General features: G+C 32.4%; 5 protein-coding genes across 9 annotated transcripts; 3 read left to right on the top strand and 2 right to left on the bottom strand.

Annotated features, from left to right (window-relative positions):
• The first annotated feature begins 443 nt into the window (after positions 1-443).
• Positions 444-2673, top strand: LOC105791578 (UDP-galactose/UDP-glucose transporter 2). Of its 2 annotated transcripts, none has more exons than XM_012619695.2 (7): positions 444-779; positions 872-900; positions 1036-1168; positions 1263-1505; positions 1585-1686; positions 2111-2218; positions 2338-2673. In XM_012619695.2, exons 1-7 carry the CDS (start codon positions 654-656, stop codon positions 2560-2562), a joined length of 966 nt encoding a protein of 321 aa, XP_012475149.1. In that variant the 5' UTR covers positions 444-653; the 3' UTR covers positions 2563-2673. The 2 variants fall into 2 exon arrangements, with proteins under 2 accessions (XP_012475149.1, XP_012475147.1); XM_012619693.2 differs by having other exon boundaries at positions 446-779; positions 967-1168.
• A 2548-nt stretch (positions 2674-5221) lies between these two features.
• LOC105791577 (uncharacterized) lies at positions 5222-7071 on the top strand. Its single transcript, XM_012619692.2, has 3 exons — positions 5222-5671; positions 5771-5982; positions 6529-7071. The coding sequence occupies exons 1-3, from the start codon at positions 5485-5487 to the stop codon at positions 6892-6894; spliced, it is 765 nt and encodes a 254-aa protein (XP_012475146.1). The 5' UTR covers positions 5222-5484; the 3' UTR covers positions 6895-7071.
• Positions 7072-38566: 31495 nt separating this feature from the next.
• LOC105791576 (ATPase GET3A) lies at positions 38567-42317 on the top strand. Its single transcript, XM_012619691.2, has 7 exons — positions 38567-39012; positions 39345-39469; positions 40032-40182; positions 40456-40566; positions 41458-41596; positions 41704-41819; positions 41899-42317. The coding sequence occupies exons 1-7, from the start codon at positions 38752-38754 to the stop codon at positions 42058-42060; spliced, it is 1065 nt and encodes a 354-aa protein (XP_012475145.1). The 5' UTR covers positions 38567-38751; the 3' UTR covers positions 42061-42317.
• Positions 42318-46647: 4330 nt separating this feature from the next.
• Positions 46648-49697, bottom strand: LOC105791573 (subtilisin-like protease SBT4.14). Of its 2 annotated transcripts, XM_052634203.1 has the most exons (10): positions 49550-49697; positions 49360-49451; positions 49185-49282; positions 49038-49098; positions 48849-48954; positions 48240-48753; positions 47838-48160; positions 47651-47759; positions 47352-47565; positions 46648-47267 (listed from the first exon to the last, which is right to left on the bottom strand). In XM_052634203.1, the coding sequence occupies exons 4-10, from the start codon at positions 49090-49092 to the stop codon at positions 46723-46725; spliced, it is 1866 nt and encodes a 621-aa protein (XP_052490163.1). In that variant the 5' UTR covers positions 49093-49098; positions 49185-49282; positions 49360-49451; positions 49550-49697; the 3' UTR covers positions 46648-46722. The 2 variants fall into 2 exon arrangements, with proteins under 2 accessions (XP_052490163.1, XP_012475140.1); XM_012619686.2 differs by having other exon boundaries at positions 48849-49098.
• A 1457-nt stretch (positions 49698-51154) lies between these two features.
• Positions 51155-59350, bottom strand: LOC105791574 (agamous-like MADS-box protein MADS3). 3 transcript variants are annotated; one of them, XM_012619688.2, is made up of 8 exons: positions 58996-59350; positions 57923-58004; positions 57696-57757; positions 52917-53016; positions 52673-52714; positions 52147-52188; positions 51878-52032; positions 51155-51707 (listed from the first exon to the last, which is right to left on the bottom strand). In XM_012619688.2, exons 1-8 carry the CDS (start codon positions 59175-59177, stop codon positions 51617-51619), a joined length of 756 nt encoding a protein of 251 aa, XP_012475142.1. In that variant the 5' UTR covers positions 59178-59350; the 3' UTR covers positions 51155-51616. The 3 variants fall into 3 exon arrangements, with proteins under 3 accessions (XP_012475142.1, XP_012475144.1, XP_052490164.1); XM_012619690.2 differs by having other exon boundaries at positions 51893-52032; positions 58996-59348; XM_052634204.1 differs by lacking the exon at positions 52147-52188.
• Positions 59351-72089: the final 12739 nt, after the last annotated feature.

Here is a 72089-nt window from a genome sequence, read left to right as displayed (position 1 = left end):
AATAAGTACCTAATTATGCCGTATTAAATCATTATGACATACCAAAACCTAATCCTACTCTAATAATAATAAAAACCTAATCTAATTTTTTAAGATAAACTTAAACTATTTTTACATTCACATAAATATTAAACTTTAATTTATATAAAATAATCCATTAAATACAATGTGTTATGTCGATTATCATTATGATGAAATTCTGCAATAATTAATTATGATGATAATTATTTATATGTATTGTTTATATTTAACTAAAAACAATAAGAAAAATCTGTTATAATCCAAAATATGTCCATAAATAGTAACTCCTCATTTTCCCAATTATTTAATCATGGAGAAGCCCATATGCAGAATTAGAAATTTCACTTCTGTTTTTTTTTTTTTTTTTTTTAAGTTTCTTTTATATTTCCTTATTTTCTCTCTGCTTTTTTTTTTTTGGGGGGGTGGGGAGACAGAGCAAACGTGAAACATGCGGTTACTACTTGTACTTAAACATAATCAAACCGCCACCCAAGTCAACATGCAAGGGAAAGGAAAATTGCAAAGTGAGCTGATTTATGATAACTTTATTATACATGGTTGATCCATCTAGGATTTTCGTATCTCTCATTGGAGTGGATTGAACCAAAAAGAAAAAAAAAACAGAGGCAGCAATGAAAAACGAAGAACAAACTCGTTTTTTGTTTGGGATTTCGCTTTCTGATATACCTAAATGGAAGCAGTTTCTCATTTGCTCTTCTGGGTTCTTCTTTGGTTACCTTGTCAATGGCATTTGCGAGGTTTTTCTTTTTCTTTTCTTTTTCCATTTTCTCGGCAACCAAACAAAGTTTAAATGCATCATTTTAAGAATTTTATATTTGCTGCTTTTCAGGAATATGTATACAATAGACTCCAGTTCAGGTAACTGCTGTAGTTTTTATTTTGGTAATTATTTTCAATTTTTTTATATTAATTTTTTGTGTTCAGCTATGGCTGGTACTTCACATTTGTACAAGGGTTCGTCTACCTTTTTCTGATTTACCTTCAAGGTTTCAGTCCAAAGAAAATGGTGAACCCATGGAAGACTTATGTGAAACTCTCTGCTGTTCTCATGGGCTCTCACGGCCTCACAAAAGGGTCTTTAGCTTTCCTCAATTACCCAGCACAGCTCATGTTCAAATCCACCAAAGTAAACCCCCAAAGTTGAAAATTTTCACTCTTCACAACAGTGTTCTTGTTTTTGCTTTTATTTTTTTGAAAGCTTCATTAATGGATATCTTTAGGTTCTTCCAGTGATGGTAATGGGTGCTTTCATACCTGGTTTGAGACGAAAATACCCACCACACGAATATGTTTCTGCAATACTTTTAGTACTGGGTTTGGTCCTTTTCTCCTTAGCTGATGCACAAACTTCACCAAGCTTCAGTGTAATTGGTGTAATAATGGTGATTGGTGCTCTTGTAATGGATTCTTTTCTGGGTAATTTGCAAGAAGCTATCTTCAACATGAACCCTGAAACAACACAGGTGATTTTTTGCTGATGATGGTTTAAACATGTGAAAAAAGTAGTGCGTTTAATGCTATACTTTTTTATGGTGACGTTAGATGGAAATGCTGTTTTGCTCCACCGTCGTTGGTTTGCCATTATTGATCCCACCCATGGTTTTAACAGGAGAAGTATTCGAAGCATGGAATTCGTGTTCTGAGGCAAGTTTTAACTCTTCACTTTTAATAAGCTTAACAATTCGGTTCCAGACTTTTGACATTGCTTTAGTTGATTCAATCGTTGTGAACCCAACCAAAACCAAAATAACCAAAATTGAATTGGTTATGGGTTTTTAACTGATTATGGATGAATGTCACATTGGTTTCATCAACTTAATAATTAGTCTGATTTTTATAATATTAAATTCAAGGTTAGTTTAGCAACTGAGGCTTAAAAAAACCTACTTTCGGAAACTATTGTGAAAAAGAAGTTTTTGAAAAATTTGATGTTGCTTGCATTCAAGAGAAATAGTAACTTCATTGAAAAACACCTTTTCCAAAAGTGGAAAAAATTCAAAAAAGTAAAAGAAATTAGAAATGTTTACAATGAAGTCTGAGTTGCATCATATTATTGTTCCTTGAGCAGCATTTGTATGTGTACGGCGTCTTAGTGTTTGAAGCCATGGCTACGTTCATCGGACAAGTTTCAGTCCTCTCCCTCATTGCCATTTTTGGAGCAGCCACTACAGCAATGGTGTGAATTTCTCTTTTTCATCCATTAATGGGAACTCAGTCACTTTTAATTTTTGAACTATATAATAAAACACAGAAGCAGCAGATGCAAATGAAGTGATATTGAATGCATTGGCACAGGTAACAACTGCGAGGAAGGCAGTGACATTACTGCTGTCTTACATGATATTCACAAAGCCATTGACCCAACAGCATGGGACTGGGCTTATACTTATAGCTATGGGGATCACCTTGAAACTCTTGCCGGTTGATGTCAAGCCGGTTTACAAAAGAGTCTCGTCTGCAAGTGGAAGCTCTTCAAATGGTGGGCATGAAATTGAAGAAGAGGAAAACCCCATGGTCTAAAACTTGATTATTAATATTTACTACCATTGCTCTTTATGTTTCTTTTGAAATGTTACGTTAAACCATGACTTTCATTTTAACCAAAAATTAAACTATCAAATAATGTTTCAATGAGATTTTTTCAGTTTATTATTTATTTATTTAAAAAATTAAAAATACTTCTAAAATAATTTTTATTTAATTTTCAGTTTAAAAATTACTTATAACTTGAGTGGTTTACATTTACATTTATTTTATCTTCCACTCTCATTTGATATTTACATAATTTTTACCAAATATATTTATTAAATACTTATTTTTCCCTATCAAATTTTAGTTATTATAACATCTTTTACTCAACACTAACTTTATTCAAATTAAATAACTTAAATTATTCTTTGAAAACTTTACTTTAAAATAAAACTACCTCCTCTTTTAAAATTATAAACAAATATTATTACAATAATATTTTTAAAATTTAAAATAATAATTTAAACTCAAAATAATACCCCAAATTTTATTTTTACTATTTTAATCAAAACATCATTATTTTTTAAGTATTTTTACATATATTTTTTCCAAGTCATTAGTGGCACATAATTTAGTAACAATTTAAAATTTTAAATAAAACGAATTTTAAATTTAATTTGTAATTTGAAACTATCTTATGCAATTAAACTTTTTTTTCACTTTATTTGGAATGGATGAAAGAAAGGTTTCCGCAAATTATTTTACCAAATAGCAGGGAAGGGTAAAAATATTAAGGAAGTCCTATATGTAAAGGGTGGATTGCATTTCGGCTCCTCTTTTGATAAAATAGATAAATTAATTTCATATACATTTCGAAACATACAATCTAACCCATTCGCTAAATTTTTCTGTTAAATAACCACGTGTTAAATGTTGAAAATTATTATTTTTTAGGTAAACTGTAAAAATGGCCACCCAATTATGTCTTACGTTATAGTTGGTCACCCAACTACTAATATTTCGATTTAGTCATTAAACTTTTTGAAATTAAATATTTTAGTTACTCTGAGCTGATGTGGGCTTTTTTATTGGTCTAATAACAAAATTAGCCCTCTAATGCTTACATATTCTATCAATTTGATCCCAAATATAAAAAATTTAACAAATTTAGCCCTCACTATTTACAGAATTTGTCATTTTAGTTCTAATTCTAAAAGAATTAATAAATTTGGCCATCAACATTTACAAAATCTATCAATTTAGTCCTAACTCTAACAATTTTTGAAATATTGTTTTTAAAAAAATCATTTTTAGCCCATCATAACCCATCGATTAACCTAAGTGAGATTTTAAAATAAGAAAAAAACAACCCTCTTTCAAGTCATTTGCAACAAATTTCTTTTTACTATAATTTAGGTTTCACACTAAACCAAACCAATTGATTTGGAACCTATCTAAAATAATTGATTGCATTACTACCCGAAAAAATAATATTTTTAATGACTTTATTTTCTTTTGGATCTTAATTTTTGTGTGTGTTTTATCCCAACTTTTTAGAGTTCTTTTGCAAGTGACTTGAAAGAGGGTATTTTTTTTTCTTATTTTATTATCTCACATGGGTTAGTTATAGGGATGACAAAAAAAATCTGAATCCAACAGGTTCCAAGTCGATCCGACCCAATAGGGTCGGTTTTTTATTAAAGTTGGGGGTTGAGGAGGGTTAATTTTTAAAAATAGTTGGGTCAGGTTTAGAATGAAACCGCCCACCCTGCCTCGAGATATTTACAAAATTACACTCTATACATATTTTATATTAATTAATTTAAAAATCTCTAAAATTTATCAAAACTAATCTCATTCTACCGCCTCTATGCTAGTCCGCTTTCACCCCTGTAAGGTTATTTCCCTCATTTTCTATCGTCTTCATTTAATAATTTATTAAAGGAATATTCCTTGCTTCTTGTTTCTTTTTTGCTGTAACCACATGTGTGTAAATGTACATTAACACATAACTCCAAAGATAAATCATTAAGTAAATCTAATTACAAATGATTTCAAAATCTTTTCATTTAAAAAAAATTAATTAATCACAATTTTACAAGAAGTTTAAAAATAATAAAATTAAACTCAGGTTGGGTCGAATCGGAGTTGGGTATATTATTAAATTTTAGGTTTGGGTTCAGAGTGGGTTAAATTTTTTGAAGTTGGGGTCAAGTTGGTGTCGGAGCATGAAAGTAGAGCATCGGGTTGGATTGGAGTGGGCAAAAAACCGCCTCGCCCTACCCCATTGCCATCACTAGTTAGCCGATGGGTTATAAAGGGCTAAAAATGATTTTTTTAAAATATTTTTAAAATTTTTAGAGTTAGGACTAAATTGACAGAATTTGTAAATATTGAGGAATAAATTTATTGATTTTTTTAGAATTAGAACTAAAATGATAAATTTTGTAAACATTGAGGACTAAATTTGTTGAATTATTTTATATTTAGTATCAAATTGATAGAATATGTAAACATTAGAGGCTAATTTTGTTACAAGACCAATAAAAAAGCACACATCAGCTGAAAGTGAATAAGGTACTTAATTCCAAAAAGTTAGTGACTAAATTGAAAAATTAATAGTTGGGTGATCAAAATAGAAAAAAGAATAATTTAGTCATAGAAAGTTAATTTTCACCATGTCTGATGTTAGAAAATATTAACCGAGAGTAGAAGAAAGAATTTAATCATTTTCTAATTGAGAAGCCAAATGCAATTCCTCCGGGTACTTTTATCGAAGGAAAGATAAATAGTTGTATAATGAAGTCATCATTTTAACCACATGTCCGTCGTCTTTACATGCATGAATACACGTATACCAGCACTTGCTCATCAATTGTTTACCCTTCCCATAATAAAAGTCAAACCATCTTGTTTTTACATTAATGGGGCGGGTGAAAGGAGGTAAAATTAGTTCCAACAGTAAAAAAGAAAATGAGGGAAGACACCAACAGCAGTACTCCACTGCTTGAAGAATCAGAGGTTAAAGATAGAAAAGAAGTAAGTGGAATGGAGCAGTGGAGAGGAGAGATTGTTAAGAGCATCGTATATGCAGGCCTTGAAGCCATTTTCACTTGCTTCTCTCTCATTGCCTCCATATCTGCTACCAATCTCTCATCAGGTTAGCACCATAAAGATATATATTATCATGCATGGCCTCTTTAACGAGAGCTATCTTTGCTTTTGTCCTTTTTCTAAAACTGTAAAAAATTATTTGCAGTGGAGGTGTTGGCGCTGGGCATTGCGAACCTGGTTGCAGATGGGATATCGTCGAGCCTCGGGGATTTTTTGTCTTCCAGCGCCAAGGAAGACTTAGCTATCGAGGAAATGGCGGTGACTCAATGGGAGTTAAATAACCATAGAAAGGACCAACAAGAGCAGCTCCTTCAACAGTACCAAAGCCTTGGCATGGACCTTAACGACGCTAACACGGTATACCACTATAAACCCATTCATTTAATTTAACCACTTCTTTGTCTTTTAGTTCTCCCCCTTACTTTTTGCGCATTTTAAGTTCAGTTTTTCTATTTTTAATTCAAAATTCCTTTTTTTTATATATATATATCTTGGGGATGGGAAGTTATTATGCTCCACAACATTATAATCTTGCAACTAGGCTGGTTAACCAGTCATTTTTATTATTTTGATCTAATAATATAATTATAATCTTACACATGCAAATGCTTAAATAAGCATATAAAATTGTTGAATCGGGTTGTAAAATTCTCAATTATGTATTTAGTTGTTAATGTTCTTACATGGTTTTCATTTTAAATATTGACTAAATTTTTATATTTTGAAAATTTAACATAAATCTTTTGAGGTTTTATTTGTTTGTTAAATGAAAAATATAGCGAGATTAAAATTTTGAAATTAGAAGCCGAAGGATTAAATTTTAGATATGCAAAGGTTCCCTGAATACGGCGCTTCATGCAAAAATACAAGAACAATGTTAACCTAGTGTTAAATTTATGCAAGGTGGTGAATATATTCGCCAAGTACAATGACATTCTGAGAGACCAAAAAATGACAGCCCAGAAAGGGGTGATGCCGCCTGACCAAGGAGGAGAGAAGCCGTGGAAGAACGGCGTCGTATCTTTTCTGGCTTTCGCGGGTTTTGGCGCTGCACCGCTCTTATCTTTCGTCGTCCTCAAGCCATTCACGGACAATGAGTTGGTCATGTTTATTGGAGCATGCTTCATGTCTGCCATTGCACTTACCTTTCTGGGTATAGCAAAGGCCAAGATTTGTGGGAAAAGGAACTACGTAGGGTCGGTGGGTTTTGTGCTTTTAAACGGCGCCGTCGCTGCTTCAGCTGCTTATTTCCTTGGATGGATGCTTTGATGAATTTAGAAGAGAAGTCAGAAACAATATGGAACAGAGCTAAGAGACATGGAGAAGATGGAAGCTAATATAAGTTAAAGAGTTATATATATATGAATTTTGTATAACCCACATCTTGAATGTGGAAATTTGTAGAAACATATATATACGGATATATCAGACATTTTGAAATGGATATATGGCATTGTGTAACACCCTAACCTCGAAACCGTCGCCGGAACAGGTTTACGAGGCATTACCGGACATATTACACAATTTACACATAATTTAAAAATAAACAACCAACATATTAAAGTAAATCATAATTCATATAAATTTTACTAATTGTTTTCATTCATTCATTTTTATTTTATAAAAATTTCGGTAGCATTTCAGCTTATTTTTACATTAAACCCCCTGCAAAGTTTTAAATATAACCAACCTAATTCCAGTATTTCAACCAAGGCATTTATATATTCAAATATACCAAAATACCATTAATCAAAGTGCACCCAAAATGAACATAACACATAATGTTTCCATTCTAAACTAAACATTTCCAACTCAAGCCATATCACATAGCTTGACCAAACCTCAAAATTCATAACAAAAAAATTAACTATACATGCCATAATTACATTATTTACATAAGGTCCAAAAGTACCGAAAATTGCTTGGATAGTGTGATAGCAAATCTCCGACCCAGTCTAAAATCGAGCTAGCTTCCGAAGTCTATAGAACATAAGAAAATAAATGAAGTAAGCATTAAGCTTAGTAAGCCGTATAATATAGAATTAAACTTGCCAATTTAACATTTAAGCATTTTAAACAATTAAATTCAACTCATTTGTCCACAAAGTCTATTAACATCACCATCCACGAGTTAGTCATATAGCTAAATATATCATGTCGTCCATATAATTCATATATTCATAAAACAAATAATTCATGTAAATCATATAGCATTTATATCAATTCCATCCTAATCGTAACCTGTAATTCATCCAAATAATTATATAACTTATTCATATGATCAGTAACAGTAATTATGTCCATTGAACCTATTAGAACATCGAGGGATACACGGGTGATACACTATAAGTGTATTTATCGAAATTAAATCAATTCGTTGTCATTTTCGCTCTTTCGAGCCATGATCGGTAAGCTCATTCCGAGTGATAAGCAGTAAGCTCTATCGAGTGAAGCAGTAAGCTCAAGTAGAGCTGAAACAGTAGCTCATACAAGCTGTGGTGAGTCCGCAACAAATGCAGAAGCTCGACCAAACGGTAACCCTAGTGGCAAGTCACTCGTATCCGATGATTTTCTAAAGTTTAAACGGGCTCAGTATTATCCAATTTCATCAATTAAAAAATGAAAAATCAATAGCTCAATTTCTCAATTCATATGCATATTTATATATTTAATATAATTAAATACATACATTTAAATACTCAAAATTTAATATTCAATGCCTATTATTATACCAAATCTATATAACGATATAGTATTTGTAACATTTCATTGCATTCATGTAAAAGTAATATAATAGCATATCGGTAATTTAAAATTCAAGTGGATCATTCATTCAACTTACATACATTCATTTTGGACAATTACAAATATTTAATAATTCAATTCTAGCTACACGAACTTACCTCGTATTTGCTCGAATGCTTTCGTCTACCGTCTAACTTTTGTTTCCCCAATCAAGTTCGGTATTTGTTTATCTTGATCTTAATCAACAACCAAAAGTGCGAACCCTACTTTGCTCATAAGCTTTCTTTTCCTTTGTTATTTCAAAGATAGAAGAATGGATCATTGATTTTTCATGTTTTGTTTTATTATAAAAAAACTTATTAACATAATGACCATATTAACCTTAATAGTTAAAAATTACAAAACACCTAATGGTCATCTATTTTGACCATGCAATATTCTAATGATTAAATTACCACATAAGGACTCTATATAATAAAAGTCATAACAAATAGGTACCTTTACATATAACATTCTAATTTTGCATTTGACGCGATTAAATCCTTTTAATTAAATTAAGTATTTAAACGATAAAATTTCTTAATGAAATTTTTATACTATAATTTCATCATGCTGTAAAACTTATTAAAATAGTAAAATAAATATTTTGATTCGGTTAAGTGGTCCCGAAACCACTGTTCCGAACAGACTCAGAAACTGGTTGTTACAACTCTCCCCTCCTTTAGGGATTTTCGTCCCCGAAAATCTTACCGGTAAACAAATTAGGGTACTGTTTTCGCATAGCTTCCTCAGGTTCCCACGTAGCTTCCTTTATCCCGTGTTTATGCCAAAGAACCTTCACAAGTGCTATACGTTTATTTCTTAATTCTTTAATATCTCGGGCCAGAATTCTGATCGGTTCTTCGTTATACGATAAATCTGATTGCATTTCCACCTCAACGGGAGAGATCACATGTGATGGGTCAGATCGGTATCGACGTAACATCAAAACATTAAATACATTATGTATCTTTTCAAGCTCAGACTGTAATGATAGTCGATATGCTACAGGCCCTATTCTTTCAACAATTTCATACGGCCCAATGAATCGCGGACTTAACTTTCCTTTACGGCCAAAACGAAAAATTTTCTTCCACGGTGACACTTTCAAGAATACTCGATCTCCAACCTGAAACTCTATTTCTTTACGTTTCAAATCCGCATATGATTTCATCATCTCGAGGTCGCTTTTAAACCATCTTGAATCACTTTCACTTTTCTTGATTTCTCTAATCAATTCAACCCGTGAATTTTTTCTCACTCAATTACATCAAATATAATGGTGTCGACATTTACGACCATATAAAGCTTCATACAGAGCCATTTTCAAACTTGTCTGGAAGCTATGGTTATATGCAAATTCAATCAGAGGCAAGTGTTTTTCCCAGCTACCTTCAAATTCAAGTATGCAACAATGCAACATATCCTCGAGTATCTGTATAACTCTTTCGGACTGACCGTCAGTCTGAGGATGAAAGGCTGTACTGAAGTTCAATTTTGTTCCTAAAGCTTCTTGTAATTTCTTCCAGAATCTCGATGTGAATCTTGGATCTCTATCAGAGATAATAGACAATGGTACACCGTGTAATCATACAATCTCAGATAAGTACAATTCAGCTAACCTATCCGGGGAGTAATTTGTACACACCGGTATAAAATGAGTCAATTTTGTCAATCGATCAACGATAACCCATATTGCATCTTTCTTTTTCGAAGTCAGAGGCAATGCCGATACAAAATCCATAGTAACTTTGTCCCATTTCCATTCCGGAATCATCACCGGCTGTAATAAACCTGACGGTACTTGATGTTCGGCTTTTACTTGTTGACAGATCAAACATTTCGATACAAACTCTGATATATCTCGTTTCATTCCCAACCACCAGTACAACTGTTTCAGGTCATTATACATTTTAGTGCTACCCGGATGAACAGAAAAGCGACTACTATGTGCTTCGCTCAAAACTTTCTGAATTAATTCAGTATCTTTAGGTATGCAAATTCGATTCTGGAACATTAAAAAATCATTAGTTCCAATACTAAATTCAGAATCAGAATTAGACTCACATTGGATTCGTCTGGCTTGTAACTCTCTATCATTTTTCTGAGCCTCGCAGATTTGTTGTAGAAATATCGTTCTAGCTTCTAATTCAGCTAGAATGGCTCCGTCATCACATAACATCATCCGAGTGTTCATTACTCGCAAAGCAAATAGAGACTTATGGCTCAAAGCGTCAGCTACAACATTAGCTTTTCCCGGATGATAATCAATTACAAACTCATAATCCTTCAGTAATTCGAGCCACCTCCGTTGTCGCAGATTCAAATCTCTTTGTGACATTAAATACTTCAGGCTTTTATGATCTGTAAATATTCGGCATTTCTCACCGTACAGATAGTGTCGCCAAATCTTTAATGCGAATACTATTGCAGCTAATTCAAGATCATGTGTTGGGTAATTCTTCTCGTGTGGTTTCAACTGTCGGGAAGCATAAGCTATAACTTTTCCATCTTGCATCAATACACAACCCAGTCCGTTTAGCCATGCATCACTATAAATCACAAACTCCTTACCTGATTCAGGTTGAACTAAAACCGGTGCCTCAGTTAACAGTGCTTTTAACTGTTCAAAACTCTGTTGACACTTATCAGTCCACTCGAATTTTACATCTTTTTGAAGTAATCGAGTTAACGATACTGCAATCATCGAGAATCCTTTTACAAATCTCCGGTAGTATCCCGCTAATCCCAAGAAACTTCTGATTTCAAATACATTTTTCGGTGGTTTCCAGTCTATAATTGTAGATATTTTGCTTGGATCAACTCTGATACCTTCCGCTGAAACAATATGACCCAGAAATCTGACTTCCCGAAGCCAAAATTCACATTTGCTGAATTTAGCATATAACTTTTTATCTCTCAAGGTTTGTAACACAATTCTCAAATGTTCAGTATGCTCCATCTCATCACGAGAATAGATCAGAATCTCGTCAAAGAACACAACAACAAACCTGTCTAAATACGGTCTGAATATTCGATTCATTAAATCCATAAATATTGCAGGAGCGTTAGTCAAACCAAAAGGCATAACCAAAAATTCATAGTGACCGTATCGTGTTCTGAAGGCAGTCTTCGGTATATCTGAATCTTTAATTCGCAACTGATAGTAGCCTGACCTCAAATCAATCTTTGAAAATATAGCAGCCCCTTTCAACTGATCAAATAAGTCGTCGATTCGCGGTAAAGGATACTTATTCTTTATAGTTACTTTATTTGGTTGCCTGTAATCAATACACATTCTCATTGATCCATCTTTCTTTTTAACAAATAACACCGGAGCACCCCAAGGTGAGAAGCTCGGTCTTGCAAATCCTCTGTCTGTTAACTCTTGTAACTGTTCTTTTAACTCTCTCAATTCTGTAAGTTCCATCCTGTACGGAGCTATCGATATCGGTGTTGTACCTGGTAACAATTTGATGCCAAATTTAACTTCTCTGATCGGCGGTAAACCCGGTAGTTCTTCTGGAAATACCTCTAGAAAATCACTGACAACCGGTACAGATTCAATATTCAATTCTGACATTTTAGTATCCAGTACATATGCTAAATACGCATCACAGCCCTTTTTTTACACATTTCTGAGCTCGCATAGAGGATATCACAACCGGTAATTCCTTCAAATCATTAGATTCAATCTGAAGAATTTCACCATTCTGACATTTCAGTTCTATACTCTTTCGTCTGCAATTTACAACTGCATCATGCAAATTCAGCCAATCCATGCCCAGTATCACATCAAACTCGTCAAATGGTAGGAGCATCAAGTCAGCCAGAAAATAGTATCCCCGAGTCATCAATGGACATTTCTTACAAATTTTATCAACTAACATTGACTTACCCAACGGATTCGATACTCTAACTACAAATTCTGTAGACTCAACATGTAAACTCTTTCTAAACACTAGTTCCATACAAATATAAGAATGAGTTGATCCTGGATCTATCAACGCAATTATATTAGTGTTAAAAAGAGAAAAAGTACCTGTAATAACATTAGGCAACGAGGCTTCCTCGCGTGCGCATATAGCATAAGCTCGAGTAGGTGTTCGGGTCTCCGATCTCACATTTGAATCTCGTGTAGTACTGCGGTTTCCACTTTGATTCCCTGCATTTCGGAGTGGTCTACCCCTGGTAGTAGTATTACCCACTTTAAATGTTTGTTCTCTATCAGCAGTAGATCTTTCCGGACAATCTCGTAAGAAATGATCTAACGATCCGCATCTGAAACATGCCCTATTTTTCAATCGGCATTCACCATAGTGCTTTCGGTTACAATGTTTACAATCAGGTCCTGAATTTCTCACACTACCCACACTAGCAATGGATGTAGTTTGGGGCTTCGGATTGAATGATCTTACATCTCTTTCTCTGATTGATATACCCGCTGAAGCAGTGGAACGGGAATTGAAGTCTTTAGATTTCTTTGATTCAAAATGATGCGGTTTACTCACGAATCTCTTTCTAGAATCTCTTGCTTCAAAATCAGCTTTTCGTTTCTCTTTGGAAAGTTCTTCGGCTTTACAAGCCCTATCAACCAGCACAATGAACTCTTTCAATTCAAGAATTCCGACTAACAATCGAATATTTTCATTCAGCCCATCCTCGAACCTTCTACATATGATAGCTTCAGTAGAAATACATTCACGAGCATATTTGCTGAGTTGTACGAATTCTCTTTCATATTCGTTTACCGTCATACGGCCCTATTTCAAATCAAGGAATTCTTTTCTTTTCTGGTCGACGAACCGCTGGCTAATATATTTCTTTCGAAATTCAGTTTGGAAGAAATCCCATGTAACTCTTTCTCGTGGAACAACAGATATTAGAGTATTCCACCACTGATATGCTGTGTCTCTCAACAATGAAATAGCACATTTTAAGCATTCTTCTGGTGTACAGGCTAATTCATCGAAAACTCTGATTGTATTCTCAAGCCAGAATTCGGCCCTCTCAGTATCATCACTAGCTGAGGCTCTGAATTCTTCGGCCCCATACTTTCGTATCTTATCAATAGGAGGTCTATTCAATCGTAAAGAATCCATACCTTGTATATTTTCAGGGTTTCACTACACCAAAACAGGCTTTTAGTGGCACTTTTAGTGGCGTTTATACAAAAAACACCGGAGCAAATCGTACATTAGCTGCGCTTTACTGAAAACGCCGCAACCGATTGAGTATTAGCGGCGTTTCTATAAAAACGCCGTAAAAACTAAACCCAGACGACGTCGTTTGGAGAAACTTAGGTGACATTAGTGGCGTTTTTCGAATAGCACCGCTAATAATATGAGTATTAGCGGCGTTTCTGTAAAAATACAGCAAAAACTAAAACCCATACGACGTTGTTTGGAGACACTTCGGTGACATTAGTGGCGTTTTTTGAATAGCGCCGCTAATAATACGAGTATTAGCGGCGTTTCTATAAAAATGCTGCAAAAACTAAACCCCAGACGACGTCGTTTGGAGACACTTCGGTGACTTTAGTGGCCTTTTTCTAACAGCGCCGCTAATAATATGAGTATTAGCGGCGTTTCTACAAAAACGCCGGAAAAACTAAAACCCAAACGACTTCGTTTGGAGACATTTCGGTGACATTAGTGGCGTTTTCCGAGTAGCGCCGCTAATAATATGAGTATTAGCGGCGTTTTGTATAAAAACGCCGCAAAAACTAAAACCCAGACGACGTCGTCTGGAGACACTTCGGTGACACTAGTGGTGTTTTTTGAATAGCGCCGCTAATAATATGAGTATTAGCGGCGTTTCTATAAAAATGCCTCAAAAACTAAACCCCAGGCGACATCGTTTGGAGACACTTCGGTGACTTTAGTGGCGTTTTTAGATTAGCGTCGCGAATAATAAAGGTTTTAGCGGCATTTTTGTTAAAGCGCCGCAAATGTTCTGGGTTTTCACGGCGTTTCTGCTTAAGCGCCGCTAAAAACATTTTACCTTAATTGGTTTATTTATTAATTTTTTAAAATTGAACCTATTCCTAATTGAATATTTAAAATCTTCAGAAAAAAATAACACATAGAACTAATTTGAAATAAAAGACATGGAAAAATTAAAGACTATTATTTAAAATAATTTTAAAGTTATATGTAAACTTGATTACTATTGTTTTTAATTTATATATTAAAAATTTCTTATATAATCGTAAAAGAGATATTAATAATTTTAAAATATTGAATTAATTATCACTATATATAGTTTAGGGTTTTCAATTTAGGGTATATGATAAATTTAAGATTTAAGGTCGGTTTAATAGTTCATATTTTAAGGTTTTAATTTAGGTAGGGAATATATATTTGGATTTAGGGATTATGGATTAGGTATATTATGGTTTAATTAAGGGTTGGGATTTAAGGTTTAAGGGTTAGGGGTTAGGGGTGTAAGGGGTAGATGTTAGGGTTAAGAGTTAGGGATTTAGGGTTTAAGGTTCCAGGGGTCGGGTTAGGGTTTTAGGTTTAGATTATTATTTATTTATATTTTAAATACGTTATTATGTAGTTGTAAAAGATAATATATAATAAAATTGTTTAGAGTTTTTAATTAGTTTAGGGTATATGATAAATTTAAAATTTAAGGCCGGTTTAGGAGTTCATATTTAAATTAAGGTTTAGGGAGTACTATATATATATGGATTTAGGGATTATGGATTAGAGATTAAGGGTTGGTCGGGATTTATGGTTTAGGTGTTAGGGGTTTAATAAGGGGTTACACGTTAGTGGTTAAGAGTTAGGGATTTAAGAGGTTTAGGGTTTTAAGAGGGTCGGGTTAGAGTTTTGGGTTTAGATTATTATTATTTATTTATATTTTAAATATATGTTCTTATGCATTAATTGTAAAAGATGTACAATTTAGGGTTTAAATTATGCCTTGAGAGAGATATATAGACTTAAATATTTATATCATTTCAATGGTTAAGGTTAAGGTTCACTTGAGATTTGAAATTTTATACAACTAATTAATTAATGCTTTTATATTTGAAAAAATTGAATCTAAACCATTTGATATATTTAAATATAACCTTAAATAGAAATAATAAATAAGTTAAAAAAGTAATAGCTTGTTATGGATAATTTAGATATTACTTAAGAAATAAAATTAAAATTAAAATTAAAATTAAAATACAAAAATCAAAATGAAATATAAAACTCTAAAATTTTTAATTTTATCTATTTTTATAGATATTACTTAAAAACAAAATTTTTAATTTTATAAATATAACTTAAAAAACTATGTATTCAAATATCCCATAACGTGCTGTTTGAATAAAGAATTTTATTTAACATTAGCGGCGTTTAGGACAAAACGCCATAAAAATTGCTAATAATATAGACGAAACAGTGAAGTATTTGGTGTGAATTTAATGGATTTAGCTAGCTAGGAAAACGCCACTAAATGTGCATTAGCGGCGATATTATGGAAACGCCGCAAAATTTTATCATTTTTGTAAATAAAACGGTGTCGTTTTGCCTGGCATATTAACGGCATTAGTGGCATTACGCCGAAAACGCCGCAAATTGTCGGGGTTTTTTTAATGAAACGGTGTCGTTTACATTAAACCAAACGGTGTCATTTTCCCTGGCACATTAACGACATTAGTGGCGCTATGGTGAAAACGCCGCAAAGATTCGGGGTTTTTAAACAAAACGGTGTCGTTTTGCCTTTACGGTATTAGTGGCGCTGTGTTAAAAATGCCGCAACGTTTCATTCTGGTTCAAAAAAGACGCTGTCATTCTATTCCCCTCCCATTTTATTCCCCAGTTCATTTTTCCCATACCCGAAATCTTCATTCCCTCTAAATTTTCCCCAAAATTTCCCCAAGGCAAGAACCCTAAACCTTCCCCAAATCAGCTGCGCTCCAGGACCCGAACCTTCCCCAAATCTGCTGCTTTGAAAATAACCGTCCCTTCTACCATCGATCGTCTACCGTCGTATTCGTCGACCGTCGCAGTCCTCTACCATTGCACTCCTCTGCCGTCGAAGAAATCAGTAAGGTTTTCCTCTTTTTCTCAAAAATCATTCGGGGTTTCCGGCTTCAGCAATGTACAGGTTATACTTCTAAAGGCTTTTATTGTTAAATTATTTTCTGTAGTTATCACCATAATAAGTGTTGGTATAAATTATGAAAATTATGGCATCCCTGCAACTTAGTCTATGGTTGTTTAGGTATTGGGTCGTATCTGGAGTTTATGGTTTTATCGAGTTTTACTGCAATAGAACCATGTTGGTATAAATGCTTTTCCTTGACAAATTGAGTTTTAGTTGAACCATTTTTGCACGTTGGAATACGATGGTTTTGTTTCCAATTTAATCTTGCATGTGGTGTTAGAAGATTTTGAGAGGAGAAAGCAAAATTTCGGGACTTGTTAAATTCTTCTGTTAGTATGATGTTTGTGGATTCATATGTGGTTGAAGGTTAATTTATAATTTGAGACTTGTTAAATGATACAAGTTAACAAGAAATTTGGTTTAGTTTAGGAGAGTCCAGAAATTTTAAAATTCTCATAAGCATTTTAATTAAAATAAGATATTTCATTTAACTAATAGCATTATAAACATTGAGATACCAAATTATGTCAAAATTAAAATATAAATATAAAATCTCAAATTTAAGAATAGTATAAGGACCAAAATTAAAATTTGACTAATTTTATATATCAAGACATTATAAAACTAAAAGAACTATAGTAAGAATAAGAGAGAAGAGGAGACACAAAAGTGAAAGGATAATTCTACATAAATTACATTTAATTTATCCATAAGCTTGTACATATCATTTAATTAATTAATATATAAGTTACATTAATATTATACATAAATTACATAACTTAATTAATTAATATTATACATAAATTACATAACTTAATTAATTAATATTATACATAACTTACATTAGTATTATACATAAATTACATAACTTAATTAATTAATATTATACATAAATTACATAACTTAATTAATTAATATTATACATAACTTACATTAGTATTATACATAAATTACATAACTTACATTTTATAATTATTCATAAATTACATAACTTACATTAATATTATACATAAATTACATAACTTAATTAATTAATATACATAAATTACATAACTAATTACATTAATATTATACATAAATTACATAACTTTGTTAATTAATATTATACATAACTTACATTAATATTATACTTAAATTACATAAGTTAGTTAATTAATATTATACATAACTTACAACTTACATAACTTACATTTTTTAATTATTAAGTAAATTACATAACTTACTTAATTTTCATAATAAATAACTTACATAACTTACAACTTACATAACTTACATTAATATTATACTTAAATTACATAAGTTAGTTAATTAATATTATACATAACTTACATAACTTACAACTTACATAACTTACATTTTTTAATTATTCGTAAATTACATAACTTACTTAATTTTCATAATAAATAACTTACATAACTTACAACTTACATAACTTATATGACTTACAAAACTTACATAGCATAATTTTCATAATACACAACTTACATAATTTGGGTAATAAATAACTTACATAGCTTAACTATACTTATTCCTAAATCCTAAACCCGTGCAATTTATTGTCAAGATTAGGCTTCAAGAAATAAGAAATGAACCGGTCTTGGATGAATTTGTCAAGGGTAAGCGACGGTTATCGAAATGGAGTACAAACTTTTCTAAATTTTGCATTTCAATATGCAAGCCAAGAGAACATAATTCTTTGCCCGTGTAAGAAGTGTGTCAACATAAACTGGCATTATCGTGAAGTTGTATACGAGCATCTAATTGTTGATGGGTTTGTTCGTGGTTATAAACAATGGTTTTTTCATGGAGAATGCCCGCCTAGTACTTCCTCTTCAAGGATGGATGTATCTTATGATAGTCTTGCTTACCATCATCATTAGAGGGATGACATGGAAGGGATGTTGCGGGAAGCATTTAATATTCACATCATGGTTTGATCGTTCCCACCCGACTTTGTGCCATCGATGATTGTAATCTCGGTGGAAATGCTTTTACCGAACCGGAAGAAGTGTACATCATGAAGAGCCGAATGGAGAAGCGGTAAAGTTCTACGCGCTACTTAATGAGATGAACGAAGAACTATATGAGGATCGAAATTTTTAAAATGTCTTTCGCATTCGTCTTTTCCAGTTAAAATGTTTGGGAGGGTGGACCAGAACTCATTGACAATCTTTGTTAGAGTTTTTGAGAGAAATGTTTCCGTTTGCAAAAATCCCTCAGTCATGCAAAGATATGAAGAAAATGATAAAAGACTTAGGTCTTGGGTACAACAAAATCCATAGTTGCCCGAATGATTGCATGTTGTACTGGGGCGATCGGAGAAACCAACAGTGCTGTCATGTATGCGGCGAATCCCGTTGGATGAATAGAAACACAGAAGATGTGAACGACGATGAAAATGATGCACAGCCAAGAAAGAAGCCGGTCAAGACTTTACGGTATTTTCCGCTGATACCAAGGCTTCAAAGGCTTTTCATGTCATCGAAGACAGCGGAGTCAATGACGTGGCACCATGAAGGACGAACCGATGATGGACTATTAAGGCATCCGGCAGATTCTTTAGCTTGGAAATCATTTGACAATAAATTTCCAAGCTTTGCAAGCGATCCTGGAGTGTGAGGCTTGGCCTAGCATCGATGGATTTAATCCTTACAAGATCATGAGTCGCATACGATGACTTGGCGATGAGTGCTTGTTCCTTACAATCGCCTCCGTGGATTTGCATGAAGCAATCTTCCTTATCTTATCTATGATTATCCACGAGAGAAAGGGCCGGGAATGATATCGACATTTATTTACTGACCACTTATTGAAGAGTTAAAACAATTATGGGCTGGTGTCGAGACATACGATGTCTTGAGAAAGGAAAACTTTAATTTACGTGCGACTTTGATGTGGACCATTAATGACTTCCCGCTTATGCCAATTTATCCGGTTGGAGTACCAAGGGTCGTTATCGTGCCCTTGTTGTCTGCACTAAACATGTTCGCAATGGTTATACAATGGGAAGAAGTTTTCTTACATGGGGCATCGTCGGTGGTTACCGGAAAATCATAAATTTAGATCTCAGAGTTCGGCATTTGACGGTACTGAAGAGTTTAGAGAAGCTCCTTCGCAGACAAGTGGATCTGAAATCTTGTTAATGTTGGAAGATATGAATTTCAGTTATGGGAAGATGAATCAACCAGAAAACACGCAAAGAAATAGAAGATCAAATGATGAAGCTGATGATAACTCCGATGAAGAGGATGATCCTAATGAGGCGGACTTGTGGAAAAAAAGAAGTATTTTTTGAGTTGCCTTATTGGGAGCACCACCTTTACGACACAATCTTGATGTTATGCATATTGAGAAAAATGTCTGCGAGAACATTGTGCATACAATTTTGAATGTAGACGAAAAATCAAAAGACAATCTTGAGTCGACTTGATTTAGTTCGGATGGAATTGACCGATCTTCATCCGAATCCACTTCCGAATGGTAAATATCGGTTGCTGCCTTCTATTTTCTCAATGTCGAAGACAGAGAAAGAAGTGTTCTGCATGGTGTTGAAGGATATAAAGGTTTCAGATGCGTATGCATCTAATATATCTTGATGTGTTAGTGTTAAAGATCGAAGACTATATTCGCTAAAATCACATGACTATCACATCTTGGTGCAAGATTTACTGCCAGTTGCTCTACGATGTTGTATTTCGAAGAAGGTGACGTCTTGTATAATTAAACTATCCAATATAATGAAAGCCATTTGTGGCAATGTTTTGGATGTTCAAGAACTTCAGAAGGTACAGGATCGAGCCGCTTTAACTTTATGCAACATGGAGAAAATCTTCCCAACTTCCTTCTTCACTATTATGGTTCAGTTGATAATCCATCTCCCGCATGAAGTAATTCTTGGCGGACCCGTTTTCTATCGATGGATGTATCCCATAGAAAGGTGTTAATTACAATTTTTAAAATTTTCCTTCATTCACCTATATGCCTTTAGTTACAACTTTTGATAATGTTGTGTACCGTGTTTAGGTTCCTATCCAAATTAAAGTCTTATTGCCGCAACAAGCGTTATCCAGAAGGATCGATTGCTGAAGGCTACTTGGCAGAGGAATGTATGACCTTCTGTTCAAGATATTTGGAAGATGTTGAAACAAGGTTGAACAGACCAAATAGAAATGCTGGACTCACGGATCATAACTTTGCCGATAATTATTTGTTCCAAAGTTTTGGAGAACCAATCGGTAAAGTTGAAATTGCAGAATTAGATGAATTATCGTGGGTACAAGCACATCGATATGTTCTGTTTCACCACGAATCAATGGAACCTTTACGCAAGTAAGTTCTACAAATTTGATAAATATTTATCATTTAAAAATTGTTTATCGTCTAACAACCTGAACATATTTTTAACATAGTGAGTACAAACAAATATTGAGATCTCGTTCGCGCTCCCGAAGAACACAACATCGAGATATCAATAAGTTGTTTACAGAATCTTTTCATGAATGGTTAAGCCAAACGGTATGTAATTGGAGCTTTCACCGACAAATAATAATATTTACTCAAAACATTTTTAATTACTCAGTTTACTTTCCATTCAATAGGTTTGGAATGGGAAGAACATCACCGACGAAGTTAAATGGCTTTCCCAAGGTCCAAATCGGTGGTTAAAAGATGTAGTCGTTCATCATAAACGGATTGATTTCATACAAAATATCGCGAGAGATTGAGGAGAAGCATAAAATTATGGAATAGTTATTAATTCCTAAATTACAAGTTATGCTAGTGCTAGGGACAATAATCTGTGGAGGAAATGTGGAATATTTTGGACTTCTTATCGACATAATTGAGTTGGATTACTACGACAAATGGAAAGTTGTCTTATTTCGAGGTGATTGGGCGATGTTAATCGCACATGGAATCAAGCAAGATCAATTTGGTTTCACAATGGTAAACTTCGCTCGATTGATTCACACAGGACAACAATTGATTGACGAGCCGTATGTATTTTCTTCTCAAGTCAAACAAGTTTTTTACTCAAAAGATCCAACTGATGAGGGTTGGTACGTTGTACTCCGTAACATCCCTAGAGACTTGTTTGACATGGGCAGTGGAAGTAGAGATGACATTGACGACGAACACAAACTTTGCCATTTCGAGCGAACTTAAACGAAAACATCCCTAGTACTAGTACACAATTTCAATGGGTCCGCCAGATATGGATGAAGATATTTACAATTATAATGTAGTAAGCTTTTACGATTATCTAATTATATTTACGAATGATGATATTTCAACTATTTTATATGTGATATTATTGTTGTAATTGTATACTATGTTTTCAACTAATTTATTTGTATTGCGATAAAATGCCTAGAAAAAAGTGCGATCGCACCGCATTGTTCAAGGTACTCCAAACTCATGAAACAAAGACCTTGAACAACAGATCATTGTTGGATCTTCGAATGTTCCGGTTACACCTGAGGAACCTATAGAAGTTCAAAGTAATTTAACATTTAATTTACATGTGTGTTGACTTCTTGTTTATTTTTTTTTAAATTTCGTATATTACAATACTTTTATTTTTCAGATGAAACTGGTGGAACGCGGAGAGTTCGCGGACGTACGGTACTGAGCAATTTATACGAGCTAGATACAGTCGAGCGTGTCCAAGTATCCAGTAATAGCTTTGGTCAACCTGTTGGATCAGAAGCTCGCCTTTTAGCAGGATACATGGGCATTCTAGCACGGAATGCAAATATGTTGCCACTTAACCTCGAGTCATGGCATAAAGTGCCCGAGAGTAACAAGAACCAAGCTCTCGATAACATTAAGGTAACAAAACGTGTATGTCATTTATAATACTTGGGTTTAAGTTTCGTTTACATTTACTTTCTTAAGTTGTGTTTTTGTAGGTAGATTTGCTCTAGAGGTCTCCGATGCTTATGTAAAGAAGGCATTGGGAAAAAGATGGAGAGACCATAAGAGAACTTTAAAGAAAGACTATTTTAAGACAAAAAGAACACTCGATGAGAGATTACAAAATGTCCCACCGGGAATGCTGAGGTACCAGTGGGAAGAGGTCGTTAGATTTTGGACTTCGAAGAAAGGAGAGGTATATGTAACTTATAAAATTTTGTAATTATTTTACTGTATAGTATTTCCTAATTAACGTACTAATAATTTCATAATGTAGGATCGTGAACGAGTTGGAAAAAATAGTAGGTAGTAACAAAAATTCACTCACACAGCTGGGTCGAAAAGTTTTGCGTTTGTAGCTCATGCAGAGGTATTTTGAATTTTTTAATATTGGCAGATATTTATTACTTTCTATCAATTAATATTTTTACTATTGTATTGTAGGAACTGTCGTCCGGTCAAAAAGTTGGACGCCTTCAACTTTTTGACATTACACATAGGAAGAAAGATGGAAACCATATGACTCTTGAAGCTGCAGAAATTATAGTACCTTTGCTTAATACAATTTCACTTGTTTTAATTATTTATAGTGTTTATTTTCTAATGATTTATTTCATTTATTGTAATGCAAATATTTTTAAGTTATGTTGCATTGGGTTTTTTAATATATATTGCGTTCCTAACTATGAGATTTATTTTTTAGGAAAAATTAAATGATAAAAAGGCGGAGTACGAAGCTATTGCTTCCAGTGATAGTTCTGTTCATATTGACGACATTGATAACCGGATTATTACTGAAGTTTTGGGTCCTGAAAGGTATGGTCAGGTTCGATTTCAAGGATCTTTTGTTAACCCATCCCAATATTTTGGATCTAGCTCGCAACAATATTTGCCTTCGGGGGGTCGAGTTGAAGCTGAAGTTCAGAGGTTAAGAGACTAGATGGCTCAGATGCAAGCGACAACAATTGAGCAAATTATACAACTTAAAGTGGAGGTAACATCGAGAGAAGCTGAGGTTCAAAAAAGATATGAAGAACTCCACTACAATCGAAAGCGATGCAAGAATGAGAGAAGGCGAGGTTCAACGAAGTATGAAGAACTCCAGCAGACTTAAAACAGATCTGGCGAGAAGAGAAGCAAGAGGCAGCGAGAGAAATGCAAGTGCGGCGAGGAAGCAGAGGATAAAGCGAGGGAAGCAAAAGCTACAGCGAGGGAAGCAGAGCAGCGTCAAAAGTTCGATAAACTCCAGCAGCAGCTTCAGAGTATGATGAAGATGTTTCAGCAGTCGCAACAGTCGCCGTCTTAGACTATCGTGTAATTATACTTCAATTTTGACTTTTAATTTATCATTTTAACTTTTAACATTTTTGTAAGAATAATACGAATTTTATTTTATTTATTGATATTTATTATATTATTTGATTAATATATAGATTTATTACTTTTGGCTGGTTTAGATATGATTTCTTCTGATTTGTTTTTACAGGAGGGCTGAAAATATAAAAAAATTTATTTTACAAATCTGCCAAATTTAGTGGCGTTTTTAAAAAAAACGCCACTAAAAGTGTTGGCCTTTAGTGGCGTTTTTGGTAAAAGCGCCGCTAAAGATAAGGTTCTTTAGCGGCGTTTGTGGAAAAAGCGCCCCTAAAGATCATGGTCTTTCGCGGCGTTTGTGGGGAAAGCGCCGCTAAAGATTAGGTTCTTTAGTGGCGTTTGTGGTCTAAGCGCCGCTATAGATCAGGGTCTTTTGCGGCGTTTTAGGGAGAAATGCCGCTTAAGACCCTAATCTTTAGCGGCGCTTGCCGCAAAAACGCCGCTAAAGACCCTGATCTATAGCGCCGACCAAAAAACGCCACTAAAGAACCTAATCTTTAGCGGCGCTTTCCCCACAAACGCCGCAAAAGACCCTGATCTATAGCGGCGCTTCGACCACAAACGCCACTAAAGGTCTTAGTCTTCAGCGGCGTTTGTGCTAGAAGCGCCGGTATAGACCAACACCTTTAGCGGCGCAGTCATTAGCGGCTTCTGTTGCGGCGCTTTTCAAAGCGCCGCTAAAAGTATTTGCGGCGCTAAAAAGCGCCGCTAAAGGCCTAAAAAAGAGCCGCTAAAAGCCTGTTTTGGTGTAGTGTTTGGTTGGGGAACTGGAGGGGGTGGAGATTGTTGAGCAGCCGGGTTTGCTCGAACAAATTCAGAAAACCATTCAGACATCATTTGGAAGAAAGCTTGTTTAGCTTCTCCCTGACCGCCCGTAACAGGGCTCGATTCAGAAGGCGCAGTTCCTTGAGTGGAAGCTGGCGCGTTACTTTCTACATCGTCGGCCATTGCTCGATTTGGATTTATTTACTATATAAAAAATAATTCAGAAGCTGTCAGGAAATATCACACTATCGCAGTTTAAATATGACATGTATAGCTAGACTCGTAAACACTACGGTAGTCCTAGAATCGACTAAACCGTAGCTCTAATACCACTAAATGTAACACCCCCTAACCCCCAAACCGTCACCGGAACAGGTTTACGAGGCATTACCGGACATATCACACAATTTACACATAATTTAAAAATAAACAACCAACATATTAAAGTAAATCATAATTCATATAAATTTTACTAATTGATTTCATTCATTCATTTTTATTTTATAAAAATTTAAAGACATTTAAGCTTATTTTTACATTAAACCCCCTGCAAAGTTTCAAATATAACCAACCCAATTCCAGTATTTCAACCAAGGCATTTATATATTCAAATATACCAAAATACCATTAATCAAAGTGCACCCAAAATGAACATAACACATAATGTTTCCATTCTAAACTAAACATTTCCAACTCAAGCCATATCACATAGCTTGATCAAACCCCAAAATTCATAACAAAAAAATTAACTATACATGCCATATTTACATTATTTACATAAGGTCCAAAAGTACCAAAAATTGCTTGGATAGTGTGATAGCAAATCTCCGACCCAGTCCAAAATCGAGCTAGCTTCCGAAGTCTATAGAACATAAGAAAATAAATGAAGTAAGCATTAAGCTTAGTAAGCCGTATAATATAGAATTAAACTTGCCAATTTAACATTTAGGCATTTTAAACAATTAAATTCAACTCATTTGTCCACAAAGTCTATTAACATCACCATCCACGAGTTAGTCATATAGCTAAATATATCATGTCGTCCATATAATTCATATATTCATAAAACAAATAATTCATGTAAATCATATAGCATTTATATCAATTCCATCCTAATCGTGTAACCTGTAATTCATCCAAATAATTATATAACTTATTCATATGATCAGTAACAGTAATTATGCCCGTTGAACCTATTAGAACATCGAGGGATACACGGGTGATACACTATAAGTGTATTTATCAGAAATTCGTCAATTCATTGTCATTTTCGCTCTTTCGAGCCATGATCGGTAAGCTTATTCCGAGCTGATAAACGGTAAGCTCTATCGAGCTGAAACGGTAAGCTCTGTAGAGCTGACACGGTAAGCTCATACAAGTTGTGGAGAGTCCGCAACAAATGCAGGAGCTCGACCAAACGGTAACCCTAGTGACAAGTCACTCGTATCCGACGATTTTCTAAAGTTCAAACGGGCTCAGTATTATGCAATTTCCTCAATTAAAAAATGAAAAATCAATAGCTCAATTTCTCAATTCATAATCGTATTTATATATTTAATATAATTAAATACATACATTTAAATACTCAAGATTTAATATTCAATGCCTATTATTATACCAAATCTATATAACGTATATAGTATTTGTAACATTTCATTTGCATTCATGTAAACAATAATATAATAGCATATCGGTAATTTAAAATTCAAGTGGATCATTTATTCAACTTACATACATTCATTTTTGGACAATTACAAATATTTAATAATTCAATTCTAGCTACACGAACTTACCTCGTATTTGCTCGAATACTTTCGTCTACCCGTCTAACTTTTGTTTCCCCCGATCAAGTTCCGGTATTTGTTTATCTTGATCTTAATCAACAACCAAAAGTGTCGAACCCTACTTTGCTCATAAGCTTTCTTTTCCTTTGTTATTTCGGCAGTATAGAAGAATGGATCATTGATTTTTCATGTTTTGTTTTATTATAAAAAAACTTATTAACATAATGACCATATTAACCTTAATAGTTAAAATTACAAAACACCTAATGGTCATCTATTTTGACCATGCAATATTCTAATGATTAAATTACCACATCGGACTCTAAATAATAAAAGTCATAACAAATAGGTACCTTTACATATAACATTCTAATTTTGCGTTTGACGCGATTAAATCCCTTTAATTAAATTAAGTATTTAAACGGTAAAATTTCTTAATGAAATTTTTATACTATAATTTCATCATGCTGTAAAAATTATTAAAATAGTAAAATAAATATTTTGATTCGGTTAAGTGGTCCCGAAACCACTGTTCCGAACAGACTCAGAAACTGGCTGTTACACATTGAGAGTGCGTGAGTATGAACAGCCACCTGATTAGTCAATGAAAGGAAGAATGGAAAAAGGTTATAGGAAAGCTAAGGAGAAATGAATCTGAAATTAGATGAAATTGATTTCTTTAGAACTTTACGAATGAATTGCATAATCTTCATTTTCTGCTGAATTACATACTTATATTAATACATTGTATCTTAACTATTGGTAACAAAAATGCTAACAACCAAAACAAACTAACTGCTTAACTTGCAGCTTAGTTATACTCTAACATTCACCGATCTTCCTTAACTTGAGGATACCGATCTTCCCTAACTCGAGGACACGAAGAAGATTTCAAAAATGAGCAAGCAAACAAGGATGTAGACAACAGCTTGCTGAGAACATCAGCAACCTGATTACAAGTCGGAACCTCCCCGACAAGAAGGGAATTAGCAGCCACTTTCTCACGGACAAAGAATAGATTAAATTCAAATTCAACATGCCACTTTCTCAAGGACAAAGAATACATCAAATTCAACATGCTTGAACTTAGAGTGTAAAACCGAATTAGTAGCCACAACGACAGCACTAGAGTTATCACACCAAATAGTAGGTAGCGACAGCACTAGAGTTATCACACCAAATAGTAGGTATCAACGGAACAAAAATTCAATTCTTGTAACAACGAGATTATCCACGTGACATTGGATGTTGCGGCAGGCAACCCTCGGTACTCAGCTTCAGTAGTGGAATGAGACACAACTTATTGTTTCCTCGAGCACCATGAAATAGGATTGTCACCAAAATACAATAACGGGTGGTGGATCGTCGATCATTAAAATCCAATCCCCTGTTAGCATTAGCATAGCCGACCAACGATAGTCGAGTAGAAGGGAAAAACATCAACCCATGATCAACAGTACCACATAGATAACGTAAAAATTATTTTAAAGCAATCATATGAGTGTATATCGAGGCATATATGAATCGAAAAATGCAGTTAACAGCATAATCAATATTAGGTCGTGTTAGAACAACATATTATAAAGCACCAGCAAGACTCCTATATTCAGTAGGATCAACAAGTAGACGTCCATCATGTTTAGATAAAGTGGAAGAACTAGCCATAGGGGTATGTACTGATTTGGCATTAGTCAAAGAGCACCGGTCAAGAAGGCTAAGGACATACTTACGCTGACATAGAATGAATTTTAAGAGAAAATGGACCAAAATCTGAAAATTGGGAAAACAAAATTGAAAGAGGAAAAATGTGAACAAAGATAATGGGAAAGAACGTGGAAACCAATTTTTGAGATTATTTTTCCTTTTTTTTTTAAAAATTCCACATTAAAGCAATTAAAATCTAATTAAAATAAATAAAGTTAAATTAATACAAGAAGAAACAAAATTAAAACAAAATTTTCTCTTTACTCATTCAGGATTCAAACACAGGACCAAGGCAAACTAACAACACACTCTACTACCAAACCAGTAGGCTCGTTCTGATACTAGAACGCTAAAATAAACTTAATTGTCCAACCTAACTATTGGTCCTAACTACCAACCTTAAAATTTTTAACCCCAAATTTTAGGGTGTTACACCCCGTGTTTAGTGTTCCGATAGACTATCTTGTGTTTAGTGTCCCAGAAGATTATCACGTGTTTAGTGCCCTAGCAGGCTATCTCGTATTTAGTGTCTCGTCGGACCAACTATGATGACATAACATCTTTCAGCTATGGTCTTACACAGTTTAACCCGTGTTTACCGTCCTAGCGACTACTAGGATGCCATAGCGTATTTCAACTATGGTCTTAGTTCTGTTTTCCATGATGCCATAGCGTCTCTCAACCATGGTCTTACTCATTTATATCATGATGCCATAACATCTTTCAGCTATGGTTTTACTCATATTTAATATGATACCATAGCATCTTTCAACATATAGCCCCGATCGGTCCCATAGCCTAGCCATGATATTTCTTGTTTACTCTTCCTATTGCACTCCTTTCATTCCTCCATTTCATTGTTCTTAACATTGATGCTTGAATAACGCAGTGTCCCCTCCGCAAGGCCTAGAGCTTCTTCATCACGGGTGCACACAACAGCATCGTATGACGATATCTAACAAAATCATCCCATTTCCCTTCCTAACTTTGCCTAAACCCGGTAATGATTCCTTTACATACATTAAATGCATTTCATGGATGCAATACCATAGAATCATAGCTAATTCATGCATATTGAACTAGAATGTTTGAAACCCATAAACTCATAAAACCTTACAACATACTTAGCCTTTTAGGGTTGAGTGCGGAAACTCACCTCGCTTCCTTATTCTCAACAGCTTTGTTTTGCCTAAATGCTAGGGTCTCCTTTATCTTGACAACTTAACATAACAACCATTTATTAGTTATTCTAAGGGTATTCAAACTTCGAAAACCCAAAATTCATTATTGTAGGAAGCATTTATGTAACACCCCTTACCCGTGTCCGACACCGGGACGGGATACGAGGCATTACTGGTCTTAAACACAGGCAACCATACAAAACTAGGCCATAAAATTTCATTCAATTTAAAACTATTTATACACATGCATACCGTCCCTTATAAGGGCTTGCGAGGCCCTAAACATACGTTAGAAGTGGTTCGAAACTAAACTGAAAACTTTGGAACACCAAAAAAATTTTCATGTTTTGGAGGGTCACACGCCGATGTGGCTCGGGACACGCTCGTGTCCTCAGCCCGTGTAACTCTCTGCTTATGACGTCATCAACAATTGAGGGTCCCACAACTCATCATGTATCATACAAACACAACTCAAATCACAAGACTTTGACATATAATTAATATATATATATATATATATATATATATGCTTACAACCAATTAGCCAATATAAGCCAAGTTACGTGGCTACAGATAAATCAAACCTTTAACCATTACAAGTCAAAACATTTGGCCAAAACATAATAACTCATACACAAAATGATTGAGTCCCTATACATGCCATAAACTTAAAATGCTTGAATATGTTGATACCGATCAATAGCTTGATAGTGTGATAGAATCTCTGACAATCTCCAACCCGAGCTAGTATCTGTGACAATATAGGAAAAAGAAAGAAAGGGGGTAAGCTATATAGCTTAGTAAGTTGGTATGTAAATAATAAGTAATCTGTTAACATGCTTTTACCAATCCTCACAATATGCTCTCAAGATAATACAATCATAATTGTACATAGTTCCACTATTTACTCATGTTCACATCAAGCTGTCTACTGGAGTCATAGTCACTAAATTATTTATATCTTGCGCTACGGAACTCCAAATTAACATCCGCTTAATTTTCCAAAAACTAGGATCACATATATTTTTGCCATAAAATTTTCAGAATTTTTAGTTTAGCCAATAAGTACAGTTAATTCTTCAAAATCGTCCCTATTCTGCTGTCTGACAGTTCTGACCTTTCTTCTCTAAAAATTAATTATCTCTTAGTACAGAATTCGGATGATGTTCTCATTTGTTTCTCTTAAAAATATACTCATTAATAATTTTAATCATATAAATTCTAACCCATAATTCTTTTTATACATTTTTTAATGATTTTCCAAAGTTAGAACAGGGGATTCCAAAATCATTCTGACATTAGAACAGGGATTCCAAAATCATTCTGACATTATCTCACAAAAATTCAAATATCTCATAATATGAGATTCTTTTGCTTATACCGTTTCTTCTATGTGAAACTAGACTCAATAAGCTTTAATTTCATGTCTTATTCAACCTCTAATGTGATTTCCACAATTTTTGGTGAGTTTTTTAAAGTTATACAACTGCTGCTGTCCAAAACTGTTTTATTACAAAATTTTACTCTTTCATGATTTCTTTATATTAACATTGATTTCGACAGACATAACACCAAAGCATATCCATAACTAGCCATTCCAATAGCTAATCATTATCATATATTCACATGCCATTCATTGGCCAATTTCACCTATACATCAACAACAAAGACTTAAACATATCATGTCTCAATTTAATTTGGCCTAAAAGCCTCACACATTCATCAATCGAATTTACCACATATTTATACCTCATAAGTATAGACCTATAATTATAAGGTCATTACAATATCATTCTCATAAGTATGACTTACTCATTTACATTCTTACCAATAAGTCCAATATACATCGAGTTCATTACTCATGAATTTTTTGTACATACCTGTATCCTTTCAACATGATCATACATTGTCTTTTCTTTGACATAATCTTTGGATTACCCGTTGAACCACTTGGAACACTAAGGGTACTTGGGAAAACTCGTACATAATGTATCGTACGAATGCCATGTCCTATACATGGTCTTACATGGAAATCTCGTATTGATGCCAATAGCCCAGCTATGGTCTTACACGAAATCTCAAATCGATGCCAATAGCCCAGACATGGTCTTACACGAAATCACACATCGGAAGTCCTAATATCATGGCATCAATATCCAATACATTTACTAAGGTTCATTCGGAGCTTTCGACTTCGTAATTAAATCAATTCATGCACGAAACCAGTCATCCAATGCTCAAATTAATTAGGCAATATACATCCATATACGAATCAAATTTGGCAATGTATATCTACATACAAATCAATTCGGCAATATATATCCATATACAAATCAAATTCAGCAATTTATAACCATATACAAATCAAATTCGACAATGTATATCTATAAACAATTCAAATTCGGCAATGTATATCTATATACAAATCAAATTCGGCAATGTATAAAACATATACATTTAAATTCAAAAACATTTATTTACTTATGAACTTACCTCGTATGGAAACGAACAGATCGGATCAACTACTCAACTTTCGATTTCCCTTGATCTAAATCCGATTTCTTTCTTTCTTGATCTATATGAATTCAAATTTAACTCACTTAATCACCTATTCATTCAATTTCATCCAAAAATACCCATTTGGATATTTTTTCACTTTAGCCCCTAAAGTTTCACATTTATTCAATTTAGTCTCTATTTCACAAATATACAAAATTCACACAATTCAATATAACCCAAGCTTAGCCAAATTACTATAGTGCCCTAACAGCCGAAAAATTTCATTATTTCACATTTCAACTACTCAATTTGCATATTTCACAATTTAATCCCTATTGGACATTTTTGTCAAAAATCACTTTACAAAACATATTAATCTATCAACAATTATTCATTTTCCATCATAAACATTCAAAAACATCAAGCTATCATCAATGGCAACTCACAAATTCATCAACCAATTCAAAAATTGGGGCATGGGCTAGCTAGAACATGAAGCAACGATCTCAAAAACATAGAAATAATTAAAAACGAGACAAAATATCTTACCGATCAAGCAAAATAAGCATGGTTGAACCCTAGCTATGGTTTCTCCAGGTTAGAATCAGTTGAAGTGTTTTTGTGAAGAAGATGGACATATAATTCTTATGTTATTTTATCATTATTAATTATTTTACCTTTATAACCTTATAAAATATTACTAATTTCAAAAATTCCAAGCCAACACATTCCACTATCACCATTTATGGTCTAATTACCATATAAGGACTTAAAATTTAATGTTGTATAGCTATTAGACACTTTTACCTTATAGAACACAACTTTTACGCTTTACGCGATTTAGTCCTTTTTACCGAATTAAGCATTCAAACAGTAAAATTTCTTTACGTAAATTTCACACATATATAATGACATGTTTTAAATACCAAAAATAATATTAAAATAATTTTCCTCGTCGGATTTTTTTGTCCCAAAACCACTGTTCCGACTAGTCTCAAAATCAGGTTGTTACAATTTAAGAGTTCTTACTGTAACTCTTCAATCCATAAGTACAAAGAGGTAATAAAACTTGCCAATTACTAAATTTCTCCACTTTTAGACTTCAAATTACACAACAATCGTCGCATGCAGAGCTTTCTTCAATTGAATTCTCTTTCTATCAGGGTAACTGGAGAAGATGATGCCACCGGAAGAAGAATGTATAAAATGTATTTTAAGAATCCTATCTTCATATGTGCCTACTTATTTATATACTCCTTTGGCGTGATTTCCACCGATTTCCACCACCGTACATTTTTAATCATTTTGTCTCCCACTATGGGACCAACTAGTTCCATCCTAACCGAACCAAAATTGGGATCTAACTGTTCATATTTTAGCCATTAAATTTTCTAATCTCCCACCAGAGCTCGACAATTTCCTAGCTCGTTCAATTAAATCTTAGTTTTCAAAATCCCGAGTCAATTTGGGTAATAAGATGTTACAATTTTCAAGTACCTGAACCTTTTTTGGGGTTATTATTATCAGTTATATCTTTGGCCTCTTCTTGGGCACTTACCTCCACAATATGAGCATCTTGAATATTTACTCCTTTCCTTTTACGAGAATTTTTATCTTTGGAACCGACTGGTCTTCCATGCTTTAGGCATGTATTATTTTCTTTTACACTAACAGTTTGCCTTATTGGGACATCAATTTGTATTTGAGCATTTTTAGTTGGTATGTGAGATTTTGTAATTCTCTTTAGGTAAGTAAATGAATCTGACAGTTTGTTTGTAAAATAAATTATCTACTGAACTTTTGGTTCACATTGAGTTTTACGAGGATCTTAGATAATGATAATTTATTCCAAGTATTTTATTCATACAACTTTTTATTCTCTCTCCCTAATGTTGGGAAAACTATCTCATAATAATTGACAACTTATGTCATAACTAAATCTCCAATTAATATCTCAAAGATATTTATTAACAGAAGGAGATTTATATTAATGTACATTCCCAACCTCCCATGAAGACTCACTTATCTTTGTGCGTTGTGGTGGAGCAATTGCAACATATACCGTACATTCGAAAATTCTAAGATGGGAAATATTTAGCTATTGACCAAAAGTCAATTGTAATGAGGAGTATTTATTATAACTTGTTGGCCTAATGCGCAAAGTGTTTCTACATGCAAAATAGCATATCCCCAAGCTGTAACATGGAGTTTTGTTCTCATAAGTAATGACCTAGCTATTAGTTGGAGGTGTTCGATAAATTGTTTTGTGTGTGAACATAAGACACAAGATTTTCAATTTTTTTATCCCAATTGACATACAATAATAATTGAAAACTTGGGATGTACACTCACCAACATTAGCAAAATGAATTGCCTTAATTGCATGATTTGAAATTAATTATTTAAACAAACTATCTCGCAAACAATATGTTGCAAGTTGATATCACATATGTGATTATTTTGTAGATGTATCTACCAAAATTATATAATACTAAAACCATCCACATGGTGGATGGATGGACCCATATTCATTTTAGAAACGCAAAACATTAAATCTCAACTTTAGCTAGTGAGTTTCTAATAATCAAATTTCATTGAGAACAAACAACACATGAGAATTTTTTTAAATTAATGAATCTTCTAGTTCTTTAATGAAAATCCATATGAATTTTTGATTAATTTTTGCATCATATATGATCTGGGATGGCTTAATCGGTCATGTCAAATAGTAAAAGTATGTGGTACTTCTACAAACTTCGGTTTGTAGTAACATGTGTCTCAATTTTACTAATATATGTATAATATAAACTTTATGAAAAAACAGTAGTCTTTCCAAAACATATTTCTTTTCACATTCAATATATATATATAGAGATATTCAATATTTTTTTCTCATTTATAGTCTCGATATGATATCCATTTTAGCGAATATCTATAAAGCTAAATTTATTTGAGACTTAGATAAAAACAATGCATCATCTATAATATATTTTACCTTTGAAATAATATTATCATAGCTCATCTGGAGCCTTTTATTGCATTGGTATTTACCTAATATGATATTAAATGAGAATAATCTTTTACCTTTAAAGATAGAATATGTTGTAGTAAAATCTACGTGACATATGTCTTTATTTTTGGGTTTAAGAAAAGAACACAAAAAAATTCATATTTTCTTTAAAAGACAATATTTTTAAGAAATATTGCAAATGGTCATAGGAAAATATATAAAATTATTTCTTATGAGGGAAATTAAAACATACAAATGAGTTATATCATTAAGGCCTTTAGAATCAACATCCTTGCATGCATGGTTAGCTTTAGCATCATAATAAAACTTTCATTTTTTTTCAAAAATTATCCTCCATTTCATCATTTTGGGATAAATAAATTTGACTTAATATTGTTTCCTTTCTTATTTTTTAATGGATTCTTTGATAAAATTTTACTAGGTGCTTAAATGTACGACAAGTACGTGATTAATGCATTTTCATACCACATCGGTTGCATGAATTTTCAATAACCTTCAAATATTTTGAGCACAATTTTCTTATTTTTCATTATTATTCTTTTCTAGTGGTTAGAAGTACCACTATTATAACCACCATGATAATAGTTATTAATACATCTCCAACCACATCCTCAATTACAACGACAAATAGAATGAGTAAACAATTTTAAAGATATTATTCCCATTACTGCAAATAAAACAAAGATGGAGGTATAGAAACCCATAAAGAAATTGTCAGGTGCAAATGCTTGAAAGAAAAATGCTTTGTGAGGTTTGATAATCTGTATACAAGTGAGCATGTACTAACCTTGCTAGCCCGTAAAATTTAGTGATTATAACTAGATTAAATGCATTAAAAATATATTATATTTTATCAATGCATAATGATAAATAATTAACCAGATTTACTGGATCAAGTTGAAATGATTGTGGTAACTTCCAATATAAATGAACAAATTAAAGAAAAAAAACTATGAACAGTAATAACAGTAAAAGAGGTAATAGTCAACCATCAAGAATTTCAAGAGCTGCTTATAGAAAATGTCAAATCAAGCACATTTTAAATAAAATTGGGAACTTAATGCACATGTCAACTCAAAATGCTTGATAGATTACATATATAATGTAATTGCAAATCTGTACCCATTATGCATCAACATGAAATCTCAAACTACCACATGGCCCATATATAATAAACCAAGCAACAATGTAACATAAATAAATAAAATAATATCAAATTTTATGCAAATTATCTAGGTCAAGAAGACAAGATATAAATTAAAACAAATTGAAATAATTGAAATTTCTTTCAGTAACCTTTAAAAAATTAGTATAGAAGTATGATGAACAAATTAAAACAATGATGAAAATACGCATTCCGTATATAGTTCAATGGGAGCTTTATGGGCAAATTATATGTGGTCGAAATAACGTGAACTTCAGTATGAACTTATAAATGTTCATGTTGATAACATATTATAAAACTAAAAGAAATATAAAATGAACAAGTGAGAAGAATAGAAGATGAAAGGATGATTCAACTTTCACATTGGCCTACAATAAGCTTGTACATGCCTTTTATTTATAGGGCTTCAAAAACCATAAGTTACAAAGCATTATGGATCAACATTAAAGTACCTTATAAATGGTTTAAGGGTTACAAGATAATGAATTTAGAGATTATGGATATTTATTTTTAGGGGTTATAATAGGATGAAATTAAGGGTTACGGACATCCATTATATCAAATGACTTATAACAATTTTTATATACTTCCTAAAGTAATTTATGAATTGCTTAAACTTCAACTAGTTAAGTTTTACTAATATTACTGTAATAAAAATTGTGAATATTATGCGCTTGTGTATATTCAAACCCTCACAATAATAATAATGATGTCAATGAGTTTGTAGTTAGTCAGAAATTTAAAAACTAATATTTTTAACATAATTTAAAATTTAATTCATAGACCATGTATAAGAGCTAAACATTGTGGGTCTTTTTTGGTAAATAAAACCGCACTAGGCAATTACAATAACAAGCATAGAATCAACAATCCATAATATGTTTTTGAACTAAACCCCTCACAGTTTGAGGAGGTTCGAAAAACACCTAAATACTTGTGAATCTTATAGTAGTATGCTTAGCCATAAAGCTTGCAACTTCATTGTGAAGTCTAGAAATATGATGGATCCAATTCCTTTATATCAACTTGTGAATGGTCTGTAGTTCCATAATATGACTATTAATAGATTTATCAGCTAAAATTAATTCCATTAACAGAGCATTATCAGACTCAAGTTCAACCTGTCGATAACCTTTGTCCCAAGCTAGTCGAAGTCCTTCTAACATAGACCTTGCTTCAATCCTGAATACTTCATCTTTGCCTAATGTCATCGAATAACCACAAAACTAATTACCATTAGCATCTCTTATGACTATTCCAATCGCAGCCGAATAAGAGCTAAGCGAGACTACACCATTTGTATTAAGTTTAACCCATCCACTTTCCGGAGCTGCCCATTTAAAGTTTTTTAGGATTAAAGAAAAACAATTGTAAATTATTTTGTTCAGATAGTGACATATTGTAATTAAATTACGGTGCAGAAAGATTGTATTAAATATTAATTTAAATCAACTTAAAAATATTAATTTTAAATTAATAGAAGAAATAAAATAAAATTGATTTTTTCACTAAAGGGAATTAACAAAGTTTTATCTTCGCTTAATATCTTTTTTGATTCATGTACTATAGTTAAATTATTACTTTGGTAGTTGTACTGATTTTTATTAGTTTGGCCCTTATACTTTATTTTTTGTATTAATTTAGCTTTTATATTTTCATTTTGTTATCTCATTACTAATCTCAATTTTTCGTTAAAAAATTCAAACTAACTAATGATACGTTGCCACACGTAAAAAAAATAAAATTTCACTTAAAGTTTTTAAAATATAACAAATCTAAAAAGATCATAAATAAATAAATCTCAAAATTCAAAAATTTATAATAAAAAAACTAGAAAAAATCATAATCTACTTTTTGAAAATTATAAGTATGCACAACTCCAGGGCAAAATACCAAAAAAAGCCCTATTTTTAAAAAATTTACCGAAATAAGCCCGGTATTTTATTATTTACCGGAATGGGCCATTTTCCTCGAAATCGCGTCCACGTCAGAGCGAAATGATAAAAATTTGAGTTAATTCTTTTAAAATTATAAATATATAAGCTATTAAAATAATGAAATTGTATTTTTAACTATTATAAAAATTACAATTTAATTTCGGCCTCCTCTAAAAAAAAATTCTAACTTCGCCCTTGATTTATTTGCGATTGATATTATTATAGCTATAAAGAAGATTTGTATTTAAACATGTTTAAGTAGATTTGGTTAGGCATTTTATAGAAAAAGAATTTTTGTATAATGCATTTTAAAAATAATATATATCATTAATAGAGATTTATAATGAATTTCAATAAATAAAATGTCTAATTATACTTCCATTTCCTGTACTCTTTGGATTTTTAAATTTATTATCTCTACTTTTGAATTTACTCCTTTTACTTATTTGATTTGATTGTTAATTATTTTTAAAATTTAATTATATATTATCAATTGAAATTTAATTTTCAATTGAAACTTTGAATATTAAAATATTACACATTTGTGTAAGTTATTAATAATGTTACCGGTTGAATTTCAATTATTAAAGTAAAGACACTAAAATTTAAAGGTCCTAAGAGTATAGGGACTATAGGTTAAATTAACCTAAATAAAATAAATCTCTATTCAATTAGATTTTTCATACGCCGCTTGGACACAAATCGAGTCCTACGACGAACTTTAGACGAGTTGGATTTGTGCTTTGTTTTGAAAACACGAAACCAAGAAAAGAAAAGCCTCCGACAAATATAAACTTCGATTTCCTTCCTAGATTTTCTGGGTGCTTCAAATTCTTTTCCGAGAAAAGAAGGAGAAGCGAAGTGTGTTAGAAAAAAAATGGCAGAGAATCATGAATTACCAGAGGCAACTATCCAGAACATACTGGACCAAGATAGCTTGAAATGGGTTTTCGTTGGTGGCAAAGGAGGTGTTGGTAAAACCACTTGTAGCTCGATTCTTTCCATCCTTCTGGCTCGGGTCCGATCCTCTGTCTTGATTATATCCACCGATCCTGCTCATAATCTCAGCGATGCTTTCCAACAACGATTCACTAAGACTCCCACTTTGGTCAATGGCTTCAACAATTTATATGCCATGGTACCCTTCTTATTTAGTTTTTCTTTCTGGCTATTCGTGGATTTGCTTTCCCTTTTTCCTTTTCTGAGATTTACTCTTTTTCTTTTCTTTTTTTTTTGTAAATTCGGGGTTTTGAGATTTGTCCTGTTTTGAGTTTGATTGCAAATACCTAGTCCGTAAATTCTCCAATTTTAACTTCTTTCACTTGAAACGAAGTATGATTTTTCATTGTAACCTGGTAATCGATTCACCCTGCTTAATGCTTGGCTTCTGTGTTGGTAAAACTTCATAATTTGATTTTTCCGATTTTTGTCACTATTTTGTCCCTTGTTTACTATTAATGATCATAATAGGAAGTGGATCCTACTGTGGAAAACGAAGATGTGAATGGACTTGAAGGAATGGATAGTTTATTTTCTGACTTGGCAAATGCAATTCCAGGAATTGATGAGGCAATGAGCTTTGCTGAGATGCTTAAGTAAGACATCTTCTCCTTCTGTTTGATGCTTTGATTGTGAGATAAATCATTGAGATGCATTAGCTGTTTATTGCTTCTTTTGGGGTTTTTTTTATATTGATATTTTTTTCAAACAAGGTAATGGTTGCCATGGATGTTTTATTAAAAGGCTTTCAACTTTCTCTCTCAGTGTGTTCTTAATTAGCCAGTCTCAAAAAGGGCATTCAGTACGACATTTCTTGTTTAGGAAATATTACTGATCAGCAGTGCTTATTGAACGCATTCTCTAGGTTTTAGCTTTGAAAGTTATAATTCTTTTATTCAAGTGTGACCTAAATAAAATAGAGTGGTCAAATCGAGGACTTTGCTTGTTTTGTACTGTTTATATCCTCATTTCCACCGGTTGATGGTAGTAGGATTTATTTGAAAATTACCCCTTCTTTCCCCAAATATTTTAGATTAATTATGATGGTTTCTTTCTTTTTAAACTTTTTTTTTTGCATGCACTTTGTTGCCTTCTGCCGGTGTTTTTTTCATCTGCCTTTTGATCTTTTGTTGTCTGAATTTAATCCTTTTCCTGCAGATTGGTACAAACAATGGATTATTCTTGCATCGTATTCGACACTGCACCAACTGGACATACTCTTCGGCTTTTACAGTTTCCTTCTACATTAGAGAAGGGGCTTGCAAAAATGATGTCATTAAAAAGCAAATTTGGTGGCTTATTGAGTCAGGTATAATAAAATTTTATATTATCCTTTAGCAGCATTTCTAGAAAAAAAAAACTACTAATCTTTCCTGAATATCTTATTTCTAGTGATCAGTTCATTCAATACTTTCTCCCGAGTTCGTCTTCTATATCATTGTAAAGTTTGTATGGCATTGGGATATCACATTCACTCTTTTCGTAGCTCACTTGTCAATGCACAACTGTTACCGATCGCTACTATTTCCTGTTTGGCTTTCTTTAGGTTGTAGCTCATAAAGTCTGAAACTCATTATGGCAGATGACCCGTCTTTTCGGGATGGATGATGAATTCGGGGAGGATGCAATTTTGGGGAGGCTTGAAGGCATGAAAGATGTGATCGAACAAGTTAATAAGCAGTTCAAAGACCCGGTAAATTCCCATTATCTAATACTTTCCTATTAAATTTTCTGTTCTATTTTTTGATCGGCCGGTATATGATGAAACTGGAAAATTGACAACAATCTGCCTGCAAGCCACCAGAGGCAGTGCTTGCACTAAGCTCTCGGACTTTCTATCTTAGCATATTAAGAACTTTCTAAAGGGATGAATCAATATCACACACAAACTTTAGTTTAATGTTCAATTTTATACTTGAAATTCTGATTCGATTCAATTTTCACAAATTACTAACATAGTTTTGACAGAACTCGATTTTACGTATATATCATGCATACACAAACAATTATATTTATCCAACATTAAAATAAATGGATGTATTTAATTTCAAAACGTGTACAATTGAATAGAATTGAAATTTCATATGTACAATTGAAACCAAAATCAAAGTTTCATGTAGATAATTGCACTATATGAAAGTTCATGTATAGCATTACATATTGGATCGAAGTTCATGTATAAATTTGAGATTTATCCCCTTTATAAACAACATAGTTGGTTGCCGTGCTTTCTGACTAATGAAGTAGAGTAATCTAGCATATACTAAATTTGGCCATCATGATATACTTGGAGAGGAGGAAAGCCGTGGCTATACGTGGAGATATATGCTCGATACAGTTCTCTTACTTGGTTCTCACTTTTCATCGTGAAGTTACCGAAATACCTCTTAAACATACAAATATTAGAACTTGTGAAGTGTGTTGGGAAGCAAATTCTTTTTTCTCTTAACTTTCATTTTCCATTTCTGGTTTCTTGAAGTTTTGCAACTTCGAAGGACCTCTACTTTCTGGGTTTTATTCTATCTCAATCGAAGTTTCTCGAGGTGCTCATGCTTTTGGTATAATACACTTTCCTTTTTGGCAGGACATGACAACCTTTGTCTGCGTTTGCATTCCAGAGTTCCTCTCTCTATACGAAACAGAGAGACTGGTGCAGGAACTTGCCAAGTTTGAGATAGATACACACAATATCATCATCAACCAAGTAATTTTCGATGATGAAGGTACGCTTTTACTTGCATACTATATCTCTCATTTTCCCTTTCTCCGCCATTACAGTTATTGCTTAAATAAAAAGCTTACCATCAATTGGCCTGTGTTTTAATTGAAGATGTCGAGTCCAAGTTATTAAAAGCGAGAATGAAGATGCAACAAAAGTACATTGACCAGTTTTACATGTTATACGATGACTTTAACATCACGAAGCTGCCGCTGCTCCCACAAGAGGTGAGTTCCAGTATACTGTGTGACCATTTTAGTTTGTAAATATACAATCAAATTGTCAATTTGTATGGGTTTATAACAGGTTACTGGGGTTGAAGCTCTGAAATCATTTTCACGTCATTTTCTTTCACCATATCAACCCTTGTGTAAAAGAGGAACGGTTGAAGATCTTGAGCGAAGAATATCGATGTTAAAGGTACAGATATCAGAAGCTGAAGCAGAACTTGAGAAACTCCGAAAATGAGATGGAAAGGTCTGAATGGTGTTCTGTATGACTTCGTATGGTCTTTTCAGTTTGCCGATTCGCTCGGCATCGCATGATATCATGTGACATTGTCGATTGAAACAGAATTTAGCATTCTATTTGTGTTGCTGAATAATGTTGACATAAGCATAATTTAATTTTAGAGAAAAGAAATTCTTTAAACATTGCATTTTCACCATTGACATGTACTAGATGTTGCCATTATATTAGTGTTATGAAAGGATTTTCTTAAACTATATTTTTTCTTTCGACTGGCTAGCTTTACTATGGTTTTCAGCATGGACTATTTGGGTTTTCCTAATAATAAAAAAACCCTCATAATTTTGATATTTAGAGGATAATCTTTTAAATTAAGTTTTCATCCATTCCAATTATATAAAATATTATTTAATTACCTAAACTATTACCATTTAGTAATGTATTATATAATTATACAATTAATTCAATTACATAAAACATTATTCTATTATACAAATTCTTACATTTTTAATTTTTAATTACGTAAATTATTATAATATTTTTAATTATACAAAATATTATATAAGTATAGAAAGCACTTAATTTTACGAATTATTATAAATCTTCTAATCTTTTACATAATATTAATTATACAGCATTAAAAATGAGAAGGGTTTAATCAATATTTTAAAGGGTTAATTACATTAGATGCCATTAAACTCTGATTAATTTAAATTTTATCACCGAATATTTTAAACTTATAAAGATGCCACTAATATTATCACATTGTTATAAAATGCCACTTAATCGTTTACTGTCATTATTTGATAACATGGCAAATGTGCCACATGTTTAATTTTTTTTAATATTAAAATGTTTATTTTCTTTTTATTTCTTTATTTATTTTCTTTTTTTCTTTTTCTTTTCCTCTCTTCCCCCTTTCTTCTTCTTCATTTCATCTTATTTCCCTTCCCAACAAACCCTAGCAGCCACTGATTGATTCCCCGGGTATTGAACTCGTTGGTGGATCTCCCAGGGTTACTCCTTAATTCAAATAAGCCCAATCCCAGCCCTAACCCTTAATCCCATGATTACAACTGCTTTACTCTGGAATTTAGCCTTTACAAACACATTCAAAGCTAAGTCATGACAAAAAATAGTAAATGAAATAGAAATTAAAGAGTCAAACTTAAAATATGTGTATATATTACTTGGGAAATGCATTCACGAAATCCTATATAGAAGTGCTCATGGGCTAGGTTGATCAGGTTCAAGTTGGGTTTAAGTATAATATTAAAATACTTTATGCTTGCCCTAAACTTAGCTCGGTTTGAAATATGAGCTTAAAATTTTGTTCAAGTCCACCCATATTTATAAAAGACAAACTCAAATTCATTTTAGTACACCCATATTATTTTTAAATTTTTAGATTCTTTTAATTTAATATTTAACAACTTTATATTTTTATTTATTAAAAGTTTATTATTTTAATGAGTTTATTTCAATTTATTTGTTTTGGGAAAAACATTTTCATCATTTTCGGACGTTTGGTTGAGGAAAATAAGTTAAATCAAGCAAAACATTAAGAAAGAAAATTATATGGGGTAATAATTAAGAAAGAAAAGTGTTAAATTATGATTGGTTGAATATTTTATTATTTTATAAGATATTTTATTATTTAATTAATAAATTAAATAAGATATTTGTATGGAAAAATAAAAAAATTCATACTTCCAATGCCACTTATATATACATGAAAGGGAATTTTATTTCTTTACAATTTGGTCCCTTACCATGAAATTCTACTTTTCTTTCAAATTTCTTTCAAATTTCTTTTTCCACCCAAAAGGAAAGTGAAGTAGAGATACTAGAGAGTTAGAATATTATCTTGAAAGAAAGAAATTGAAAGTGGAAGTGGAAAAGTTGTGGAAAAAGTGAAGAGATTAAAGAGACAAGGTAAGTACTTCAAGAATTTTACTTTATTTAATTTTAATCAAGTATTACTTATGCTAAATAGTTAAATTGATTTGATATATTGAAATAATAGTAAAAGGACTAAATTGTAAAGTGTAAAAAAGTTTATGATTTAAATAAAGTATTAAGATAAAGAACTTAAATGATGTGTTAAGTGTTAGTGAATTAATTACAAAGTGATATTAAAGTGAAATTATAGTAAATAATGAATTTTCATGATGTTAAGGACTAAATTGTAACCCTTGAGAAACTTAAAATTAAAAATAATTGAAGTGAAATGCATAAAATCAGATATCTGAAGTAAGAAATTATTATGAATTATTTGATTAAAGTGTTATGTAATTGTGAAATTGAATGAAAAGTGAAGTTAGAAAGACAATTATAATAATTACTAGGTTTTTGTAATGTTAAGGACTAGATTGCAAAATAATTAGAAATAACTACAAGTATTAAAAATATAAGAAAGTTATTTCTAGTATAGGTATTCATTATGTTTTAATGTGTTCATTGAGTGAGAATAAAGAAGAAGTAATGGAAATGTTGTGAACTATGAAAAGAAAGTGATATGAATTATAGTATGTAAAGTGAAAATGTAATTAAGTAAAAAGTATAATGTTATGTACAACCAAATGATCTTAAGTTTGATAAATGAAAAAGTGTTAAATGTTGATATGATCATACGATTGATAATAAGTAGAATTTTGATTAAAACAGTTTTACACAACACCAATAGTTCAACTTTGAAAATTCACCAAAATTGTAAAGATCTAGTTGAAGGTTTAATTAAATACGAATTAAATATTATTGAGTATAGTTTAATATAAAAGAAATGGTGTAAGTAAAGGGATAGTAGATTACGAGATATATGAATTTTGTGAGACAATGTCAGAATGATTTTGGGTTCCCTATTTTGACTTTGAAAAATTAGTTCAAATTGTACAAAAATGTTTAGGAGATGAAATTTATATGCTTAAAATATTGACGATCCTACTTTTAAAGGAAACAAATAGAAACAATATATGAGTATCGTATCGAAAGATAATACATTTTAGTGAAGAAGGGTCAAAGTGCTTAACAATAGAACTAGGGAAAACTAAAACAATTTCTTGTATTAATTGGCACAATAAGAAATTCTGAAATTTTTATGATAAAAGGCCATTAAATCTAGATTCAAAACAACAAGCATACCTTAATTTGGAACATTGTAGACCAAATTATAAATAATTTAGTGATTGCTACTCAAGTGGACAATTTTACTAAAATTATGTAAATAGTAAAATTGAAATTAATGTTGCATATAGCATACAATATTAAAACCATAAATTCTCGTATAAATACATGTGCATAAAGGATGAGGAATGGAGAGAAGAAGGAGAAAAATAATAGAAGAGTTATAATGTTAAGAAATTGTTGCAAATGATGGATTTGCTAATATATAAGAGAAGTTTAAATGTATTGTTGAGGTACTAAGTGAGTGATTGTTATAAAATGAATTAAGAAAGTCTTATGATAAATTGATTGTTATATGTTAGCAACATGTTATGATATGTAGAAAGAGTAAATTATTTTTATAAGAGTAAGTCCTCTAAAGTAAAACTTCGATAATTATGTTAATTTTATAAACCTTGTTATCTTTGATTGAATAACATGTTATATTATGTGGACTTGATGTAAAATGAATTGGATTGGTTAAATTTTAATTTCTAAATAGGACTTTAGTGAAAAATCTTAAAAATTAAAAAAAATTTTGGAGACAGGGAGCATGTCGCGATGACGGAAAACCACGTCGAGACGATCATTCAATTCAGTGAAGTCAGTGAGTGACACCGCGACGTGGAACCCCCGACATTGCGACGTCACCTCAAAAATTGACAAAATTTTGCATTTCAGTCCTTGTTCGACCTTAGATTGTGTAGAAAGCTATTATAAACCATATAAGTCTCGGAAATGAACATGAAACATATAGGAAACATATATTGACCCAAATTTGATTATGTAGACACTTAAAATAAATTGAATTAGACTGTAGTTGCTCCGGTAACAAATGTAGCGTCCTGGTATTTGGATCAAACAATTGGATCAGGTATAAGGGTATTACATGAACGATTATTTTGTAACTTTTCATAATTAGACGACCAAAAAAAAAAAAAAACCTTGGTACTCTTAAAAAATTCATAAAATTATTAAAAAAATATATTAAAATTTTTATAAATCGGTTGAACTGATTCAATTGTTAATTTTTTTGTCTTGGTTTTGGTTTTCACTGAACCACAAATAATTTGGTCTATATCCGAGTTTATGCCACCGGTAGAACCACCAATCTGTCAGTCGGGTCCGGGTCAATAGCATAACATGTTCGCACTCCCTCCTTGCTTATATCTATTTTAGTTCGAATCTGTTTTAATGTTGATACAAGAACCTTTCAAGTTTGAGTTTTATCTTGTGTAAATATGGGTAGATTGGATTTTATTTTAGTTTAAATCTCATGTGAATTTTATCCAGATTTATTCTAATTTAGATCTGAGATTGTTTTGGTCATAGTTATGTTGCAATTCGTATACAAGAAGGTGAAAAAGATGAAGATGGAAGGTTAGCATTAAGACTCAAGTATACAAGCAAAACTGTGCAAACAAATTATATATAAACTGCCTTTCCTTTTATTAATTCTGCACTTGCTCCATCATTTCTTTCATATATGATTTACTATTTTTAGTCTGGGAGACTGTAAACAACAATAGGACTTCTCACAGTGTGATGAGTGGTTTTCCATACAAGTGAAGCCGATAGCACCCTGAATTTAGTGCTCAGCTCGGGTTTCGCTACCACCACCACCTTAAAACTCCGCTTCTGCAACAAACGAGTGAACAGGAGACTTGTTGGCCTAACCGTGATTTGCAGTTCTTTAGGAGCCTTAATGGTAGCATTGTACACAGATGGAGGACCTACATTGGTGACTCGTCTCTTGAAAACACCTACGGTCGGCTGTTGGCTGTTTTTCATGTTAAGCTGCATCGACGGGTAGTTAAGAGCATCATAGCCGAATCCAGGAAGCAATGAGGAGCAGTTTACGGATTTTGTGCCGATTAAATGTGCTATAGATGATCCACTGTAGCCTTCATGGCATAGGAATTGTACATAAGACATCTCATCAATGTCATAGACTAGGCCTGGGTTTATGGCTCTTGCAGGGTTCAATTGACCGGCACCGTAGGAAAACTCGGCATCCTTGTTCACCCTCTTGCTCATCGGTTTTGCTACAAAGAGTATTCATATATTGCAAATAAGAGTATAAGGGATGATAGATATATTGCAAATAAGAATGATATTAATGTCATTACCGGTGGTCATGATTGCAGATTTGATGGCGGCTGGTGTCCAAGTTGGATGAAACGATTTTACATAGGCTGCAACACCTGCAACATGAGGGCAGGCCATCGAAGTGCCGGACATGAGAGTGAATTTTGAACGTTGGGTGTCGCCTTTGAGCCCTGTTAGCGACTTTACAAGAGTGTAAGCTGCCAATATGTCGACGCCAGGGGCTGCAATATCAGGCTACACCAGGGTACACACAGAGGCCATTAGTTTTGATATTAAGCACTCGATGATCAATGGAAACGGTAGAATTCAAAGCTTATACCTTGAGAATACGGTGCGAGCCGGGATTTGGACCCCGAGACGAAAACGAAGCAACAGATGGAGCAGGAATCTTGACTTCCTCAGACTTGTATACCACTGCTGTAGGTGATCTGCCAATTTTCATTTGATAGCTTCAGCATTTATCATTATCAAAAAATCATGGAACAAAATTAATATAATCATATAACCTTGTGGAATGTATATAATTTTGTATAGTTTCACCAACAGTTGAGTTCACCATGGTCGCTGGTGCCATAAAAATTTGTGCAGTGTCAAGGTATTTTTCACTTTCAACAATGGTGCCTATGCCTCCAATTCCTTTAACAACAGAATCAACACCCCATTGACTTAGTGTGCAATAAACAAGCCTTCCTTTCACCTTGCTGGGATCCAATGTGTTATCGAAACAGAACCTTGCGTTTTCCTTGCTTTCGGAGTTCATCGCAACATCGGCCCCACTGACAACGGGGTAAAGACCTTCCTTTGACTCGAATGTGTTGATTCCAATTCCCTGCTTATGTATATGCACTTCAAGGAAGTGTTCAGAAAACAATTTAAGAACATATCTTTAAATGATATATCGAACTTACCTGAAAACTTTTTCCATTACCCAACTTGACTGTGCTCATGAACTGTCGGTCGATGCCACTCGCTGCTACAGTAAGAAGCCATGGGGAATAGTTAGAAACCGAACTCAAACTTGGACCGTCATTCCCAGCAGAAGTCACGGTAACGATTCCCTTCTTCAGGGCATGAAATGCACCAACTGATATAGAATCGGTCACGAAATCTTGAGTTCCCCCGCCGATCGATATCGATATAATGTCCATTCCATCGCTGGTAGCATCGTCCAATGCAGCAAGAATATCCATATCAGCACACCCTGAACTGGCCCAGCACACTTTGTACATTGCTATCCTAGCTGATGGCACCGCACCACGAGCTGTCCCCTTGGCTAGCCCGTAAAGATTTGCATCTCGAACCAGGTTGCCTGCTAGTGTCGATGAAGTGTGCGTGCCATGGCCATCCATGTCTATTGGTGATAAAATGTCGGCAGGGTCGGGGTTGCCATCAAGCTTGTAGTATTTAGCTCCTATAATCTTGCTTTAGAATGAACAGCCAACATTAAACCCATAAGTTTAAACATTACCAATAAATTATCAAACCAGTTAAGTTCAAGAGGACTCATTGCTTTTTACTTGTTGCAGCCTGAGAAATTCATGAAACGACCGCACGTTCCCTTCCATTTTGAGGGCGGTGGACCAAATCCTTCATCCTTAAAGCTCTCGGACTGCGGAGTAATTCCTGTATCAAGTAGACCCACAATTATGTTCCTCTCAAACTTCAAATTTCTTTTAGCTGTTAGAGGAAGTCCAATGAAGTCCCACGATTTCGTCGTGTGTAGCTTCCGATATCGGTTTGGAAACACCGATGCCACTTCATCCAGACCTAAACATTTCAATAAATCAGGTTAATCCAATCATATGTTAAAGAAATGGAAATTAAATGAACAAAATAAGAAAGAATTAGAGTACCCTTCAACATTTCAGCCTCATTTTCAGATAGCTTGGCAGCAAAGGCATTGAAGCTCTTGGTGTAGCTATAAACAATGGACTCTTTGGCACCATGTTCACTGTTCAAAAGCTCCATTAAAAAACCAGGAAACTCAAACTATGTGAGTCAAATGCATCAAAATACAATGCAACTTACCTTCCTTTGACAGAGGAAAGAAGGCCTATGTGTTTTTGAACTGCAGATTGCTTGCTCAATGGACTATCTCCCAAGTAAACAATGTAAAAATTCTGTTCACATTTAATAATAACTAATAATTACTCCCATAAAACTATATAACATAAAATTAATAATTATTTAGATAAACGAAAAAAAGGGGGAAATGCACCTTTGTTTCTTCTCCGTGTGCAACAATATTCAAAACAATCAGAATGAAAAGAAAACCCAGTTTCCTCATGCTAAATGCTAACATGTTCATGTTTTTTTTAGCTTTCATTAAAGCTGTAGCAACATGCTTTTATATTGAGAACAAAGTTTTAAGGCCATTAATAATAAAATTGCTAATGGATCAGCAAAACTTATACTTCACTTCTTGAGCTCAGCAATTGGTTTTTTTTTTAAATGGCTATGGAATGGGAGGAGACTTAAAAGAAAGATAAACAAAAATTTGTGTTGAAATATGTGGGGCTTGTCAACGTCACATTTAGTTTGAGATTTGCTTGTTTTGTTGCAAGAGGGGCTCCAATGTTTTCCTACATGTTCCATGTTTTGCAATGCTTCAAGTGGGAATTATAGCTCTATAATTATAAGGAAAGCTTAATTTATTATCTCTAAGATTTAAACATGAATTCTTTCACTAAAAGTGTAATGTATTTTATCGAGAAAAATGAATTGTTTTTTAATTTAAATCGTGTTTAAGTTGAGAAGTTGCTTGAAAACAAAGGACAAAATCACAATCAAAGAACCCTTTTGCCTTGGTGTCCAATTCAAGCAATTAAAGCTTCTAAAATTAATAGGACAGAAACTTTAAGCTTGCTAAATGGATTGTTTAACTCGAAATCACTTTGCTTAGCTTATGTTACAATGTTTCTTAACCTCTCCATTTAAATATTTGTACATATCAATCAATGATATTATTATTTTGTTGCTATTCAGCTGACCAACACAAATGTTAATCTTGATCAGTTAAATAAGACTTAAGTTTACTCTCTATTTATCAAGTTATCAGAATAAAATAACGCACTAACAGTACTTCAATAATAGAGGAATTCATTATTCATCAAATCTTCTTATTGAGTTTGTGAGATTAATATTAATGTTTGTACTAACCATGCATAATTTCATACATTATGTAATATTTTAATTAATTATTATATTTGTTTTTAAAAGGTTTTCAATGAAGCCAATCTTGCATACCCATTGTTTTTTTATTTAATTCCTTTAAAATGTTGGTTTGAATTGTTCGAAATGTTTGGTTGCGAACATCGCATGAATTAGGACTACGCTCAATAGGCATCATTGTTGTTGCAACAAGCAATGATGTTTAAGTTAAATCGGATTGATTGGACCGAGAACGATTGGGGTATTAGTCTAGCAATAAATATTAGATCAGTTGACTCAAGAACTAGTATGGACCGATTGAATTGAGCTAAAAAAACAAATGAACATAAAATTTTAATATTTTTTTTATAATTTTATAATAATTTATTTAATCAAATTAATCGAAAAAATGAACCAATAATCTGATCAATTCAACTTAAAGAAGATGTAGATTTAAGCTCGTTCTTCTTTCTATTTAAAGATTAAGTAAAGATTATGGATGTTAGAAATTTAAATTAAATTATTAATTTTTAAAAGGGATGAAAACCAAACCTGATTATTTCATTGGAGAGGGCTCAAGGCCTACCCTTTCAATTCGTCCCTTCTATTGAGAGAGGTCTAAAAATGGTGAAGCCTAGCCCTTGAACTTTTCTTTGATTGTAACAATATACAATTTATCTTCAACAAGAATATATTTTAAGCCATCTTTAAATCCAATTCCAAAGGAGGATTTATGGCTAGAAATATATACAGTTGTTACTATTACTATTATTATAAAGCCAAAGGAAGATTAAACTTTCTGTACAACAAGCCCTAGATATAAAGCCACCCAACTTACTGATGTGGTAGCAAAAAGATGATTTAAAAAAAAATAACTTAGAAATAGAGATCTACAAGACCAAATTGAAAAACATATAGGGGCTACAATTAGGCTACAGAATAATATTGAAGGCTAAAATATAACAGTAACAAGGTAAATATATCTAATGTCCCAGTTAGAGAAGGAATGCTCCCTTAAGATCCAAGCATTTCTTTATTTTGTACACTTTGAGCAGCGTCTATATGTATATGTTGGCAACATTACACAATATATATATATATATATATATATGTGTGATTTTGAGCTGTAGAGGGCTCAAATGACCCATCCATGGATGAAATTGGTCTCACCAGCCATGCTTCTGGGGACTGAGGATCCTTCAGCTTCAACATAATGGTGGTGGTACCTAATACAAACACCACCAACATTCACGTTTTAATAATCAATTAAAGGGACCTATGAAAGCAATTTAAGACTCAAACAAACACTAAATTTATACCTTAAACTTTGCTAAGGAGATTGTAGCTTGATACTATACCAAAAAAGAACAAAAAAAAGTGCACGAGAAATATATACGTGTAATGATTGTACCCTATCTGTAAAACAGGTTCATGGTCACATTCCATAGGGTTGGGGTGAGAAGGAAGCAGCGGAAAGTGGCTATTTTCAGCTGTTGTGCAACAACTCCATAAGCCTTGGCTTGTTTTCTGGTTTTGTCCTTCCCCATCAAGCTGAAATTAAGGCCAAATATACACAAATATTTTTATATTTATGGTTTATTGTAGTTATTTTCAACAGAATATTAAAAGCATATTGTTCATGGTGTAGTAATCATGGTTATTAACCTTGATTTTCAACTGTTTGTTAAGCTCTCCAAGCTGACGCTTCTGCCAGAAATTCCACATACATATAAATGGTGTAATAACCAAAAGAAATAGTTGTTTAACTTGTGTTTAACAATAATACATTTACTGTGACATACATGAACACAAATATCAAAGATTGGTATTAAAAGAAATAAAGAATTCAAACATCATATCTTCTTTAATTGGCAAAAGTTTAGAATGTTAAATTAATGATACTTAGATAATAAATTCTCAAGAAATTCATCTTAAATTAAAAAATTGGTGTATTATTCGAGAAAGGCATCAAAACTATTAATTTCTTTTTATTTTACTCGTAAAGTGTATATCATCCTATAAAAATGTTTCACAGGTTCACAATCTTATTCACTAATACTATATTTTTGGTAAAATAAGAAAAGTAATAGTTTTTATCACTCTTTAAAAATTTAATTACAGAATTAGTATATAGTTTAAAGACCAGTTTTGCATTTAACCCTTCAAAATGATCAATCATACTTAAAAGTACCTTTTTCCGGAGATCTTCCATTTGTTCCATCATAATCTGAGTCTGCAGTTACGGAAAACAAACAGAAGCATACATCAGATGCATTCGTGTATATATATATATATCATTTAAGAGCTGGTTAACGAAAACCAAAGAACAAGATTTTAAAAGACTGTAAAAACTGATATTTGTCAGACATGGATTCAAAGAAATAAAAGACAAAGAAGTTGTTTAACTAAAGAGACATGGAGGTAACATCATATACCTTCCTTTGTCTAGCCAGTACAAGAGTTCCTTCAAGCTGCTTCTCAAGGTTTTGCAGCTCTTTCAGATTCAATGGTCCAAGATCATCTCCAAGCAAATGCCTGATATTAATTGCACCTAATTATGAAGTCAAATCCACATTTAAAATCGGCTAAGGCCAGTTTAGCAATTCTCAAAAATACTTTTGGGACAAAAAGTACTTTTGAAATAAAAACATTGTTAAATAAAATACTTTTTAACTTTTTAAAACAGTTTTTGTAACATTAAAATCAAAAAATTTTAATTTTTACTCAAAAATACTTTTTAACTTAAAAATATTTTTAAGAAATAATACTAAACTGACACCAAGTATTCTTAAGTATATAGATAAGGTGGCAAAGAAATTAGCTTGCAAGGTGGAGAACAAGCTGTCAAGAAGCAAGGTGACAACTTTATATTTGTTTCAAGTTGACTAAGCATTAAAGTGGCATGAGTTTAAGCATTATCCATAATAAATGGGTAAGTTTGACAGCAAATTAAGTGAGCTAAGTCGGTTTAAATAAGCCTATAAATATGTAAATATAGTGTGTATGAAAAATATAAGTGGAATGAGTAAAGAGTGAAAGAAACTAGCAGCAGAAATATAATTTGTATATTTTTCTTTTATATATTTGTAAGTAATAAAAATAGTTTGATTTTGAGTATCCATTAGGTTTCCAACAAGTGATATCAAAGTTAGGTTTGTATTGAAATTATAATGGCAAACATGATTCAACCACAAATCTCGAAATTAACAAAAAAAAATTATGATAATTGGAGCATCCAAGTGCAGACTCGATTCTAAAGATTATTGGGATGTAATCGAAGAAGGATATGTCAAGCTCGAAAATGCAGCTGCCGAAGCGACTTTAACAAACAAAGAGAAGAGAGCATTGAAAGAAGTTTGTAAAAAATATAAGAGAGCATTGTTCTTTATTTTCCAAGGTGTTATGAATCAGCATTTGAAAAAAATTTAGATGCAAAGACATCAAAGGAAGCATGGGGAATGCAAAAATTCCTTCAAGGAGCCAAAAAGGCCAAAAAGTATGCTCAAAGTCGAATCTGAGATGTTATAAATGAAAGTTTCAGAAAGTATTGATGATTATATCACCTAAGTGAAACCGGTGGTAAATGAAATGAAAAGGAATGGAGAAACTCTTAAGTGAAACCGGTGGTAAATGAAATGAAAAGGAATGGAGAAACTCTTGATGATGTAAGAGTAATGGAAAAAAATTTGTGGTCATTAACATGCAAATTTGATTATGTGATTGTTGCCATCGAAGAATCAAAAGATTTGTCACAAATATCTATTGACGAACTTGTGGCTTCCCTCCAAACCCATGAGCATAAAATGAAGCAAAATGATGATACTGAAAATTTGAAGCAAGTCTTGCAAATCAAGCTGTCCTTTAATGAAGTGGAGCTAGCAATAGTATTAGACAAGATACAAGCAACCGTAGAGGATATAAAGGCGAAAATAGAGGTGAATGAGACAATCAATCATATGGTGGAGACCAAACAAGTGAAGAGTATCAAACGCCAAGTCTTGGACGAGGAGTTTGAGGCAGAGGTAAAGGTAAAGACAAATTTCAACAAGGAAATAAATCTCAAATACAATGTTATAATTGCAAAAAATATGATTATTTTAGTTATGAATGTAGATCAACTCCCAAGGTGGAGGAGAGAAATCATGTAGCAGCAACTAAAGAAGAAGAAAATGTGAAATCTAATGTATTCCTCACTTAAAAGAAAATGAAAAATCAAATAAAAATATTTGATATTTTGATAATTGTGCCAGCAATCACATGTGTGGCCAAAAAGATTTATTTTCATAGTTGGATAAGTAACATTTGATCATTAATCACACACCAAGGTAAAAGGTAAAGGCAAAGGCAAAGTTACAATTATACAAAAGAACGAAGAGAAGAAGTATATATCAGATGTTTATTACATACCAACTTTGAAAAGTAACATTATCAGCCTTGGACAACTTCAAGAAAAAGGATATGAAGTACATATGAAGGATCACACACTTGCCCTAAAACATAAGAGTGGTGAATTAATTCTTCAAGTTTATATGACACGTAATTGTCTATTCACTATTGATATTGAATTTGGAGAAGTGAAATGTATGAAGAATGCAATCAAAGATGGTTGTGGCATTTAAGGTTCGGACATTTTGGATTTTTTGGCTTGAAGCTATTGTCAAAAGAAAAGATGGTAAATGGATTGCCAAAAATTAATCCTTCTGATCAATTGTGTGAAGCTTGCATTCAAGGAAAACAACACAGACAAAATTTTAAAGTTGGAAATTCTTGACGAGCTAGGAGACTATTGGAGATTGTGCATTCCGACATAACAAGTCCTTTTGATATACCATAACTAGGCGGAAACAAGTACTATCTTACTTTTATTAATGATTTTAGTAGAAAAAGTTGGATATATCTTCTTGAAACAAAATCAGAAGCACTTGATAAGTTTATCGAGCTCAAAGCTCTGATAGAAAAACAAAGTAGACATTATATTAAGATACTCATATCTGATAGAGGAGGTAAGTATACTTCAAAGCTATTTGAAAGCTTCTACAAGGAGCACAGAATCATTCACCAGTTGACAATTGCGTACATGCCACAACAAAATGGAGTTGCTGAAAGAAAAAATCGCACTATTTGATATGATAAGAAGTATGGTTAAAGGTAAGCATTTACCAAGAATCTTCTGGGCTGAAGCTGTTCAATGTGCTATTTATTTGTTGAACTGATGTCCAACAAAAGGTGTGAAATATAATACACCAAATGAAGCCTACAACAATGAAAAGCCAGGAGTTGGACATCTCAAGATTTTTGGATGTATCACATATGCTAATGTTCCTGACCAGACAAGAAGAAGCTTGATAACAAATGAGAGAAATGTATTTTCATTGGTTATGAAAAAAGAAGCAAAGCATATAAGTTATACAACCTTCTCACCAAGAAAGTTATTATTTTAAAAGATGTTGAATTCGATGAAGCTGATTATTTGAGGTGGAGAGAAGAAGAAAAGAAAATTGAAGGATTATTTTTTAGTGATGACAAAGACGATGACTTCATCAATCAAGATGAACAAGGTGATGATCAAAACCCTCCACCAAGTCCTCCTACAACATTGTCATCATCAATCAACAATAGTACCAACAACTCAGAGGAAACACCTGCAAGAATATGTAGTTGAATACTTTATGTGAACTAAAGCAAACCTCGAGAGCATGGAGCACAATAAGACATTTATTTTGTTCAAACAACCACCTAGATATAGCAAGCAAGGATCAGAAGATAGTTTATCATTTGAAGAAAACTTTATGTGAACTAAAGCAACCCTTAAGAGCATGTAACACAGGAATAGCTGAATACTTTCAAAAGAACGAGTTCATGAAAAGTCTACGCGAGCACGCCTTATATATGAAAAAATGGAGTTGGTGACATCATGATCGTGTGCTTATACGTGGATGATATGATTTTCACGGGAAACAATTCAAGTATGTTCAATAACTTGAAAGCTATGACTAAAGAATTTGAAATGACAGATATTGGTGAAATGTCATCCTTTCTTGGAATCGAAGTGAAACAAATGAAAGAATATTTATGAAGTATGCAGAACAAATTTTAAGTAAATTCAGAATGAAAGATTGTAAGCCGGTAGCCACACCAGTAGAACCAAGCATGAAATTAAGTGTTGATTCATCTAGAGAGCTGATAAATCCAACGTTGTTTGAAAGTATCGTTGTACTTGACTATCACACAACCAAATATCATGAACGTAGTGAGATTAGTTAGTAGATACATGGAGAAGCCAAAACAAGACCACTTGATTAAATATTCAGATAGTGATTATGGTGGTGACTTGGATGATTGCAAAAGCACATCCGAATATTTATTCCATATTGGCTCCGCAATATTTTTATGGTCATCGAAAAAGCAACAAATAGTAGTCCTCTCAACATGTGAAGTAGAATACATGGCTATTACATGTGCACATGTCAAGCAATTTGGTTGAAGAATATTTTAGGCGCATGATCTATTATATAAGAAGATTCAATTACAATTTCAGTTGACAACAAGTCCACAATCTCTCTTACAAAGAATTCGATGTTTCATAGTCAAAACAAGTATATCAATATAAAATATCATTTTATTTGAGAACAAAAGAAGAATAAAATTGTGGAATTAATTTACTACATAACGAAAGTTTAATTGACAAACATTTTTACGAAACTATTAAAAGCGGACGTATTCCATGAACTCAAAGAAAAATTTGAAATGAAAGCTCGGTTTGAGGAGTGTTGAAGTCAAATCGACTTTTAAGTCAGACTAAGTATGTAGGTAAGGAAATTAGCTTGCCAGATGGATAGCAAGCTGTCAAGAAATTAACCTGCAACTTGACAAAACAAGCCAAGTGGCAACTTTATATTTGTTTCGAGTTGACATGAGTTTAAGCATTATCCATAATAAATGGATAAGTTTGACAGTAAATTAAGTGGGCTCAGTGGGTTTAACTAAGGCTATAAATATGTAAGTATAGTGTGTATGAAACATTTAAGTGGCGTGAGTAAAGAGTGAAAGAAATTAGCCGCAGCTAGTGATTAAAAATATATATTTGTAAGTTTCTCTTTTATATATTTGTGAACAATAAAATTAGTTTGATTTTAATTATCCAGCAATTAATAATATAATGTCTTTGTTAAATAGTAAAACTGATTTTTTAACTCAGAAACGACATGCAAGACCTTTGAGTGCGTTCAAGTGCTTCATATTTTGCCTTCAACTTGATTATCTCTTGGTACCAACTCTGCATTGATAAGCAAAGCCAAAGCATCTAAGAAATTACATGAAAAAAGGCTGATATAGTCAAACACAAAACCTGCATAGTTACAAGCCTAACAAGACAAACGAACATTTATATAATTTGTAATGTTGCAGAAGCAAACTAGAAGAAGGTTTGTTTGTAATTAACCTGTGTTTCATGTTCAGGGATGTTGTGTTGAGGTTGAGGAGTAAAGCAGCATTGTTGGTATCGCTCAAGGGTCTTGGTCATACTGAAAAAAACAAAAATAAAAGTGGATTATTAACCTATATAAAACACGTACAGTAATTCGTTAATGCTGCAGCTCTAAAGGTTTTCTTATTTTTTGAGCATAATCCACAATACCAGTAAAACTTGGATTGAGGTGGAAATTTTACTGTAAACCTTTTAAATGGTCTCCAAGAACCATTGACAAAACCAAAAGCAAAATGAATGTTCTATGAAAAATGGGTGTGCTTGATTTTATGTCAGCCTTTTACAAACCTCCGTATAGAACATTAATATCATTGCTGTAAGAAAATAAAACAAGAATCATTGAAAAAAAAAGGAGATCATAGGATTAAAAGACAAAAAAAAGAAAAGAAAAAAAAGAGGATCTTTCATTGGTACCGTCTTCTTTTTCCATGGAGATGAGAAAGGGGAAACCCTAGATTTTGCACTGTGGTTGAGAAGACAAAACACCAGTTTACTGACGGGGTTCTGAAACAGCCATCGAAATCCCTGAGTTGGGGGCCTTTCTTGTTTCAGCTTTGAGGTGAAAAGTACACGAGTTCTGTGGCACTGATCAGTGAAAGCAAAAAACATTCACAAGCCCAAAGAGTTAAAAAGACCCAGTTTATGATCCAAAAAGGAAGGGTCTTTTCCTTTCGGGGGTTTTTTTTTTTTTTTTGCAAATGAGATGAAACGTGTCGATCTTTCATTGATCAAAAGAAATTCAGTTTCCCCAAAAACATGAATCCACAAAAGCAAAGGGAAAAATCATGACCTGTCCACCCACAAAGAACCATAAAAATGAAAGAGAGAGTTGCAGGTCTGATGTTTGTGAACAAGCATTCCTTTTGCAGACACTTCAGAGTTTTTTTTCATGGAGCTTATACGAAAAACCAGGGAAAACAAGTAGGGAAAGTTTATGTAAATGACCCAGAAAACTTGACCAAAAAACCATGAAAATTAATGAGAAAGGAACGTGTGAAATATATATATATATAAACCTATATATGTACCCTGAGCTGCCAAACTCGTAGAGCTTGCCACGATTAGAGAAGATGATAAGGGCAACCTCAGCATCACAAAGCACTGAAAGCTCATACGCTTTCTTCAGCAACCCATTTCTTCTCTTGGAGAAGGTCACCTGTCTGTTGATCTTGTTTTCTATCCGCTTCAGCTCCACTCTTCCTCTCCCCATTTCTCTCTTCTTCTTTTTTTTTTTCAACTCTCTTGTGTTTGAACAATCTAAACACTTAATATACTATATTTGTCGATTATCAAATAGGGTTCTTTGGAGAGATGAAAGTTTAAATGTATATTAAGCAGAAGGGAAGGCTTCAGTGGATGGTTTTTACAACAAAAATGGAAACTACATAGTGTTTCTTCCATTTTGGGTTTATATATTTATTATGTTTTCGGATTTAATTTTTTGCAATTATTCTCTCTCTCTCTCTCTGTGCACGCCTAGGTTTTGACCTTAGTTATTGGTTGGTACGAAATGTGTGAGTTAATTAATTTCTTTAGAAGAAAGTGTAGGTTTATTTTTTCGTTCGCTTCTATCAATATAGAATATACAATATTCTCTGTCTTTTATATTCCTCCTTTCATGATTTTTGAGTAAAATAAATTCAATTTTTACAATTATTTTTAAAAATAAAAATTAAGAAGATAAAAATATTCAATTAAAATTGATTTGAAACACTAAAAAACATAAAACTTATTTTTCTTTTCAAATAAAATTTTTCCCTTCATAGCGTCTCTTTTTAACACTTATTAAATCTTTTTTCTCATCATATGATACATTGACATTAGACCTGTCCATGGGCCGGGCCGGGTCGGGCCCACAAAAATTTCAGCCCGTTTACTAGGCCCGGGCCCGGCCCGAAATATGGGCCTGAGATTTTGCCCATGCCCGGCCCGAAGAAAAAACATGGGGCCCGAGCTCGGCCCGGCCCAGCCCGTTTTTAATTAAAATTAAAATTAAAATTAAAATTATTTTTTTAATAAAATTAAAACTAATTGTTATTAAAATTAATTGTTAGTAAAATTATCAAATTATTAATTGTTGTAATAAAATCTAACATTTGATTAGTAAATTTATCAAATTATTAATTGTATTAATTGTATTAATTGTTGTAATAAAATCTAACATTTGATTAGTAAATTTATCAAATTATTAATTGTATTAATTGTATTAATTGTTGTAATAAAATCTAACATTTGATTAGTAAATTTATCAAATTATTAATTGTATTAATTGTATTAATTGTTGTAACAAAATCTAACATTTGATTAGTAAAACAAACTTGATGTTTTATTATTATTATTTTGTAACACTAGTTAAGGAAATGAAAGTAAATAAACTTAAAATAAAAAACTATTATATTTTAAAAATAAAAAATATATATTTAATATTTTTCGGGCCGGGCCGGGCCGGGTCCGGGCCAAAAAAATCTTGCCCGAGGCCTGGCCCATTTTTTAAACGGGCCTAAAATTTTGCCCAAGCCCATATTTCGGGCGGGCCGTCGGGCCGGGCCGCCCGGCCCATGGACAGGTCTAATTGACATTTGTGTTTTTTTACTCTTAAAACTTATTGATGTTCACTCTTTGACCCATAAAGTTGATTGAATGATTTCTTTGATTCTTTAATCTTGTTTCCTCCTAAATAAGTTTACTAGCAATTTATCATATCCCACTTGGTTAATTGTGAAATCAATATAAAATGCATTTAAAGAGAATAATCAACCGCCATCTCAAACTCTTTAGCATTGCTACAATATTAGTTATCTCGATAATATGTTCTTGCACTTTCTTAGATCCATCAAACTTCATGTCGTGCATTGTGTCATTAAAGTGCTAGCAAGTGACTTGTCCACGCACTAGAAATATTTTTTTGACAAACATAAGATATTCTTATGTATTTTCAATTTGTAAAATTGTGGTTTTAATATTGTTGGTATTAGTTGTTCACAAAAATATAAGGTTTAATCTATTTAATTGTTACATTAGTAATAGCAACAATATAAGGTTTGATCTCTTTCAATTTGTGTAATTGTGGTTTTAATGTTGTTGGTATTAGTTATTTGCAAAAATAAAAGGTTCAATGTAGTTAACCGTTACATTATGGTACAACTTCTCTTCCTCACTGTTTAAGTCAGTAATAACAACAATTTAGTAATAATTAATGTCAAGACAAAATCCAAAGCATCTAAATGAAACTTAACTTGTTCACTCCATAAATTTAATCCATTAAATAAAACAACAAATGAGGTTAGCAAATGAAAAGAAATAGCTTCAAAATAATGTACAAAACAATACATAAATGCTCAAAATATTATTCGAAAAACATATAATCAAGTAAATCTTAGTTCTCCTTTAAATAGATATTACAATACTATCATAAATAAATGTTACTAACTTTAATGGACAAATAAATAATTTTCATCAAATATATATCCAACAAAAATATTAAATTGTCTTTATAATTTTCGCTAACAAAAATTCACATTTGAAAAAATTTTAAACTTCTAATGACTAATGAGCAGAGAAAATCAATTTATTCATTTTAAGCATTTCATTAATTACATGAATATTGACAAATTTTCAAGTTAATGAATTAGTTTACAAATATGAAAACTTTCAAATTGACCATTTTGGTGGTCGACAAATTATATATCACATAGATATTAATGTAGTGTTTGGAAAGTCACCTTAGATTTGAGTGTAATTGTTTGTAATTACATAAATGTGGCATGTTTTTGTAACAATTGTAATTTGTGAGTCCTATTGAATATAGTGTAATTGGACCACACCAATTACGCTCTCTAATTCTTACTGAAAATTAAAAATTGGAACAATTATGTAGGCAACTGCAAGATATTTTCAATTACCATGATTTAAGTTTATGAAACTATTTTTATAAAAGTTTATAAAAGTTATTTATATACAATAATAGTGATATATTAAAAATAAAATTCTATATTTATTATTGGATAAAAATGCTTTGATATTTGACACATCAAGTCCAAATATTTAACACAATTTTTTTTACCTAATAGCAAATTAAGTTTACGAAGCCTATATTATTCATGCATTGACACGATTTGGGTACCTTAGCATAAGGTTGTAAAAGCTATTCAACGTTTTATAAAAACTTTTCTATAAATTCTATATTATTATTTTTAGATTATAAAAAGGTCATAAAGTTGGTTTATTATTGAATACCATAATATAAATCAACCGCAAATTAACTTTATTATAATCAAAAGATTACCTAGTTAATTTGTGCCTCAGATTTTAAAGTACTAAGTGATGTTTGAAAGAGATCCCAAATTAAGTTAAGAATTTCAAGTGGTAATCCATTAATACTATCATCATCACCTTGTTGTTATTTATTTTATTTTCCTTATAAATTATTCAAATTGTTACATGTTATTTGTAAGAAAATATTATGTAGTATATGATGGTTATGCAAATAAAAATAAAGTTTTTTTAAAACATTTCATTGGGTACAATACTATTTGAAAGAATGGAGCTAGACACAGCACCAAAAATAGCTTGCAAATAGAGGTAATCATGGGACGGGCCCAGAAAAAAATTTAAGCCCGTTTTTTAGGCTCGGGCCGAATCGGGCCTGGCTTGAAATATGGACCTAAAAATTTGTCCAAGCCCGGCCCGAGAAAAAATTCCTAGGCCCGGCCTGGCCCTTTTTTTTTAGTAACCACCAAAATTGTATAAAAAACATGCAAAATAAAATTAACCAACCAAAATATCCATACATTAACCAATCAACATATTTAATTTCATAACAAAATATAAATTGTAAGCTAAATTAAATTTTCAACAATTAGAAAGGAAGGTATCCTAAAAAGCAACCGAAGAAATATCGTCCTTATCGTCCTTCTTGTAACCAATTTCTAACATGAAATAAGAATAAATAATTAGATAATCAAATTGATAAAAAATAATATAAAATTACAACAATAAAACGAGAATAATAATTACCTGTTGAAAATCCCTTAGCTCGCATCCAATCATCCGAGCAAACAACGGCTTGAATCGTTTTTGGCTTAAGTGAACTCCTCAAAGGTGTGATAACTTTCTTACCCATGCTAAAAGTCGATTCAGAAGCTACAGTCGATATTGGAATTGCCAAAATATCATGAGCCAATAATGAAAGCTCACTGTATTGAACTGAACTTTTGCTCCAATAATCTAAAACATCTATTTGACTATTCAACTCAAGCTCTGGTTCTTCCAAATAAATGTCCAACTGTGACTTTTCACTCCTAGTGCTAGATTCATTTAAATACCGTTTATAATCATCACTCTCATCAAAATATCCCAAAAAATCAGCACTATTAACATTGTGTTCATCCAAACCAGAATCAACAAGATTTTTATACGAAACATTAGAACTTCCAGCCAAAGAGGAAGACGTGGATTTGGATTTCTTAACATACTCGTCAAACAAGAGTCTAAGATTGCTAAGAATGGTCCCAACAAAATCTGAAGCATGAATACCATAGATTGTAGTAAAGCAATACTACACATAATTTAACTTGTAACGAGGATCTAAAATTGCAGCACATGACAATATCAATGAATACTCAGCCCAATACTTATTAAATTTCTCTTGCATTTGCTTAACCATTGGAGTTAAAAACGAATAAGGACCTTTAACTGTATCAAGCAAGACCTTGTGAACCTTCCAAACCCCTCTAAAATAAAGATTAGCCGTTGGATAATTAGAATCAGAAAAAAAACAAGTCACATCATAAAAGACTTTTAAAAAATTGCAAAGAATAGCAACATTTCTCCACTCCTCGTTAGAAAGTGCAAACATTTAATAATCTTTATCCCGTTGGCCCCAATAATCTAGCACATCTTTATAGTAAAGAGAAGATTGAAGCATCAAATAAGTAGAATTCCATCTCACACACACATCTTGACGCAACTTTTTGGTCACATTCAACTGAAAAGTTTTGTCGGCCACATCATAAAATCTTTTCCTACGAATTCCTGACTTTTTTATGTACTTAATTCCATTTTGAATCTTACCAACAACATCATCAGCAAGTTCCAAACCAGCTTTAACTGTAAGATTCAATATATGTGCATAACATCTAACTTGAAAAAAAGCACTATCATACAAAATAGCTCGGCTTGCACGAAAGCAATTTTTAAGACAAGAAACCATAACATCATTATAAGAAGCATTATCCAAAGTGATGTTAAAAATTTTCTTATCTATACCGCATTGAGATAAACATAAAACAAGTTCATCCGCTATGTTCAAACCATCATACGGAGGAAATAAAGCTCTAAACCTTATGATTCTCTTTTGTAGCTTCCAATCTTTGTCAACCCAATGAGCAGTAATGCAAAAATATTCATCATTAGTATGCTCCGAGTTCCAATTATCAGAAGTTAGACAAATTAAACCAGGTGCTTTAGCCAACTCTTCTTTAACACGATCTCTCTCTTTTGCATAATACATTAGGACATCCCTAGCACTTGTATGTCTACTTATATTATTAAAATTAGGACTAGCAATTCTCATCATGTATCTAAATCTCGGTTCTTCAACTGTCCTAAATGAATGCTTGCCACATACAAGAAAGTAAAAATAGCTTGACGACACTCATCAGCATCAAACTTGTAGTTTTTTATAGATGGAACACCTCTTGGTGATGGTTGAGTGGCTATGGTGTATTGCGTGATGTCCTTATTAACTTTTTTAAATGAGAGGTTCCACTAGAAGATTTAGCAGAGAAGATAGTCTTACAGTGATTACATTGTGCCTTCAATTCATTTTTGTTCTCGCATTCAAGTTTTGTCATTTCATCCCACACCTTTGAAGTGGTAGACTTTGGACATTTGAGAGCACTTTCATACTCATTAAACCCATCGTCCACAGGTATATGAGTGTTCGAACTAGCCATAGTCATAAAAACTCAAGTCCTGAAATCCAAAAATAATCTTATGACACCACATAATATAAAAATAGTCATAATTCGAATATACCAATATATTTATAAAAATATATAAATGGCTTTAATAATATAATATAAAAAATATATATCTATTAAAAAATTTTGGTACAGAATCACGCTTCATAAACTACTATTCATAATAAAGTTATTGTTTAAAACAACATTAGTATGGAAATTAAAAGCAAACCTTGCCCATCTTGATATTTCCTTGTTGATTTGCAATCTCGACCTCGACTCTTCCTCCTTATAGGAAACATTTTTAACCCTCCTGATATCCTCTAAAGGTCTGTGTCTCCAATCGAGCTTATCCTATTTTTACTAATCATTCTCACCAACCAACCGCTCTTCTTAGCATGAATGAGAGCTTCACTTATTTAGAAGTTTGATTTTTTTTTTGATATGTTTTGATAATTTGTATTATTTTTATCATGCATGTAGTTTATGGAAAAAAAAAAGAAAAAGAAAAAGAAAAAAAGAAGAGACAAATATGATGAGAAATCTAATGTATAATTACTCACTTTTAGGTCTATCTTAGGTTCTCACTTACATTTTGTTTTGATTTCTTTATTATCTTTCATTATTTTAAACCAAAATCCAAATACTCAACATAAAGTCTTGTCAAGTAACCATCAAAACCCTATATTATATAAATTTTTTTAAAATAATAAAAAATCAATGTTGACACTTGACAATAAGGTGTTACTTAAAACAAAATTTTTAATTATTTGAATATTTAATTTCAAACTCTATTATTGCAATTGTGATGTGTGAATTTTAATTTTATCATGTGTTTATGTTATTATTTTTTTATTTTTATTGATTATATTTTGTACTAATTTAAATTTATTTTATTATTTACCGTTGTAAATATATTATATTTGAAATATTAAAAAGAAGAAGAAGAAAGAAAGCCAATCTTCAACGTGTATGACTATGGCTAAAATTCAAATATTAATTGAGTCGAACTTGAGTATAAATAATATATTAATTCTCGATAAAATAATCTTATTTTAGAAGAATATCTAAAATTCAATCGCGTTAAATATTAAATTTGAGAAATAATATAAAAATATATTATGGACATTTTTAATAAAAGGTGGTACATAAAATGATTATTTTAATTCGATATTTAAAGTTTAACATCTCCTTTTAGGGCTAATTTCATCTAGAATTCAATTAAATGAAAAGTACATGCTTTATAAAAATAAATCAATCAATTTTAATCTATAAACAAATATTTCTATGATCATTCATCTGCTAAGAACACATAGATAGACTTCTTTACCTTGAATGAAATTCAAACTGCATTATAATAAAAGAAAATCAAATCAAAGTAAATTAAATTCTAAAAAGAAACTGTAAATGAAAGCTTACGGGAAAGGAAGCTAAGGTAAGCCAAATCGATTTCAATGTCGCTTGTTTCTGCAATAAAACAAAGTAAAAACAAAAAAGATGAGATTAAATGAAGAAACTAAGCTTGTGATCTCAGTAAACATTATAATAAATTCATTCAACTCGAATCCCATGAAATTTCAAAATCCCATGCAATTTCATTTCCAGATATAAACATATAAACAAACGATTTGCCGCTTAATTATTCAAAAACCCATTAAGTAAGTAACGATTGTAAGTAAAATATTTGGTCTAACGCCTTTAACCGTCACATGAGAGAAGAGATCAAGAGCCTCATTTAGTGATCCCTTCTTACGAAGACAGTCAATGACAGTGTTATATGCTACAATATTGGGCGCAAAACCTCTTTCTTCCATCATTCTTAGAAACCTAACAGCTCGATCAGTATTCCCAGACCCGGTTTTACACAACCCATTAAGTATTGTACTTTAAACAATTAAATTAAGTTGACAACCTTTTTCAACCATTTCATCAAACAATTTCACAGCCTGAGAAATCTTACTTTGCCTACAAAGCCCATTAATCAAAGTGGTCAAAGTTACAACACTAGGCTCAACCCCTAACTTCAGCATTTTCCCCAAAACAGAAAACCCAAAATTAATATGACCTAATTGACAAAAGCAATTAATCAAGATGCTCAAAGAATAAACATTATGGGTAACTCCTAATAATTCCATCTGGCTACACATAAAAACAAAAGTGGCATAATGTTTCATTCTAACAATGGCTCCAAATAATAGAGTGAATTCCAACTCTTCTTATCAACCATAGCTCTTCGAGCCTTCTCTAGTAAGATATCAGAAAAGGAAGAAAACTTATAATACCAGTCCTGCATAAAGACTCTTTCCACCGCTCGAACGAAGGTTAAAAACAAAATATAGATTCGATTTTAGACTAGGGGAACTATGCTACATCCCCGAAGGGATATCCTAAGAATTAGCTATAAATCCCTACTTCTATTAAAAGTTCATCAGAAAAAGGGCATGTCTGCAACGTCTCCAGTTTTCTCCGGGCGAGGGCCCGAACCTCTGATAAGTTTATATAAATAAGTTTGAAATAGAGCTTCATTTACCTTAAATACGACTGCTCTAACCTCTGATGAAGGACCGGAGGTGGATCGGTGGAGGTGAACCTTGATTTTGGAATTGGGAAAAAAAGGGAGGAGGCCGCACGTCTGAGTTAGGGATTTTGGATACCTGGAAGTGAAACAAAGTTAAAAACAATTAAACAAAGTTACAAAAATTAGTAAATTTTAAAAATAAAAAATATTAAATTAATATATAAATCAAGTCGGGCCGGGCCGGGCTCGGGTAAAAAACTGGCCTTATTTTTTGCCCAAACCCATATTTCGGGCCTATATTTTACTCAAATTCTCCCATTTTTTGGGTGGGCCGTCGGGACGGGCCGAGTAGCCCGGCCCATGATCACTTCTACTTGCAAACTCTTTAACTGAGACATTCAAAAGTTTGAAATGTGATTGAGATAACATTTGTTGTTCTAAAAAAAATCATATTAATAAAGCCACTTTAGTATAGTCTAAAAAGACAATGTTGGATTGTGCTCGCATATTGCATATACGTCATAACTTCATTCGTAGGTTAAATCGAGATGATCCATACTTTGAAGAGTATATGAAAGAAATTGATCAAATACTAATAGATGTTACAAAAGAAATAGTCCAACAAATATGGTATGCTAGAGCAATTTGATTAAATTGTATATGATTATTTTTATTTTTATTTTTATTACACATGATGATTCGATTTTGATTTTTGTTACTTGTTTAGAAATTTTTAATTGATATTTTTATAGTAATTAATATTTTTAAAATATTAAATTATTTTAAAATATTAAATTATATAGTTGTGTAATTACAATTTGTACAACCAAACACGACATAGAGAATTACGTTGTAATTACTATCAGCCAAACACATTTAGGTAGTGTTTGGAAAGTCACCTATTAATTGGATTTGAGTGTAATTGCTTATAATACACAATGATGTCATGTTTGGATAATCATTATAATTGATGGGTCTTACGGAATTGGGTGTAATTGGAGTACCCCGATTACACTTTCCAATTCTTACTGGAAGAGAAGGTGAGAATTAGAGTAACTACATAGGTAATTACACCTAAATCCAATTACCCTATAGCTTTCCAAACACTCATATATGATTTAACTTTAAAAAATTATTTTTTATACAACTTATAACAATTATGTTATAAGTATGAACATGTATGAATGTTTGAGATGATTATAGTTAAATTTTTTAAAATTATATTATAAATCCTAAAAATATATTATAAAAATATTTTGTGTATTTTATAAAGTTAAAATAGAAAATATATTATTTAAATACTAAAAATAAAAAATTTATGGTAAAAATATTATAAAAAATAAGTTACGTTTTATAATATACTTTTTTTTAAATTTGTATGGTCAAAAGTATGAACATAACTTACTTACATGTTCATGTTATGTATTATAAAAATAATAATATACTTATTTATAAAAAAATTATATTTTTCCATAACTTATTTATAAAAAATAACTTTCTAAAGTTACGACAATAAATTATATTATGTATCAAAAGTGTTATAAAAGTTATTGGACACTTTATAAAAACCTTTTTTATAAAGATTATATATCATAAATTTTATAGTATTTTAACCTAATTTAAGTATTACATAAAAGATTATAACTTAGTATAAGTCTTTCTCTAAATTAAGTTTATATAAGTTCTTATGATCAAAGCTACAAACTATTTGCACCATGAACCTAATGTGATAGATGTTAATTATGCAAATACAAAAGGTTCTCTTGCACCATATGGGGTATGATGCCATTTGAGAGAATAAAGCCTAGCACAAGCACTAGAGAAGGCTCATAAACTCTTTAATTTGGTACATTCATAACTTCTTAATGTGATTAGGAAGACATTTATTGTTTTAAAAAATATTTCTCATACTAACATCACCTCATAAAACTTTGTTTTGAGTTGCTTCCGCTTTATTTTCGGTGCCTTAAGAGAATTTATTTCGAGAATTCTACTTTGCGAGAGTTAGGTTGACTTAGGTGGATTTGAACCCAAGCAAGGATTGCGAGACTAAACTTCTAGCCCTATGACAGTTGGTATCCAAGCTAAGGTTTTGAAGGCGCCGTTCGAGATGACAAAAGGAGTAGAAGATCAAATTGAGCTTATGGAGACCCGTGAGAGGTCTAGGAAAGCTAGCCAATCGAGGGACATGCTGTCGACTTTGGAAGTTCGAGTGGTCAATCTCGAGGAGTCCATGAGGGACACGAGGGAGACACTCAAAGAAGTCGAGAGATGCACCGATGAGTTGGACTCAATGAAGGTACAACTCAAGGACTTTGTGTTGGAGTCTCTCGGTTCCACTTTGGACAAGTTGATGGTAATGGATGTACTCTCGAGGTCATGGTGATGACCTTGAAGGAAGAGATTATGGAGCTCAAGGGGGAGCTCACGATTTACAAGGCTATTCTAGGTAGTGGGATGTTAACTTCAAGATCGAAGCAACGTAAAATGGATGTCCCAAAATCAAAAGAGTTCAAGGGGATGAGGTCCGTGAGGGACGTGGACAACTTTCTTTGGAGATTGGAATAATACTTCTATGTGATGGGCATTGAGGATGATGTCACTAAGTTAAACATTGCTTCAATCTATTTTATTGATGTTTCTTTTTTGAGGTGGCGTTGTAGGTCTGTGGGTGAGGAATGTGGTGGGATCACAATTAGGATTTGGGAGGAGTACCAAAAAGAATTGAAGAAGCAATTTTACCCACAATATATCGAGGAGGTGGCTCGGGTAAAGTTACACCAGCTTACACAACAAGGTACTATTCAGGGGTTTGTTAAAGACTTTAGTGAGTTGATGCTCCAAATATCTGACTTAAGCGATAAAGAAACATCTTATTGGTTTAAGGATGTGTAGAGTCCGTTGTTGAGTTTGGTTCGAGGAAAGACAAATTTGAGTCTTTCAAGCCCAAGGAGATGGGCAATGATGGGGGAGACCATGAGGAAGAATGAGACAAAAATAACAACGGTGGAAATGGTAAGAATGGTGGTAGTAAGGGACCAAAAAATGGGAAGTGGAAACTTAACAAGAAAAAGGGGCTAGTAAAATGTTTCCTTTGTGATGGTTTGCATATGGTGAGAGACTGTTAAAAGAAAATTGCATTTTTTGACATCGACAGGGATGATGAGCCAAATAAAGCATCAATAAGGGTTAGTTTGATCGTGAGTTGTGTTGAAGCTAAAAAGGTCAAAGAGAGTGGTAAGAAACAAGTGAAGTGCTTCTTATGTAGTTGTATACATAGGATGCGAGATTGTCCAAAATAATATAAGCTGTCCGCGATCAGTAAAGGAGAGAAAGCAGAGCCTGATGAGATTAAGTCTTTAAATCTTGGGTTAATGATACTCAATTTTGCAAAAGTGAAGAGGGGCCGCAAGCAGAAAGGGTTGATGTATCTAGACTGTTGGATCTAGTGCCCTAAGTGTGGTATGTTCATTTGTAAACTGAAATTTTTTCTAAAAGATTGGTTGATAAAATAATTCATGAATTACATTAGTATTCTTTGTATAGTTTCTTCATGTGGTTTTTGCATGCAAAGAAAAATATATGTCTAATGTTTAAACTAATAGTAAGTGGTATTACGTGGCCGAATCAGAATACAGAAAGACAACTTATATTAATAGACGAACCTAAACATATCCTTAGTCTAATTGAAGAGCAAACCGATTAAAAGACTAATATGCTGTCTATCAAGTCCAATTGAGGATATGCTTTGTCTTGAGCATCAGATCGAATGACTCCCAGAAGATAGAGACATAGATGTGATGGATTAGACTGACAATATATCAGACTGAACCCAAGAAGAATATATTTTGAATCTGTTTATGGATTTATTCACTTGTGACATTCATAGTATGACATACCTTAATCCTTAGTAGATGACAGACTATGTATGCGTGACTCGTATACTTTGATATAAGTAAAAGCCTGAGTTCAAATAGATAAGGAACTAAAAGCTGGTGCGTTGGGTATACGAATTCTACAATATGTAGCATCATTCACAACAGTGGAATTCATATCCGAGACATGAGTAAATGAAATCCTCTCATTGATATTACATGATAGATGAAAACTAAACGTGGCCATGGGTTGTTCGTCTTTGTGATGAATGACTTAATTACTATTTGATAGTAATTGACATTTCATGAAGGAAGATGTAATGGTTACCATGAGAGAAAATAGGATCATGTTGAGAAGAGGATTTATCCCAAAAAAATTAATTATACCCTATGAGGGTAACACACGACAAGGTCATTGGATGAGCACTAATCGAGTTATTTTCGTAATGGTATGTCATTTGGGAGAGCTCAGTCACGATACTATAGTGGAATGACTTCGTGACTAAATGAATTGCATGTTGAATCAAATGAACATAAATTGATAGAAATGGTAAAGCTTGAGAAATGGGAAACATTAAATAATGAATGTGGTTTTCTCACTAAATATGAAAATGACCTGAGAATTAATTTATAGTTTTTTGAATTATTATTTAATTAAATTAAATAGTTAAAGTTTGAAAATGGAATAAATTTAATTTTTCATTGTGAGTCCGTTAAATGTAGAAATATTAAATATATTTTCTCATAGATTCTTTTACGGTAAAATT

Source organism: Gossypium raimondii, chromosome 8 (genome assembly GCF_025698545.1).
Source record: "Gossypium raimondii isolate GPD5lz chromosome 8, ASM2569854v1, whole genome shotgun sequence".
NCBI classification, from domain to species: domain Eukaryota; kingdom Viridiplantae; phylum Streptophyta; class Magnoliopsida; order Malvales; family Malvaceae; genus Gossypium; species Gossypium raimondii.
This window is presented reverse-complemented; position numbering and strand designations above follow the sequence as displayed.

Bases quoted from the DNA above. Each gene is read 5' to 3' on its own strand.
- LOC105791573 (XM_012619686.2), bottom strand. From the start codon at position 49,657: ATGAAAGCTAAAAAAAACATGAACATGTTAGCATTTAGCATGAGGAAA. The intron at 49,099-49,184 runs GTACTCTAATTC...TGAAATGTTTAG, and splicing joins TGAGGCTGAAATGTTGAAGG to GTCTGGATGAAGTGGCATCG. The intron at 47,566-47,650 runs GTATAAGCTTTG...ACCCTGGTGTAG, and splicing joins GCTCGCACCGTATTCTCAAG to CCTGATATTGCAGCCCCTGG.
- LOC105791578 (XM_012619693.2), top strand. From the start codon at position 654: ATGAAAAACGAAGAACAAACTCGTTTTTTGTTTGGGATTTCGCTTTCT. The intron at 780-871 runs GTTTTTCTTTTT...GCTGCTTTTCAG, and splicing joins TTGTCAATGGCATTTGCGAG to GAATATGTATACAATAGACT. The intron at 1,506-1,584 runs GTGATTTTTTGC...TGGTGACGTTAG, and splicing joins TGAACCCTGAAACAACACAG to ATGGAAATGCTGTTTTGCTC.
- LOC105791577 (XM_012619692.2), top strand. From the start codon at position 5,485: ATGAGGGAAGACACCAACAGCAGTACTCCACTGCTTGAAGAATCAGAG. The intron at 5,672-5,770 runs GTTAGCACCATA...AATTATTTGCAG, and splicing joins TGCTACCAATCTCTCATCAG to TGGAGGTGTTGGCGCTGGGC. The intron at 5,983-6,528 runs GTATACCACTAT...AATTTATGCAAG, and splicing joins ACCTTAACGACGCTAACACG to GTGGTGAATATATTCGCCAA.
- LOC105791576 (XM_012619691.2), top strand. From the start codon at position 38,752: ATGGCAGAGAATCATGAATTACCAGAGGCAACTATCCAGAACATACTG. The intron at 39,013-39,344 runs GTACCCTTCTTA...TGATCATAATAG, and splicing joins TCAACAATTTATATGCCATG to GAAGTGGATCCTACTGTGGA. The intron at 39,470-40,031 runs GTAAGACATCTT...CTTTTCCTGCAG, and splicing joins AGCTTTGCTGAGATGCTTAA to ATTGGTACAAACAATGGATT.
- LOC105791574 (XM_012619688.2), bottom strand. From the start codon at position 59,177: ATGGGGAGAGGAAGAGTGGAGCTGAAGCGGATAGAAAACAAGATCAAC. The intron at 57,758-57,922 runs GTTAATTACAAA...TTATCAATGCAG, and splicing joins TCCCTGAACATGAAACACAG to AGTTGGTACCAAGAGATAAT. The intron at 52,715-52,916 runs GTATATGATGTT...CCGTAACTGCAG, and splicing joins TACTGGCTAGACAAAGGAAG to ACTCAGATTATGATGGAACA.